The sequence below is a fragment of the Microtus oregoni genome, unplaced genomic scaffold, assembly GCF_018167655.1.
Source record: "Microtus oregoni isolate MIOR12 unplaced genomic scaffold, Mior012 000080F_ref0000499, whole genome shotgun sequence".
Lineage (NCBI taxonomy): Eukaryota > Metazoa > Chordata > Mammalia > Rodentia > Cricetidae > Microtus > Microtus oregoni.
This window is the reverse complement of record NW_024544538.1, coordinates 75,736-147,824: the sequence shown is the minus strand read 5'-3', so window position 1 is coordinate 147,824 and position 72,089 is coordinate 75,736. Positions and strand designations below refer to the sequence as shown.

At 41.4% G+C, this 72,089-nt stretch overlaps 1 protein-coding gene across 2 annotated transcripts; it reads right to left on the bottom strand.

Moving 5' to 3' along the window:
- Nucleotides 1–32,681: 32,681 nt before the first annotated feature.
- LOC121441691 (ras-related protein Rap-2c) lies at nt 32,682–47,718 on the bottom strand. Of its 2 annotated transcripts, none has more exons than XM_041642917.1 (4): nt 47,646–47,718; nt 45,374–46,133; nt 42,747–43,060; nt 32,682–35,153 (listed from the first exon to the last, which is right to left on the bottom strand). In XM_041642917.1, the coding sequence occupies exons 2-3, from the start codon at nt 45,644–45,646 to the stop codon at nt 42,782–42,784; spliced, it is 552 nt and encodes a 183-aa protein (XP_041498851.1). In that variant the 5' UTR covers nt 45,647–46,133; nt 47,646–47,718; the 3' UTR covers nt 32,682–35,153; nt 42,747–42,781. The 2 variants fall into 2 exon arrangements, with proteins under 2 accessions (XP_041498851.1, XP_041498850.1); XM_041642916.1 differs by lacking the exon at nt 47,646–47,718 and adding an exon at nt 46,278–46,424.
- Between the last annotated feature and the right edge of the window lie 24,371 nt (nt 47,719–72,089).

Below are 72,089 nucleotides of genomic sequence, written 5' to 3'. Positions count from 1 at the left end.
AAATCAATCAGAAGAGATGGAGAGGGACATTTTATACTCATAACAGGAACAATTCATCAGGATGAAGTCTCAATCCTGAATATCTACGCCCCTAATATAAAAGCGCCCACGTACATAAAAGAAACATTACTAAAACTCAAGGCAGCCATCAAACCGCACACACTAATAGTAGGAGACTTCAACACTCCTCTCTCACCAATGGACAGGTCAATCAGACAGAAACCTAACAGAGAAATTAGAGAATTAATGGAGGTAATGAATCAAATGGACTTAACAGACATCTATATATATTCCACCCAAATAGGAGAGAATGTACCTTCTTCTCTGCAGCTCATGGAACCTTCTCGAAAATTGACCACATACTCGATAGCAAAGCTAACTTACACAGTTACAAAAAAATACTAGTAACCACATGTGTCTTATCAGATCACCATGGATTAAAGTTAGAATTCAACAGAAAGCCTACAAACTCATGGAAACTGAACAGTCAACTACTGAACCATACCTGGATTAAGGAAGAAATTAAAGTCTTCCTTGAATTCAATGAAAATAAAGAAACAACATACTCAAACTTATGGGACACTATGAAACCAGTGCTAAGAGGAAAGTTCATCGCACTAAGTGCCCACTTAAAGAAAACAAAGAAAGCACATATTGGAGACTTAACAGCCCACCTGAAAGCTCTAGAAAAAAAAGAAGCAGACTCACCTAGGAGGAGTAGAAGACTGGAAATAATCAAACTGAGGGCTGAAATCAACAAAATAGAAACACAGAAAACAATCCAAAGGATCAATGAAACAAAAAGCTGGTTCCTGGAGAAAATCAACAAGATTGATAAACCCCTATCCAAACTAATCAAATGGCAGAGAGAGAATACGCAAATTAATAAGATCAGAAATGAAAAGGGGGACATAACCACAGACACAGAGGAAATTCAGAGAATCATTAGATCTTATTACAAAAGCCTGTATAACACAAAACTGGAAAATGTAAATGAAATGGACACTTTCTTAGATAAATACCATATACCAAAGTTACACCAGGATCAGGTGAACAATCTAAACAGACCTGTTGGTCGCGAAGAATTAGAAGCTGTTATCAAAAACCTCCCTACCAAAAAAAGCCCAGGACCAGATGGTTTCAATGCGGAATTCTACCAGAACTTCCAAGAACCGCTAATACCTATACTCCTTAATGTATTCCACAATATAGAAACAGAAGGGTCATTACCTAATTCCTTTTATGAAGCTACAGTTACTCTGATACCAAAACCACACAAAGACTCAACTAGGAAAGAGAATTACAGGCCAGTCTCACTAATGAACATCGACGCAAAAATCCTCAAGAAATTACTGGCAAACCGAATCCAGGAACACATCCGAAAAATTATCCATTATGATCAAGTAGGCTTCATTCCTGAGATGCAGGGCTGGTTCAACATACGAAAATCTATCAATGTAATCCAGCATATAAATAAACTGAAAGAAAAAAACCATATGATCATTTCATTAGATGCTGAAAAAGCATTCAACAAAATTCAACATCCATTTATGTTAAAACTCTTGGAGAGATTAGGGATACAAGGGTCATACCTAAATATAATAAAAGCTATATACAGCAAGCCGACAGCTAACATCAAATTAAATGGAGAGAAACTCAAAGCCATCCCGCTTAACTCAGGAACACAACAAGGCTGTCCACTCTCGCCATACCTCTTCAATATAGTGCTTGAAGTTCTAGCAATAGCAATAAGACAACATAATGGGATCAAGGGGATTCGAATTGGAAAGGAAGAAGTTAAACTTTCGTTATTTGCAGATGATATGATAGTGTACATAAGCGACCCCCAAAACTCCACCAAGAACTTTTACAGCTGATAAACAGCTTTAGTAATGTGGCAGGATACAAGATCAACTCCAAAAAATCAGTCGCCCTCTTATACACAAAGGATATGGAAGCAGAGAGGGAAATCAGAGAAGCTTCACCATTCACGATAGCCACAAACAGCATAAAATATCTGGGGGTAACTCTAACCAAGGAAGTGAAAGATCTATTAGAAAAGAACTTTAAGGCATTGAAGAAAGAAATTGAAGAGGATACCAAAAAATGGATGGACCTCCCTTGCTCTTGGATTGGGAGGATCAACATAGTGAAAATGGCAATTCTACCAAAGGCAATTTATAGATTCAATGCAATCCCCATCAAGGTCCCATCAAAATTCTTCACAGATCTTGAGAGGACAATAATCAACTTTATATGGAAAAACAAAAAAACCCAGGATAGCCAAAACAATCCTATACAATAAAGGATCTTCTGGAGGCATTACCATCCCTGACTTCAAACTCTATTACAGAGCTACAGTAATGAAAACAGTGTGGTACTGGCATAAAAACAGAGAAGTCGACCAATGGAATTGTATAGAAGACCTGGATTTTAACCCACAAACCTATGAACACCTCATTTTTGATAAAGGAGCTAAAAGTATACAATGGAAGAAAAAAAGCATCTTCAACAAATGGTGCTGGCACAACTGGATGTCAATCTGTAGAAGAATGAAAATAGACCCATATCTATCACCGTGCACAAAACTCAAGTCCATATGGATTAAAGACCTCAATATCAGCCCGAACACACTGAAAATTATAGAAGAGAAAGTGGGAAATACCCTACAACAGATGGGCACAGGAGATCGCTTCCTATGTATAACCCCAGAAGCACAGACATTAAGGGCAACATTGAATAAATGGGACCTACTAAAACTGAGAAGCTTCTGTAAAGCAAAGGACACTGTCACTAAGACACAAAGACAACCTACTGACTGGGAGAAGATCTTCACCAACCCCGCAACAGACAAAGGTCTGATCTCCAAAATATATAGAGAACTCAAGACACTAGACTTTAAAATGCTAATTAACCCAATTAAAAAAATGGGGCACTGAACTGAACAGAGAATTCTCAACAGAAGAAATTCAAATGGCCAAAAGACACTTAAGGTCGTGCTCAACTTCCTTAGCAATCAGGGAAATGCAAATCAAAACAACTTTGAGATATCATCTTACACCTGTCAGAATGGCTAAAGTCAAAAACACCAAGGATAACCTTTGCTGGAGAGGCTGTGGAGGAAGGGGTACCCTCATCCATTGCTGGTGGGAATGCAATCTTGTGCAACCACTGTGGAAGTCAGTGTTTCGGTTTCTCAGGAAATTCGGGATCAACCTACCCCTGGACCCAGCAATACCACTCCTGGGAATATACCCAAGAGATGCTCTATCATATGACAAAAGCATTTGTTCAACTATGTTCATAGCAGTATTATTTGTAATAGCCAGAACCTGGAAACAACCTAGATGCCCTTCAATGGAAGAATGGATGAAGAAAGTATGGAATATATACACATTAGAGTACTACGCTGCGGTAAAAAACAATGACCTTTTTTTGCATGCAAATGGATGGAAATAGAAAACACTATCCTGAGTGAGGTATCCCAGACCCAAAAAGATGAAATTGGGATGTACTCACTCATAATTGGTTTCTAGCCATAAATAAGGGTCACGGAGTCTACAATAGGTGAATCTAATGAAGCTAAGTAAGAAGGTGAACCCAAGGAAAAACATATAGTTATCCTCTTGGCTAAGGGAAGTAGACAAAATTGCCGGGGAGAAAATTGGGACCTTGGGGGTGGGGTGGGATGGGGGTAAGGGGAGATGGGGAGAGAAAAGTTAGAAGGGAAGGAGGGGGGGCCTTGGGGAAACAGGAGGATTGGGATAAAGGAAGGTTGGATAGGGGAGCATGGAACCACAATTCTTAGTTAAGGGAGCCACTTTAGTGTTGGCAAGAGACCTGACCCTAGAGGGGCTCCCAGGTGCCCAAGCCGAGGTCCCCAGTTAGTTCCTTGGGCAGTTGAGGATAGGGAACCTGAAATTACCCTATCCTAGAGCAATAATGACGAATATCTTGCATATCATCATAGAACCTTCATCTGGTGATGGATGGAGATAGAGACAGAGACCCACACTGGAGCACTGGACTGAGCTCCCAAGGTCCCACCCAATGAGGAGCAGAAGGAGGGAGAACATGAGCAAAGAAGTCGGGACCACGAGGGGTGCACCTGCCCACTGAGACAGTGGAGCTGATCTATTGGGAGCCCACCAAGGCCAGCTGGACTGTGACTGAAAAAGCATGGGATAAAACTGGACTCTCTGAACATGGCGAACAATGAGGGCTGATGAGACACAAAGGACAATGGCACGGGGTTTTGATCCTGCTTAATGTGCTGGCTTTGTGGGAGCCTAGCCAGTTTGGATGTTCACCTTCCTAGATATGGACGGAGGGGGGAGGACCTAGGACTTACCACAGGGCAGGGAACCCTGACTGCTCTTTGGACTGGAGAGGGAGGGGGAGAGGAGTGGGGGGAGGGGGAGAAGGGTGGGAGGAGGGGGAGAAGGGTGGGAGGAGGGGGAGGGAAATGGGAGGCTGGGAGGAGGTGGAAACTTGTTTTTTTTTCTCCTTTTCTCAATAAAAAAAAATTCAGAAAACGCAAAAAAAAAAAAAAGAAAAAAAAGAAAAAAGAAAAGCAGGTTCCACACAGCCGAACAGGCTCTTACCACACAATCCAGCTATTATGCTGTTTGCTGTTTACTCCAGTGATTTAAAATTTTTATGCTCACACAAAAACACACAAACAAATGTTTGCAGACTCTTTATTCCAAAATTCAGAAGCAATCAAATTGTCCTTCAATAGATAGCAATAGACCTTGGCACACTGAAACAGTAGAATACTCTTTAGCCATGAGAAGCAGAAGACTGTAACTCCACAAGAAGACATGAATACCTTGCATGAATATTGGGAATTCAAACTAGCCACAGACTAAGCCAACTTTGTAGTACTTTAGAAAAGGAAAAAATACAGAGGCAATAAATGAGAAGTGGTTATCAGGGATCCCGAGAGAGGGGAGAGAAGATGAATGGGTAAAGCACAAGGACTTTTTCATGCAATAAATCTATTCTTAATGATACTGCAGTGGGGGATACATGGCACTGTGTATACGGGAAACCTTATAGATCTGTCTAACCCTGAGTAAACACTAATGCCAACTAAGGACTGCTTAGTAATAATGTATCAATATTGACTCACCAGTTGTAAAGCGTGTGCCATACTAATGCATCATGTTAATAATAGGGCAATCAGGCTGAAGGGATGACTCAGCTTATAGAGTGAAGACCTGAGTTCAAATTTCCAGTGCACAACATAGTGCTAGGATTACAAGTGCGTTATGTTTTGTGGAGGGAGGGATGGGGTAATGGTTGGGATTTTCTGGCTTCCAGTCTGGTTCCAGGTTCATTGAGAGAATCTACCCAAGGGTGTAAGGCCTCCATGTGTGCACACATTTACACACATATTTGTGCATGTAACACACATACATACATACATCAGAAACTGTGAGCAATAAGAGGCTAGCCGAGCAATACTGTGATGTTATAGGCTCTCTGCATTCCAAACCTTAAGCTACTGTAAAAATAAAATCTATTCACAAGAATAAAATAGAAGAAAAAAGGTTGCCACCATACCCCATTTCATTTTCTAATTATTTTGTGGTTGGTGCTATTTATTATCTCTGGAAGAGTTCTACCTAGGCTGACAATCTAGTTTTGATTTGCTGGAAAAAAATCAAAGATACCAATTTTGATTTCCTGTTCAAGTTTTAAGAACTACAGTCTCAAGTAGTTTAAATCACTCAAAGAGCAACAATTCCTTAAACTCTTCAGAGCACTACCAACACTTTTGTCACTTCTACCCAGTGGCCAGATGTTTGTGTCTGAGTGAGATCTCCATAGTCGCCATCTTTGTGACATTCTATTCTATTGGTGGGACTTAGAGAAATATCACCATTTTGTACTTAACAACTGTAGAAATTTTCTAGCATGGACTATAAGAAATGATGGTAGTATAGAGGTGCTCCCAGAGCATTTGTTCCAGCATGCTCCTTGTGTACTCAATCAAATCTATAAATTTCTGAGTTCCTTATGTAAAATAGCCTAGTTTTCATGTATAACCTGTGCATATCCATATACCTCAGATCATCTGTATGTGTTTTCGGCTGCAATGATAAAGTCCCATAGCCAAGGCAACTTACAGAAGAAATGCTTATTTTGGCTCTGGGTTTCAAAGGGATAATAGTCCATCACAGAAGGGTTCCTTGGACTTCCCACAGGACAGGGAACCCTGATTGCTTTTCGGGCTGAGGAGGGAGGGGGACTTAATTGGGGGAGGGGGAGGGAAATGGGAGGCTGTGGCGGGGAAGAGACAGAAATCTTTAACAAATAAATAAATTAAAAAAAATAAAAAAGAAGGGAGGTATGGAAGCAAGAATGCATGGCAGGTAATGCAGGAAGCTGAGAAATCATGTGTCAACCACAAGAACAAAGCAAAGAGAGTTAACTTTAAGTAGGGCAGAGCTTTAAACTTGAGTTGTTGGCAGTAGTTTCTGTCCTGCCTGGTCTGCAGCTGTTCATTCCCAAAGAAACACACAGAGGCCTACATTAATTATAAACTGGTTGGCCTATTAGCTCAGGCTTCCCATTAACTCTTTCTTACAGCTTAAATTAGCCCATAATTCTTGTCTGTGTTAGCCTCGTGGTTTGGTACCTTTTATCAACAAGGCATTCTCATCTTGCTTCCTCTGCATCTGGGTGATGACTGCAAACTGACCCTTTCCTCTTCCCAGAAATCTCCTGTTCTCATCTTCCTGCCTCTATTTCCTGCCTGGTCACCCTGCTTAAACTTCCTTCCTGGCAACTGGCCAATCAGCGTTTTAGTAAAATAATACAATATATTTGACAAGGTATAAGACTGTTGTCCCACAGCATCTAGTGACGTACTTCCTCCAATAAGGTCACATCTGAAGGTTTCCCAACAGCACCAAAGAGTACCACCAGCTGGAGACCATTTGATCAACCACACAAACCTATGGGGAACATTTCTCATTCAAAGCACCAGACACATTATCTCTGGGTGATTTCTAATTCACAAACAATGTAAATGTATTTTAAATAACTTTATGATGCACCATTTATGCAATGGTTATAATAGAAAATGCCCATCCCCATTCAGTACAGATACAATTATTTTGTGAGATGTTCAATGTATGGCAGATTAAAATTGTGGGTGTGGTACCTGTGGGTACAGAAGAATTGTATCCCAACATGGGTGTCTTAAAACAGCACACATTTACAGACTGAGTGAATTCCTTCCTAGCCTCTACCTGGCTTCTATTGGTGGCTGCTAGTGTTTGGCCTTCCTTGGCTTGAAGGCCCCGCATTGTTCTAGTCTTGGCTTGCACATTGTACTCCCCCTTTCTCTGTGTCTCTCTCTGTTTCTTACAAGAATACCATCACTTTGGCTTTATAGGACCACTCTATTAGGATTTTATTCCGACTTGGTTCCTTCTTTAACAAATGCATTTCCAAATAAAATCATATTCTGAAAGACCTGAGCTGTAGGCCTCCAATATATCTTTTTGGGGGGGGCACAATAACAGCAAACAAATGGAATAATGACTTCACATGGGCAATTTAGACCTTCAGTCTAAAGGAGAGCCAGTTTACTAGTGACGCCTCCACAGAGAAACCTAGATTTTGAAACAAGAAAACATTTGCTCATCAAAGTCTTAAAGTTTTGAAATACATACCTATGGAAGGATAGATTTAGATTGCTGAAACCTCCTTGGGAATCTCAGTGGTGTCATGTTTTGCTTTGCCATGTCCCCAGGGAATCCTCAGAAAGGCACTCAGTGAGAGCTGAGGGTACTGCTCAGTGCTAGAGCATTTGCCCAGCATGTGGGATGCTGTGGGATCAATACCCAGTGCCACAGAAAAGGTTCTCAATTGTCTCCGTAATTCATGTAGTCTACTAAGTTTTAAGCCCTTTACAGGGCTAGGCAATAAAACTTCTGCCCTTCCTTGAATTTGGAAATCATCTGAGCTCCTTTCTCCAGCACCCTATGACCATCCTTCAAGCACTGGAAATTTCTGCAAGAGGTGGGTCTCATGGATTCAACTGCAGGCTAATGATTTCCAAGTCTGTCTACAACTTTGACTCTTTCCTGAACTCCACAGCCAGTATCTGATTACTGACTGGAAGTTCTACCAGGGCGATGCACGTGGGCTTCTCAAATGTAACCTGTCCAAATGAATATCGCTTACGCCCAGCTCAATGAAAGCACCATCTGCCAGAAGTGTCTGTGCTTTTTACCCTTCGCGTCCAGCCCACAGCTCTGCCTCTCACCTGGCCTGTCTCTTGATAATCACTACCCTAGATAGAGCCCTTGTTGTACTATGAACTTTTAAAATCATTCCATGTGGTCTACTTCCCATCCAATACTATTTCCCAATGACGCCTAGAGGGAAAATATCACCCCACAGGAAAATGGCGGTTGCAATGGCTCTTTATTGCCTCATGGAAAAATCCACATTCACTAATGAATGGGGAGTCTTGAACTTTCAACATCCGTCTTCCAGGATGTTCTACCCACTACAGTATCAGAGTACTTAGATGGTTTTAGAGTTGACTATGGGGAAGCTATTTGCATAACCCTCTCTTGCTACCTGGAGTACTTCCCCCTATACCTTCTCTCCAAAGCCTCTCTCCTCAACGATTCCAGAGACCCAGTCCTGACCTCCTCTCTGAAGGTTAGACGAGAGAGATGCCCCTCGATGACAGTTCACACCCGGGGGATGCGCCAACATCTCACTCACTGTCAAAAGCTGCAGAGCAAAGGCAACTTCTGTGGTCATGGTCTCGTCCGGATGCATGCTAGTTCTGACAGATGCTACGGGGCTGCCAAGTTCTCAGGCTGGCTCTCCCTGCTGGCAGTTCTCCAGTTTCTCCTGCTTTGGGTGCCAGCACTGAAAAGGATTCTGCTGAGGATCCCGGTCCTGTCTCAGGGCCAGACTCTAAAGCAGGTGGGTGGACAGGGCAGTTCTCATCACTATTGGCTCCTGACAAAGTTCTTGGTCTCTGCTCCATACATGTAGCCCGCTCTCTCTCTTTCTCTCTCTCTCTCTCTCTCTCTCTCTCTCTCTCTCTCTCTCTCTCTCTCTCTCTCTCCCCTTCTTCTCCTCACCTCCCTCTTCCTTTTCCTATCTCCTCCCTCTCCACCTCCCTCTTCCGTTTGTGCAATTAACCAATATTTTTGGACTGAAAACTATATGCCAGGCACTTTATTAAATGTTAAGTATTCACCAACGCACAAAACAGGCCCAAAAAGACAATAATAGTACTGTTCAGTCTACAAACATTAAATAGAAACAACAGATTTTTTTTTTTTTTTTTTGGTTCTTTCGAGACAAGGTTTCACTGTAGCTTTGGTGCCTGTCCTGGAACTAGCTCTTGTAGACAAGGCTGGCCTCCCCTGCCTCTGCCTCCCGAGTGCTGGGATTAAAGGTGTGTGCCACCACCACCCAGCTGAAACAACAGATATTTAATAGAATATGAAGGATAACCGGCAAGAAGGAAGACTACAAGGTTATGTGAAGGGATCAGGTTATTATCAGTCTTATCTGTAGAATAAAATCCTCCAAAAGTGTATAAATATGTTTTTCTTGTTGTTGCTGTTTGGTTTGCCTGCCTCTGCCTCTAGAGTGCAGAGACTGAAGGCATGTGCAAACACCACCCCAGGTCAATTGCTTTCCTTAAGGTTTTCTTTCTTCCGTGTTTGTATGAGTTTCTAGATTTTAACAATATGAGAATTCTAGTTCGTTGTGGATGTCAGTTATATTAGAAGAGTCCACGCAGTCAGTCATTATGTAGGATTCCTCCTATTTTGAGTCACCTTTTTCATTCATCTATTTATTTTACATTGTGGCTGCAGCCTCCCCCAAGTCCTCATCTCCCAGTCCCTCCTGTCATTCTCCCCATCCTGGAACAGGGGCTGTCTCTGACTCTTCTCCTGGCTCTTGAGTCACTTCTTTATCCAGTGTAGGTGACAGATATTTTTCGCGGTCACTAGAGCAGTGGGGCTCTAGCTTCTTTGCCATAGTTGGACAAGGAACATGTGACTTCAGTGTGTTCTACCAAGGATGCTGCTGTTTACCTGCTCCAGAAGGTGTATCTGCCAGCCCTCCCCACTCCAATGTTACCCTTTTGTTCTCTGTTGTAATAAGTATTCTGTGACCTTCTTCATCCTGCTTGGACTTCCATTTCATAACTGAAAATAGGCTGTTCTTCATGGATGTTTGCCTCACTCAAGTGTGAACAAGATTGCTACCTTCTCCAGGCTTTGCAGCCTCACCCAGGACCAGCCTGCGCCAACCCTCCTCAGACTCTGATCCCCTATACCCACTGGCTATCTGAGTCTCTGTCGTGCTAGGGCTCTCCGAGAAGACACTGACTCCACTCCCTAGGTTACCTTCCATGGACCCTGCTCCTGACTAGCAATGACTCAGACAAGCAGTTGCTCAGAAAGGGAAGGGAAAAGACACACCGATACTTCTAGAGCCCAAAGCCACCATTGCCCTCCCCAGGCAATGACATCACAATAGTTTACCTTTACAAAGGTCGGCATAAATGTCATGTCGTTATGGTGACGCTCTCCACCCCTTTCACAGCGTGGACTAGACCAATAGCAAGGGAGATGAACAGAATCTAATGGCTGTAAGAGATCTGATGGAGTCAAATTTGACAGGCAAGGAAAGAGAAAGAAGAATCTAGAATGACTAGCAGTTTGCAGGTAGTGCCACGACACAGTAGCAGTCTGAGGATCTGTAGAGATAGGATCACCTCTTTGGTCTGAGCATTGGCAGAGGTAAGAACTAATAGCTGGCTTCTCTGATCCTTCCGCTTTCACCCCCTAATATCTGAGTCTGAGTTTTTGTTATTAAGACCAATTAGAAGTTGTGCTATATACATGTGCGTATGTATGTTTATATACATACATATATAATTCAATTTCTGAGAATTTAATATATGAGTACTGTATTTATATTATTCACTCCTCCTCACTCCAAATCCTACCATGTCCTCTGTACTCCTCAAATTCATGGCCTCTTATTTTTTAAATGTCATTGTTACATAATATATATACATATGAATTAATAAATACAATGTTCTGAGTTCAGCTAGTGTTGTTCATATGGATACATGTATAGGGCTGACCTCTTGGGATTAGATCTCATCTGAGGGGGCTTGTCTCTGGAGCCCCATTCTCAGAAGTCATTAATCTCCTGCAGCTCTATCTTTATATTTCTTCTTCTCAATTATTTAATTTACATTATTGGATATGTGTCTCATGATGGGTTTCCTTTTGTTCGTATATTGCTCAATCAGGTTTAGGAAAGTTGTTGAAGTTTGCCCAAATGCTATACTATAAGGAATTCTCCACTATGCATTTCGCGCACAAGTCATATAATTCCCCTCATTCTTATTTCTTTCCTTCTTTCTTTTATTTTTAGCCCTTCCTCTTTCACTTCTCTGTTGTCATCTTATGTAGATTTGTCTCTAAAATCTCTGAGCCTTATTAGTACACCAACTTTCCTTGCCCAGCTACTTTACCTACCTCCTTTTTCCCTTTTTAAATCTTTATTTCTTATCCTTATCACCTATACTTTCCTCTCACTCCTAATCTTATTAACTAAAATCTGAGTATAGTTCATATTACCTCTTGCATCTTGATGAGAATGACTTCATAAGCTCAAATACACTACATCCAAATCCTATTTGAACGAATAGGTTCAAATACACTACATCCAAATCCTATTTGAACGAATAGGTTCAAATACACTACATCCAAATCCTATTTGAACGAATAGGTTCAAATACACTACATCCAAATACTATTTGGACATTGCAAATACTACAACTGAAAGAATATAGCTGACAAAAATAGCCCCCCAAACTTAAAAAAAAGACCAGGTGTATAAATCCCAATGCAGTGACATAAGAACCACCATAAAAAGTCAAGACAATGTAACTCTTAAAAACTTATCAAATCTAAGAATGTCATCTAATGAGAGTGAATTAGATGAAATCCCATACGGACAACTCAAAAGTATGACTAAAAGTATGCTCAAAGATACAAGTAACTGAATGAAATAAAGAAGGCGGGGGATGCACATGAAAGGGGACTCTAACAACAGGAGAGAAATACTGAAGTAAAACCACTGAAATAAAAAACATCGGAAGTCAAATAAAAGTCTCAAGAAAAAGTCTTAGCAATGGAATTAGGCAGAGAGAAAACAGAGTATCTGAGCTTGAAGACAAGGTGGAGGAACGGGAGCAATTCAGCAAGAATGAAGATAATAAACTACTAGGGGAATTCTCAGATATCCATGACATTCTGTAAAGACCAAATCTACACATTACAGAAATCGAAGTAGGAGAACTTCATTCTAAGGGCATTGAGAGCATTTTCAAAGGAATAATATCAAAATTTCCCAGCCTTAAGAAAACAGAAGACGATCCAGAAATGGGATATTTAGGACACCAAATAGACAAGACTAGAAAAGAACTTCTATCATCATATTGTAATTAAAAGATAAATACAGGGAATAAAGAATGTGTTTTTGAAAGCAGCAGAGGGAAACACCAAATGCCCATCAAAATCATGCCAAATTATTCAACAAAAATTTTAAAGCCAGAAGGATCTGGGATGAAGTGCTGAAAGATAAAGAAGTACTGACCGAGACTACTCTACCCAGCAAAGTAATCTGCCATAGCTGAAGGGAAAAACTCTCCATGATAGAAAGAGACTAAAGCAATTTCTATTAAAATGCAAACATTAATGACAAATACAGCAAGAAATCAAGCAGGGAAACAATCCCATTCACAGTAGTCTAAAAAAAAAATCAAAATATCTTGGTATAACTTTAACCAAGGAAGCGAAAGGCGTGAATGATAGAAAGGTTAAAGTACTGAAGAAAGAAATTTAAGAGGGTAATAGGAACTTGGGAAGACCTCACGTGCTGATGAACTGGTCGGATTACCATTGTAAAAAAGGCCAACCTACCAAAACCAATCCACTAGTTCAATACAATCCCCATCAAAATTTCAATGCAATTCTTTACCTAATTTGAAAATATTAAAATTTTATAGCTAAATACACACACAAAGCAAAAATAAAAAAAATAGGCTATCCAAAAATCCTGAACAATAAAAGGTATTGCTGTAGATACCACTATCTCTGATTTCAAGTCATAGTACAGACCTCTAGTAATAATAACAGCATGGTACTCTGTCCTAAAAACAGACACATATGTCAATGAAATATAATAGAGACCCCAATTACATAATCACACATTCACAGCCATCTGATTTGTAACAAAGTTGCCCTCCCCTCCCCCCAAATTGGAAAAAAGACAGCATCTTCATCAAATGGTGTTGTGGAAATTATCTGCATGCAGAAGAACGAAACTAGATCCTTTTTACTCTTCCTGCACAAAACGCATCTTAAATGGATTAAGGACCTCAGCAGAAGACACGAAACTGAATGTGCTGGATGAAAACTATGGAATGCATTTCAAGGTATAGGCATAGATAAAGACTTGCTGCATAGAAATCCACCTGGTCAAGAAATAAGGCAAAAAAAATTGACAAACAAGGCCTTGTGACGGTTTTTTATTTATTAATTAATTAATTTATTAAAGATTTCTGTCTCTTCCCCGCCACCCGCCTCCCATTTCCCTCCCCCTCCCCCAATCAAGTCCTCCTCCCTCCTTAGCCCAAAGATCAATCGGGGTCCCTGCCCTGTGGGAAGTCCAAGGACCACCCACCTCCATCCAGGTCTAGTAAGGTGAGCATCCAAACTGCCTAGGCTCCCACAAATCCAGTGGTTTAAAAAAATCCCCCAGACAGCTCAGGAAACTATCCTTTAAGTGAAGAGGTAGCCTGCAGAATGGGAGAGAAATCTTTTCTGCTATACATCCAACTGAGGATTAGCACCTAGACTATACAGTCAATTTAAGAAACCAAACACCAAGAAAAGAACTCAATCAAAAACAGGTTCTGCAACTGACAGAGAATTCTGAAAAGGAGAAATGCAAATATCTAATACGCACTTTTAAAAGTATTCAACATCACTAGCCATCAGGAAAATCCAAATTAAAACTACTTAGAGATTCTACTTCATCTCAATCAGAATAACTATTATCAGGAATACAGATAGCAACGCTGCCAAGGATGTTGGAAAAGGGGACCTTTTATCGACTATGCTTGGGACTGTAAATTGGTATAGGCGCTAACATATGACCCAGATATTTCTGGGCACATTTACAAAGGAGTCTGTATCTTAACTCCAGAGTTACTTGCATATCCATGTTCACAATAGCTAGGAAATGGAATCCCCACAGATGTCTACTGACTGATGAATTGGTAATGAAAATGCAATACATATGCACAATAAAATTTCCTTCATTGTAAAAAAAAATACAATTGTAAAATTTTCAGAGAGATGATTGGGACTGGAAAACAGCATAGTAAGATAACCAGGCCCAGAATGATAAACATCATGTGCTGTTTTTCATATGTGGATCTTAGCTTCATATTTTACATGTTGTATGTTGAACTTGGATGTGTATAGAAATCGGGAAGCCAGAGTCTATGTGGGGGGGGGGGGGAAGGGCCCTTATGGGGCTGGATTTAGTAGAATCCATTATATGAAAAGGGTGTGTGTGAGGGGAAATACTGGGGATTAAGGGTTTACGTTGGGATTGGTCTAGGGAGATGGGGCAAGGTGTCTCTGAATTAACCAAAACTAAGGATGCATGAAAAATCCCAATGGAGACCTACTATTTTGTAAGATAATTAAAAAGAACATTAGTTAAAAATTGAGTTTGAAAAGAAGTGTCCTGTGGTGGTGGGTAGGTATTGATGTTTCCAGAACACAAGGGGTGACTTAAAAAAAATCTCAGAGGCCAGATAGATCCCTAAAAGTTATTGGCCAGGGGGCCCCTCAAAGCCCCTAAACAATGAAAGCTATTCCCATTGCTCTTGGTTGCCCACCATAACTAGATGGAAAGACACTCACATATTTTGTGGATTGCTAGACACGAAGACATCAACCTGGAACTGACCAAGAAACTTCCTCCCTTCTGGCTAGCTTTCACAGGGCTAGAAAGTGCTCTGCAGGCCACTAGAGGAGATCTTCCGTGGTCTTACCGAGCTCTGGGCCATGCTACAATACTAACCTGTCAGTCAACACGTGTCCACGGGTTCAATAGGATCATGACTATTTTAAGGGTAGCCAGCTGCTTTCTGGTTGGCTTTGAGGACTGTTCCAAGGAAGGGATGTATACCTGCTGCTGTAAACCTGATCAAAATCGCATGGCTGGAGAGATCATAGGCCCCAGGGCTGAATCCACTCTTGCTTTTCTAAAGGGCTTGGTTGTCGAACTGTCTTCTAAATATTTATAGTCATACCCATAGATTTGTGCTCTTCTCAACTCTGGCCAAGGAGGCCTTACTCCCCCCAACACCCCCCCCCCCCGCAATGACAACAATTGATAAAGTGACTCAAATCTGCTTAAGATATTGAGGGAAAAAAAGGTTGCTGAGAGCTCAGCCCTTGGTGCTTAAAGAGCATCTCAGAAGAGGGCTCGGAAAAACTGTGAGAGGCAGAGGATGCAGAGAAGTGCCGAGAGACGCTGTCTTCCGGACATGGCCTGCTCATTGTACCCATGAACTCCCAGTAGCTTTCGTTACCCGCAAAAGACCTGCGGAAGATGAAGCCAGTTAAAAAGTTCAGAATGGAGGTGGGAGGGAAAACCGAGGCCCCTCGGTTAGCTGAGGAGCCATTGGCAGTTGATGGCTGCTTCAGGAGGAAGAACCAATTTTCTTTGTGGTCGTGGCCCCTCGTAGGTTGACCATGCTCCAGTGAATGACCCTACATCCGTGTGCGTATGAGCCGCTGTAATTGGACACCCTGGCTAATTGTTTTAATTGGACACAAATATGGAAGGGGGCACATTAAGGGAAGAAGTAGCGAGCTAAAGGTTAGTGTAATAAAATGCTTTGTGAGCGTCTAAGAACTTCTCTACAATAAATCCAGTGGGTTTTTTTTAAATAGGTTTTTTGAACAACTGTTACAATTAGCACCACTGCAAACTAATTTTTTTAACTCAACAGGTAATATGTTTTACCCTTCACCCTTGTTAATAGTTGCAGATCTCCATTTGAAAATAAATCTAATCACAAAAATAGATGCTTTTCAGAGTATAGTGCAGATTAATCTCAGAAAGTGTGTGTCTTCAGAAGACCCCAGTTTTAGTGCTTTCTCTGCTGCCAAGCAGTGGTGCACGTCTAGACCCGTCACCTAACCACCAATCGTTTCCTTGTCCCTGCAACACGTTTCAAGGTCAAAACTGTAACGGGAGAACACAAATTCATTTTGTGCACTTCTAAACTATATACCACGCGTTGAAAATTGAAATGGCTGAAATTTCAGTTCTTTTAAAATGAATTAAGAAGACCAGTCGCCAGAGAAAACTGCCTGGAAGCAATACGAAGTGGATGGAGAATTCATAATTAGCAACGGATTCAATGTGTTTTTGCTGTGAACATACTCCTGGCAATACTCTGAGAATCCTCAGCTGTAAACCTCCAGGCCCGAGTCCCGCCAAACAGGGAGCCTTCTCCTGGGGAGGGATGACGAAATCCAGGATGTGTCTTTTTGACCTCCACCCCCACCCCGCAGTCTCCGCCCCCACTGGCCCCTACCAGCAGAGGCAGAACAGACCTCACTCTCCAGCAATGCAGGAAAGTGGAGGAACTGCCCGAGGGCACAAGGGGGCCTAGAGAAGCAAACACTCCTTCCTGCCAATTTCCCCTCCCTATGCATTTTGCCAAAACCCAAGTTGCATCTCCACCTGGTTCCCTCTGCCTCTCAACTTCCTCTCTCCAGGCTTGGCCTGTGCAGAAGGAACTCTTTAACATGCAAAGTCTGTCCAGATTCTGGTGAAGGAAACGTGACTGTCAGCGAATGGAAGCAGTCCCTTCGGAGGACGCTGACAGTCTAACCTGATATTTGTCGTCTTGATTTCCGGTTGTGAAAAATCATAAAAGGAGCTCCAGGCCTTGAAAGTTCTTGTCAAACCTTCTTTCCCCAGAACTGCAAGTCACCCGGAGCGATGGCTTAGCTGGTGAATGGGTACTGAAGCGCTTCTGGCTTCTTGGTCATTTCTTGGAGTTGGGAATTTAATTAGTGACCGAGTGCCGAGCCAGTGTTCCTTTGGGGGAGATAAAATGCCCTGACATGGACTGTGGTGATGGCCACCCCGATCTGTGAGTGTATTCGTCCTGGAACTAGACAGTTTAGATGGGAAGACTGCATGGTATGAATCATATCTCATTCAGGCCGTGTTAAAAGAGTGAACACTCACCACATGATTATAGAGTGTGCCCCTGAGTTGTCCAGCACTAATCGAGATGATAGAGCATGCTCTTGATGTGACCCAGACTGAATCAGATGAGCGGGCGTTCATTGACCTGGCTGAGACTTCATTTTTCCATTGAGGAGAATAACTGAGTTCTCCTAGGCTTCGAAGGGGCTTTTGGTTTAGAAAGCAAATGAAAATATGCATAGATGTTCATCCTCATGTCTTCAGAGCCAAAGGCTCCTTCAGCAGGCAGCAGTTTTCACTGTGTTGGGGAGGCAGTGCCAGAAGCAACGGAGGGGACTAGGAGAAACATCAGCTCTGTGTCCTCTGGGCTGACAGCAATGTATCAGGCTCCTCACAAAGTCTTTATTCTTGCTATGAGTAAGGAACAAGTATCCTTGTTCCCCAAGGGACTATGATACCCCACCCCCATCCTGCTGAACCTGATAGAAAAGCAAACACTAGTCTTCAGTGAGATTGACTGGCATGACCCTACCTTTCATAATGCGTTTGTCATCAGATGCCATCAAAATCCACCGTACGACAGCTCTTGCACTAATTTCCACAGGCACCACCTAGGCCAGGCCTCCAGCACGTCTTGCATAACGATTGCAACATCTTCCTGGCCTGCCTCTCTTCTTCCCCTCCCAACGTTTTCTACTCCGCAGTCACAGGCATCATGGGAAAGTGCCAATGGCATCTCAACTGTCTGTCTTGTACAAATGCCTCCCAGCGCTTCCCTAGACCTTGGTCTCTCCCTCCCCCCCACCCTGTCTTGCCTGTTGCTGCCACCTGCCACTTATATACTCTTGGACTATCATCTCTCTCTTTCTGACTCCATGTACCCCACCCACGCTGTCATTGCATGCTGCCGGGGCTCATGCACCCCGCTAACAGGCCTCCTCCCCAGCTTTGGCCATTGTCTCATTAGTTCACTTTGCATAAAGCAGTTCTCAGCACGCCAGGCCTCTTGTTCCAAGTCTGCCTACTTGCTTGGGGACTTTCTATGGAAAGCTCTTCCTTTGCTTGTCTTAGGGACAAAGTCTGATTTGTCACTTTCCGACTCCTTCACCGTCTCACTCAGAGGCAGCTTCTAGCTTACAATCTTACCCGGAAGTCCAGCAATGTCTAGTTCGCCTGCTCGGTTTTCCAAAGCAAAAGATGGATCTTCTTAGCAGGGCCGCATGACCTTCCACAAACCTACCATGCCAGCAGTCCCCTTGCTGCAAATATCTGAAGTATGAAATATTACAGTCTGTATTCATCCCTCTGTCCCAGCTCCGGACTTCTGTGAACCTCCCTCCTTTCTGGAATTTACTACCTCTGACCTGGCGTAGCCACATTCCACGTCCATCAAGGCCTAATTTAAGTGGCGCTGCTTTCAACAGTTCTCCTGCAGAACCCAAGGAGCTGTGCTTTCTGGCTTTTAGCAAGCTCATTATATGTTGTCCCTTGTCTCCTACTTTCTTATTTCATTTATCATCGAGGCCAGGATGCATCTGGCTGCCTCAGCTTTGAGAGACTTGAGGTTTAACCACAAATTCCTGACTGAAACTTCAAGCAGAAAGCAGAGAGCGAACCGGGGAAGGGGACGGTTATGACAGTGGGAAGCGGGCCAAGCTTCCAGATATACTCTTTCAGGGTAGCTGAAGCGGATTAGAATCCTTCCCGCTTGGAGGGTCCTGTGTGTGGATTTAGCTTTGGGGGAGTTCTGCCCAAAGCTCCGGACTGAACAATGAAATCGAGTTCCTTGGCACAGGACTCCACCTAATTACGAGTCTGTCAGACAGTTGTTCTGGGCATGTGCTTGTGCATGGGAACGCGCATGGCGTGTCTAGAAACATGCACACGAATGCTCGTCTCTGTAGCTCTGTGTGATGGCATGTGTGTGAATGGAGAAGTGGGTGTCTGTGGCTCTGCGTGAGCAGACGTGTGTGTGCCTGGTTCTGGTTAGGAATGCGTTCAATGGGGCTGTGTGTGCTGCGTATGTAGTTGTGGGGAGGGAGGGTCTTTACTAGAGAGGAAGCTGGGTCAACGCTGGCATCCACACATGCCCAGGCATGGCTGGGAAACAGGTTAGGCAGGCCTGGCAGAAGTGTATTTGTATTGAAATTTTCAGGAGTTCCCGGGAGATGGTTGGAAGAAGCAGGCACAATACACACTTGGCCCAGGAAGGAAGCCTTTGTCACTACATGCAAGGAGAGGCCTTGCTGAGCAGGGGCTAGAGGTTTTCCACTTGAAATTCTCTCTTGATATAGTCACAGGCGTTCAGTATCTCAGTCTTATTGGCCCCAAAGAAATTGCACTTAAAGGGAAAGAGTTGTTTTGCATAAACCTGTGATCATTATGGCACATGCCGGCCTGTCTTGAGCCTCAGAGTGGCTTTGTCGCAGATTCTGTGCTAGTGCTAGGGGCTGGGGAGACGGCAGTGACTAAAGCAACAGAGTCCTCATTGTGGTGTGGACTTTAAAAGGGTCAGGCTGTTTCTGGACTTCATACCAAACAGACAAAGTCACCGCTAATCGAAATGGTACCTATGATACCTGCTCTAGGCATCCCCAAAGCTGAGTCGGAGCAACACCCTTTAAGGTGGGTTAGCTAGAATCCGATAGTCATGGCCTCCCGGGAGACGGATCCAACATTGCATCTGTGCTGTATGGCAGGGCTGGCTAGGTCACAGTGTCTTTTTCTCAGCTAACCATCTCTGGTGCCTTGTATAGCCTTCGTAAGGATCTGCGTCAACCTCTGCACCTAGGCTCCAAGGTGTGTCTTCTCTGAGCGCAGGTTAGTTAGTGATAGCCAACCCTCTTTTGTGGTGTCTAGAAAAAACTGTTACCAGGAACATAGAAAGCAAGCTGCAGGCTCCAGAGTGGATTGGAGAAGCCGGTGGAAGCAGCTGATGCTCAGTAGATGTGGCACCTTGTTTTCCAAATGTAACAGTTTACAATACAAGGGTCGACTCTGCCCAGAAAACAGAGCTATGCCTAGTTCACAAGAACCCTCAGAGGACACAAGCTGGACCCAGAGAATAGGAAGAAGAGAAAACACAGAAGCAATGTGGAAATAAATTGTCAGTATTTATTCATGAGCACATACGAGAGTCCCCCTAAAATCATCCCGAGGCATGTTTATGGTGGGAGTCTCCATTCAGTGGGCTGAGAGAGGAGGCAAGGGCCAACCAGACACGGCACATGTATAAAAGAATGGAATATCTGAACTCAGCTCTGCATCACATTTCATAGGAAAGGGGAAGTCCAGCATGTGGAGACAGAACTTTCTGGGCACTTTGAGAGCAGGAGTGGTTTTGTTTGTTTGTTTGTTTTCCCTCCTGAGTAAAAGAAAATCCATTGCTTTTTGCTAGGCATAAAGGGCTTTCTGGGATTTTAGTTGGACTGTCGAATTTAGGCTCCCAGGATACAAAGTGTTGCTGAACTGCAACCAAAGGGTATCTTTAAATCTACATCCGTGGGACTTGCCTTCAATGGGTGTGCTTTCGGCCTACAATAATAATAATCCAGAATAACAATGCCCACTGCAGTGATCTGAATGAGAAGTGCCTCTCCCACCCCCATCTCCAGCATTTGACTACTGGGTCCCCAGTTGGTGGCATTTCACAGGGAGGTAACAGAGCTTGCTGGAGTCAGTAAGGTGGACTTGGAGGTTAGAGGCATCATGCCATTTCCTGTTTGCTCTCTTTGCTTCCTTGTTGTGTTTGAAGATAGGAGTTTTCAGGTTCCTGCTACTGCTCCCATGGCTGCTGCTTGCGGCTATGCCTTCTGCCATCAGAGATGCTCCTCCTGGAGTTGGAAATTAAAATCACTTCTTTCTTCCACTGGCTGACTTCGTCAGGCTATTTTATCTCAGGATCAAAAGAGTAGTGTGCCCACCAGTAAGGAGCTGTTGTGTACAGTCACAGACACCTCTGAACACTGAGATTGGTTGACATCTTTTTTTCGGGTTATAAAAGCAACGTGTAGGGGCTGGAGAGATGGTTCGGTGGTTAAGAGCATGCAATGCTCTTGCAGAGGACCTGGCTTCAGTTCCAAGCACCCATGTCAGAAGCTCCCGATCACCTGTAATTCTAGCTTCAGAAGATACGACACACTCTCCTGGACTCCACAGGCACCCACACTCACATGCACTCATATACAGACATGTGAATACACAGGCTTAAAAATAATTTTTAAATGTGTTTTTTTTAAAAAAAAAACTCAATGTGCACCTCACTAGCCTGAAGTATATGTAAAATAGGAAGAATATGCATATAAAAGGAAATAAAATATTGTCACAATCCCACCATCTACATATAGGCATTAATATTCCAAAATACATTCATGCACACACACACACAGAGACATGTATTAGAACTATGCTACTCTATACAATATTGTTGGCTAATTCTCACTTACCATTATATCAAGAACATTTTCCTGCAAATCAAAACTAGACTGAAACGCCACCTGACTAGTATCAGAATGTTATCCTAAAAAAGCAGACAACAAAAGGATATCGGGAGACAAAGCAGTCATACGCTGCTGGTGGGAAGTAGACTGGCAGAGCTACTATGGAAGTGAGTATGAAAGTTTCTCAAAGGACTAAAATGGATCCAGATCTACCACTTCTGGGACTCTACCTCAAGGATGTGATCAGCATACCCAGAAATACTTGCACACCCATTTATCCTTGCACTATTCCACTATTTACAATAGTGAATTAACAATATATGGAGTCAGCCCAGATGCTCATCGACATATGGACTAGTAAAGAAGGTGAAATACATAAACACAATGAGTTTTATTCTTCAAAACAAGAATAAAATTATGTCACTTATGGGAATATTAACTGAATTGGAGCTAATCATATAAAGCAAAATAATTCAGATATAGAGGTTTTCTCTTGTACGTGGAGCCTAAAGCATATATATATATATGAATATACACACATATATATATGAATATATGTATGTATACCTTACACACATATACACATATATGGCATCAAAATAGAAAGGATGGTGTTTAGGACGCAGAAGGGAACAAGTGGAGAGGGGAAGGAATCAGAAGAGAGTAATAGGGAGTGAATTTAGTCAAAATAGAAAATACACTTTAAAAAGTCATGGAATCTATTGATTTATACAACAAATATACACTAATAAAATAGTTTTCAAAAGCATAGTAAGAAAAAAGAACATTTCTCACTATACATTCTATAATATATAAATTAATACATGGCTACCAAAAGATTTCATTTTATGGATATACAAGATCTTTTTGCTATTATAATGATGTCTTAGTTAGATTTTTTATTACAGTGATTAAATACTACAACCAAAAGGAAGTTGGGTAGGAAAAGGTATATTTGGCTCACATGTGTTCATCATGAAGGGAAGTCAGGGTAGAAATTCAAGGCAGGACCCTGGAGGCAGGAACTGAAGCAAAAGCCATGGAGGAGGGCTGTGACTACCTTTCTTTCCACAGCTTGCTCAGCCTGCTTTCCAATACAGCTCAGGACCACCTGCCTAGCTTGGCCCCACCCACAGGAGGCTGGGCCTTCCCACATCAATCTGTAATCAAAAATATTCTCCACAGGCTTGCCTTAATTGAGAGTCCTTCCTAAATGATTCTAGCTTACGTCAAGCTGAAAAAAAAAAGTCAGCACAGAAGTGTCTCAATAAACATCATTAAACATACATATCTATGAGTATCTGTTGCGGGAGCTCCTTCTGCTCCTTCAGCCAATAGCGTTGAGATACCAGCCCATTGGGGTGTGGTCTCTCTCCCTTTAAAAAAGTGGCAAGTATCTTTGCTTTGCTATTACATAGTTTTCAAAGTGGAATTATACAGTCAGGTGTGTGAAAATTTAAACAAGTTTTCAGAGTCATATTGCTAAACCGTCCTTTATTGTGGAACTAATCTCTACTCAGAGTATAGTCCTACCAGGAATATATGGATACTGTTTTCAGCACACACGTACTAAGAGTGAGGACTGTCTTTCACCTAGTTTTGCTAATTTAGTTATCAAAAGGATGTTTTCATTTCAGACAGTATGCCGGTCTACACATTTTAACAGTTTCTACAGAAGAGAAAAATTTAAATTGCTACATAAAACATATATAACCATATATAAATTCACATATAAGAATATATATCATGGGGGAGAGGGAAATGGGAGGAGGGGAGGAGGTGGAAATTTTTAATTAAAGGAAAAGAAAAATAAATAAAATAAAAAAGAATATATATATATGCTTGTGTAATATATATACACACACATAGAATATTCTTTTTACATTTTTTCTAACATTTATTTATTTATTTACTCTGTGCATGACTATGCTTGTCTGTATAGTCCATGATGCCTGTGGAAAGCTCAGACAACAACTTGAAGCCATGGCTCTAAAGTTCCAGGCTCCAAACTCAGGCCGTCAAACTTGGTGTCAAGCGCCTTTATCCAATGAGCCATTTTGCTGGCTTTTCTTTTTAAATTAATTAATTTAATTTAATTTTGTCTATTTATTTATTTATCCATTCATTTGCTCATTCAGTTGTTTGTGTGAGTGTGGGGGGGGAGGGGCTTCTGTGGTGCATGCATGAAGGTCAGTGGACAGACCTTAGGAGCCAGTTCTCTCCTTCTACCGTGTGACTTCTAGGTACTGACCTCAGGTAGTTAGGCTCAGCAACAAAGGCTTTTATCCACGTCACCATTTTGCTGGCCCTGAAGTTAAAGTTTTAGGTTCATGTCTATTGGTTCAAATTATGAGCACGTGTGTGTGTGTGTGTGTGTGTGTGTGTGTGTGCGCGCGCGCGCGGGTACGTGCACACAAGTGCATATCTCGGGATTCAGATGAGGGTTTCAGATCCTGTCTGGAGTTAGGGTGATTGTGGGACACCTGACACGGATGCTGGGAACTGAACTTGGCTCTTCTGTAAGAGCAGCACCCATTCATAGCTGCTGAGTCATCCCTCCAGAGCTCCAGAAAGCAATTTTGAGTTCGAATACAAACTGGTGCTTTCACTGTGCCATTTTTCTAGATGTTCTACTTTCTTCCTAACACCTTCTCCCTCCTCACTGTTCCCCTTCCGACCTTCAGTCATCCTTCCTTCTGTTCTCATGTCACATGTGTGTCACTCTCAAGACTCATGAGCCCTCGGAGTCCCGCTCTTTGAATGACAGCAAGCTGCTTTGGCCTGGGTATAGCACTGTGGAAGAGGAAGAAGACCCTGATTCCATTCCCAGCATTGAGGAAAAGAAAAAACTGGAAACAAAACAAAATGAAAGCTAGAAAGGGACCCTTCTCTATGCTGTATTTCTACAATTAATGAGAGCCATTCAGAAGCAATACCGGACAGAAAGAATATTCTTGTGTGAGACAATACAGATGCACACACTACACAATGACTGGCCTCCGTTGGGTGAGGGATCTCTGCTTAGATTCCATTACACCTCTAGGGATTCTTTGATAGGGGCAAATAAAGAAACGTATCAGAAATGGAATTATTTGCCAAAGGGAGCGGATATGTTTGTCGCTAACGCTCTCAAGAAAACTTTCATTGGAAACTGAAGTCTCTAATTCTTCCTCTATCCGTAAAAGGTACTTCTGCCTTGACATACACAGGCCATGGAAAAGATAGGAGAGTATTCATTTGTTCAGGAATGGATTGTGGCACCCAGAGATTTCCTTGGGTTGAAGGAACATGAGCAGGACTGAAAATCAACCACGTCAGTTGTATGGGCTGCAGGGATGAGGCAGCCTTTACTAGAATCATTTGACTTGGGCTACAACTTGTCACTTGAGGGTGACAGAGGAAAACATACATATTTTGCCCAAGTCCAGTCCCCATCTCTCTCTAGGCACAGAGTCGGAAGCAAAAAGACTAGAAATTTAGCTTGGCTCACTTTCTTTTGACTAGTGGGTGTGCATTTGCATAGTTGCTGTAGTTGTTTGAGAGAGAGTCTGTGTTGTCCTGGGTTCAAGCTCTTGCTGTCTCAGCCTCCCAATTGTCCGGAACTACGAGTGTGCACCGCCCCACGCAGCCAAATTTGCACTAATGTGAACTGGGAGGTTGACAGCTATCTCCCTGGACTGAAAATAGTCTCTGGCTCTGCTTTAAGAATGCCATTCCATGAAAGGATGGAGGGCAGGAGCTTGTGCCTGGAGAGGATCACAAGCCTCCGCACCTGTCAAGGGTTGAGCATGCCCCAGATTAAAGTTACAACGCACACCATTGCTCCCATAGCCCAGTAGCTTCCTCATTCTATACAGAAGTCCTAATAACACGATCATTCTAGTTCTGTGCTTAGTCCAAGAAGCTTCTAGTACATGCAGAAGCGGCTAGGCAAGCAAATTCAGAGTCTAAGTAAAAGACAGGCAAAGAAAGGGAAGGGGCTTGCAGCAGAGAGGACCCGTTTTCAAGAATCTCCAAAGTCATTTGCTATTGGAGGGGAAGAGGCACGAAGGGTAAAAGGGTGGAAAAGGAGAACAGACAGCTCAGCAGGGGACAGACCCCGCCAGGAAGTCGGAACCACATTTGAGCCTGATAAGCAAGCAATCTCCAGGGAGCTTTTGACCTGGGAAAATCAGGCTGGGCTTGTATTTACATTTGTAAAAGATTAGTCTGGTTGCCCCACAGAAAGGATCACAACAGAAGGGTGAAAGTGGGGTGCAGGCAGGTGAGGGAGTGTGAGAGGTGGCTCAGAGCTTGAGTTCCAGGATTGGTCTAGCTGAGACAGAAGGATGTGGAGTTCTGGGCCAACCTGGTCTCCAGGACAAGACACTGCACCCATCCCTTCTCGATAAAAAGCAGAGAAGCCTACACAGAAACAAAGAGAATTTAGGGCCAATGCCCAGACTATTGGCCACAGCTTTACTCCTATCCTAGGATGGCAAGAATTAGCAGCTTGACTGGATTTAGAATCACCATGGAAACACACCTGGGAGGGTGCATCTTCAGGGGCATTTCCAAAGTGCTTCACGGGAGCAAGAAGAGCAACCATGAACGGAGGCAGCACTATCCTATGGGCTGGGGTCCAGAACAGAGTGGAAAAGAAGAAACTGAACCCAGCCCTTGCACCGCTCTGTCCCAGTTATCTCATTGTGGACACAGTGTGATCACCTAGCCCCCATGCCTGCTGCCGTGCCTTCCTAGCATGAGAAAGCTGGGAGCAAAATTAAGCTTCACGTTTTTCCTCTTTTAAGTTGCTTTTGTCCGGAATTTTGTCACAAGCCAAGGAACTCATACACCTTTTTAATAATGCATCCGCAATAATCACACCAAGTCCTGCGATTTCTTCATCTGAAATTCATTTAATCCCTCAGTACTTACTGAATCCTTCTGTGCAGCCAATGGGCATGCTAGGGTTCAAAAACAGGATTTCTTTCTCATCTCAGAGAAGGTGACTGCCTCGTGGAGCTGACTGATTGTGAACCGGTAAATGTGAATTACCGCAGTAGGTACTTACTGTGTACTAGCCAAAGAACCCTCTTCGGGCAAGAGGCTGGGGAAGGGGTGCTGTATGAGATGGGATAGTTTATGTGAGGACATGGGAAGAGAGGGCATGATGTGTGGGATCCCTGCCACCCAAGATTAGTTCTGGGAGAAGGAATGGAAGATGAGCTGGGAGGGGTGGGCCACGCTGACATGTGAAAGTCCTGGCTTCGTAAGATGGGACCCAGAGTTAGGAAAAATATTTAAGCTGGATAAGAGGGATACAGGCATAAGTAGAACTTTAATTGTATCACTATCATTTTCTCTAAGGGTGTCCAGTCTAGGTCCGTCCTCTATATCACTTCCAGAATTGTAGCAGCCTCTTTCCCAGACCTGCCTGACCCAGGAAAGAGTCTCACGGTCCCGTCTATTGAAGCCTCGCAGCAGTCTCCTCTTCATCCTTCTTTTCAAGCCAGAGTGCTTTCGCGGTTATCTTCTCATTGAAGATGCCTTGAGCCTACCAGGGACTCTCAGGACGTATTTGCTCACACTCTTCTTTCAGAAGCCCACTGGAGATGCCCACTTTGTGTAAATTGCTCTCAGCCTTGAAGAAACAACTCACATCACAAATTCCTCTGACCTTCCCTTGACCCAAAAAAAGGAGATCAAATCCTTTCTCTGGACTCCCTGGCATCCAGTACACGCCGATTTCATTAGAGTTCACATCATATTGCCTCACAGTGGTTATTTGGAAGCCTGTCTTCCGGGTCAGAAGGTAAGCTCTATAGGAACATGAGGCCCTATCATATATCATTTATACCCAGCTTCTAACATCATGTTTGGCACAACCTTAGAACCTCAATGAATGGTAAATCTTTTAGGTCCATTTTTTTTTTAAAATAAATCGCATCAACACCAAGCAACTTTACTGTAACAAGCAAACCGCTTTTCTGGGCAGGTTTCCATTCCTAGGTCAAGGTAAGTGCTATCTTTACCCAGCTGGAGATTTTGAAAGGTCTATGGCTCAGGAACAGCTGGGCCATAGCTACCAGCGGGACCCAAGCACATACTTAGACTTGATTGATCAACAATTAGCATAGAAAGCCTGGCATGTATTTTAAATTCACTCCCCTTCACTTCTGTACATTTTGGGACCCAAGCAAAGTACTGAAAATATGCTTAGAGCGATCGTAGGGAATGCCATGTCTATACTAAAGATAGTCAGTATGTACAAGACAGAAACCACAGGGAGCTCTGCTCTCCTCCCCTAAAGGGTTCACACTGGCAGGGATATTTCTATTTCTCAACTGTGGAATTCACATCTGTTCACTTTTTAAAAAATCAAATGCCCACGTGATCTTACTCACACTCATCACGCTCAGGAATTCCCTTGGTTTCTCGGCTTTCCATTAGTATTCTTGTTATTCCTTCTTGCAGAGGAAGTTTGCAGTTTCAGGCTCAAATATTTTTAAAATTTATTTTTTGAGATAATATTATAATTACATCTGTCCTCTTTTAAGTTGGAAGGAAAGATTAGCATGGGCTTGGCCTGGCACCTCACCAACTCTCAACTTCTCAACATTCTAGCTGCCTGCAGGAGCCCTGGACTGGAAGGCTTTAAACACCGGGACATTCCATGGTGTTTGCTGAAGAGTATGGAATACGTAGACCCTCCGCATCCAGTTCCTGGAGGACTTTCTGGGGCATCTGGAAGACTGCTTATATGACAGACTGCACAGAGCACTATATGGGAGTACATGCTGATATTCCCAGGATAGTCTTAGACTGGCGGAAAGACAAGCAGCAAACTGTTCCAGAAACCGTTGCGAAAGGAGTTAGGAACTGCGTTTTAGGGCTTCATCACTCATTCAACTGATTCATACAGAAAAGGGCGATGGGGTGGGGGTTGAGTAGTTCAGTTAAATTTAAATGAGGTACAAGCTGGTGAGAAGAACAGTAAGAAAATGGGGGTAGGGACAAAGGCAAGGCAGAGGAGTTGACAAGCAGTCTAGGTAGGAGATCATTTGATGGTTTAGAAAAAAGAGGAAATTGCTGCCTTATTAAAAGGGAAACATTTGACAGCTTGGGGATCTTCATGGGAACATTGTTCTCAGACATAAGCATTGAGTGCAGTTGAGTGTAGAGAGGAAAGGAACCCCGAGGATGGGCAGCAAATGCTTTCCTGATTATACATTTTAAAGAAATATTTAAGTTTCACTTAACATATTTTGACCATATTTACTATTTATTCCCCATTCACACTCGAACTCCTCCCAGATCCGCGCCCACCTTCCTGCCACCAATCCTGTTGTACTCTTGAAAAAACAATAACCCATCAAGTCCAATTTGTGTTGTCCATATACTCATATACTCACGAGTGTAGGGCCAACCACTGGGGATTGGTTGACCTACCAAGAGCCAGGCCCTTAAAGAAAACTGACTTCTCTAGCCCCTAGAAGTCATAAACTGTCAATAGCTCCTTCGGCAGGGTGGCTGCTGGCCTCCCCTTTCCACTCCATACTAGAATGTTGACTGGCTTGAATTTGTGCAGCTGGCCACAACTGCTGTGGCTCACTGACAGCAGAACTTCTGTCATGTACAGAAGACCCTGGCTCTTACCATTTTTCCACCCCCTGTTGTAGGGAGAGGGCCCCCTTGTTCTTCCTGGTCATTCGGCTAGCTTAGCACTGCAATAACCACACAGAAACTGTATTAATTAAATTACTGCTTGGCCCATTAAATGCTCTAGTTTCTTATTGGCTAATTTTTACATCTTAATTTAACCTATTTTTATTAATCTGTATATTGCCACGTGGCAGTGGCTTACTGGGTAAAATTTTTAGCATCTGTCTCTGGGGAATCCATGGCTTATCTCTCTCCTACTCTACCTCTCTTCCTCCCAGCATTCAGTTCTGTCTTCCCGCCTACCTAAGTTCCGCCCTATCAACTAGACCAAGGCAGTTTCTTTATTCATTATCCAATGAAAGCAACACACAAACAGAAGGAACTCCTACACCAATCCCCCCATCCCTGAGCCTTGGGGAGAAGCTGTGACTGAGTACTCCAGGCACCCTCATTCTCTGCATTTGATTGACAGTTGATTCTATGCGAACCACTGTCCACCGCACGAAGAAATGTCTCTGAGGAGGTCTGAGAGGTACAAATTTTGAGGGAAGTTATACACTATGTCCATTTATTTATCAGAATAATATATAATGTATAATAATATAGTAGTAGGGTCCCCATGGTGTCTGTGGGCTCATGGCCAGATTTACCGTGTCAGACATTCATCTTATTTGTGGAGCAGGTCTTAAATCCACTCATTATAATGTTGTTCCTTGAATCATAGAGGATTTGATTATGGACCCAAGGCTTTTAAATCCAGTCACATAATTCCTATATTTGACATCTATCTATGATATACTGTTACTTTGGAAGTGATTTTAGAAACCACTATTAGAAACAAAATGAAAAGGCATAACAAAAAAGAAATCCAACATTACCAAAGATGAAGGAAAAAACCCATTTCCCAAGATACCCAATGGATAAAGTATGAAAATCCAGCAGGGAAAAAGGGCGGGGGAGGGGTTGCTAAAAGACAAACACCTGGGTGCATGCCTATTTTGTAAAACATTTGTTGGATCTTCGCAACAAACTAGGGATAAGCACCAAGGATAAACAGGTGATGTAGCCAAAGTTCTTGGAGCTTGCGCTCCAAGGAAGCAGCTCAATTTAAAATACAAAGGTAGAAACCACAGCATTTCTGAACGGGGTAACCTGGGCGATGAAAACTATCTGAAAATCATGGAAGTAGTGTTCTTTACTGAAGAAGAACGTGACTGGGACCAGCTGCACTTCTGATTCTCCATGCATACTGTTAAGTTTGAGCACTGGGTCGGGGGGGGGGGGGGAGCAGCTGAGCTCTGCAATGGATTCTGGATACAGCTGCTAAATCAAACTTCAGTTCTTTTTGGCACTAACGGGGCTGGATTCTGTCTGGTAGTCAAAGGCTGCCAAATCCCTGATTTAAGACATTGCCTTTACAATGAAAAATAGCTATAATGAAAATAGCTTATGTCTTACATAAACTCTTAGCAGTATCACACACACATTAAATAGGACCCACAGTACTTTATTGCACGTGGACTGTTACACTGAGTTAAACAGCCATTTCTTCTTCTTTCTTTTTTTTTAAAAAAGTCTTGTTTCTTCAAGATTTCTACAAATAAGCCGGGCCGTGGTGTCGCACGCCTTTAATCCCAGCACTGGGGAGGCAAGGCAGGTGGATCTCTGTGAGTTCAAGGCCAGCATGGTCTACAAGAGCTAGTTCCAGGACAGGAACCAAAAGCTACAGAGAAACCCTGTCTTGAAAAATCAAAAATAAATAAATAAAACAAAACCCAAAACTTTAACATTAGTCTGTGAAGAATGCTTCCTGAATGTACACAGACTATGTGTGTGTGTACCTGGTACCTACAGGCAACAGAAGAGGGTGGAGTCACTGGGACTGGAGTTAAGAACATTGTTAGTCACCTGATGTGGGTGCTGGCAACAAAAACGCTTTCCTGGTATAAGTACCCTTTAACTGCCAAGCCATTTCTCTACCCATACAAGATTTTAATAGTACCAATTTGATTCTACTCAACGATGAATTCATGTTGAAAATAATCATTTTTTTGTCATGTGATTTTTCCTTTATGCGCTTAAGTCATGACTTTCCTGTGTCTTAGTTTCATCAACTATAAATGAGACTATACTTCAATCCTAAGTAAGTCTTACAGCGCTGGATCATGACCCTAGTATCTTATATTCTGATGGAGTGTAAAGATTAGATTAACCATCTTCCTAGGTAAGAATGACCTCTCAGGACCACATGGAGTAGGTACAGGTGATGTGGGATAGAGTTCCTTCTGAAACTTGATGCTAGTTCTAACTTATCTGCTGACTTTTCCTTAGCTGTTTCTTGTTCCACGCCATCCTCTTTCTTTGGCTCACCGGGTTAAAAATGTGGGCCTTACTGGATGAAAGGATTCTATTCCTTTGGCCAAAGAAAGTTGGACAAACCCTGGAAGACTGGGAGGATGTATCTAATGCAGCATATATGGGATGCTGGAACAGAAGTCTGTGATTGACAGTAACAAACAAACAATAATAATAGTAATAAACAATAAACATTTTCTAAATGTTGTGACACAGGAATTCTGCCAATTCTTTCTGAATTCCCACATGTAATCCATAGGCACCTACACAGGCATTTTCATTTTAAAAAGTTGATCTTAAGTTTAAAAAGTAAGGTTAAAACACCTACACAGTTCAAGTTAAAAGTACTGGTCTTGACAGTGAATTAAGCGACTGGCAAAACCTTCAAATGGAAAAGACAATGTAGCAATGCACCTGAGTTTGCCCAGCACGTACAAGGCTCTGGATTCAATTCCAAGCACTGCTAAAACAAACAAATCAAATGGCATCCACCCCAAAAGCAAAACTACGGTAACTTTTGAACTTTGTTTGAACTTTCTTAATTTGGTGTATCAAAACTTAATTATACACATAGTACTGTCTGAAATTATTAATCTACGGATAGTTTCCAGCCAACCAATTTGTATTTGGATCACCTTCTGCATATGGACTAAGCTATATGCATTTTTATTCATTTATCATTTCTGAGTTTTTCCAATTGATTAAGCATTACAATTTAGGACATATTTTAAAATTCCCTCTACAATGTCGAAATAGCAATTACGGAAATAAGTGAATACATTTTTAATTTCTATTTAAATTATGTACTATAATACGTATCATGTGGATAATGACTTTCTGCTAAAAAAAACAAGTTAGCAAATCTAGAACAAGAAGCAATATACCAATAATAATTAAAGACACAAGCCTCAGGAATACAGATATCTATTTTATTAAAAAAGTTACAAACTGGTGGACTGCAGGGTCGTCTTACAAAATGACAAGAATGAAATCTATTGGAAAAATTTTACTTTTACAAATCTTCATAGGTAATTGTTCAATGTTTGTACTTGTTATTGGAGATTTTACCGTTCACTGATAAAGTTACAGTACATTAGATCCATGATAATAGGTTACATGGTTTATTCGCAGAGCCCTACTGCAGTGATCTGAACAACTCCTAAACAGATGCCATAGTAAAGACAAGACATATATTGCATTTAATATTCACTTCTTATCCTAATAAGCAACATGCAATCTATTGAGGAAGCTAAAATAACTTTTGGTCCCTTTTCTTAAAATGTGCTGGAGAAACCACCTTTAAAACCACTTTTCCCCTGATTCCTGTGATCCTAAGTGAATCTGAGTGAAATTTGCTGCTGAGGTCAATGATATTGAACACTGTGATAGAGATAGAGGTGACAGAAGGCGAAGAAGGGAAGGAGGGAAGAATGTCCATAGGAAAGAACACTGTATGAAATCAGTCTGCAGACAATTGAAGTCATCATGAATTACTTGATTCCCTTAGAATTTCACAGAGCTAGTAATGTGGAGCCACAAGCACTTACGCTACTCTGAAATGAGGGTTTGGTTTTAAAGTGCAAACTTAAATGAAGTATTCATTTCAAGCTGTTTGTAAATAAGGAACAATGTTTTGATTGCCTCTACCTTTATAATCTCACCATCAAATCCCAAATTGAAGAATAAGAGCTCACTTTGAGGGAATCTGATCAGGAATCAAATGCAACACGATTTAAAAAAAGGAAATCAAAGCTTAATCATTTTCTACTCATTAATGGCCATGCTGACCAGTAAATCACATGAATGTAAATATCACTTTATTTGAACACCACGCACAAGACAAATTTAAAACTGCCACACCCTTCCACAAACCATCACTGCATATAGTAGAGCTTTTCTTGACAAAGTTATTGAGCTATTATTATAGATCAAAAGTATAGTTTTGGTTTTATTTTATTTAGAAGCATGTTCAAATGACTAAAGCTGGGCTCCTAAAATTGAGAACTTTGGTGCAGTAGGTGAGCTGCAGTTTCTAACTTCTGCAAATTAAAAGGACACAAATTAAATCAAATAAAAACTCAAGAACAAAATACTGTCAAACTTATACAATTGAAAAATAATTGCTAGAAAAAGCACTGGTCATGATGTTAAAACTGAACCAAAAGATTGCTCATTGTAAGTTTTTCTTTCTCTGTTTCTATACCTGCGTTACTGGTAAAATGTTCAAGTATTCAGACAAAATGTGCTGATTGGGTAAACAACATGGAAGGCAATGGCTATTAGAAAGCACATTTGCAAAAATGAAAAAAAATAAAAACAGCCAGAGACTTGGTGCTATTCTCCCTCCTGTTACACAGATTTTTGTCTCTCCTACGAACATGCTTCTTGAAAAAAAAAACTAAAAAGCAGTTGTGACAGTGCAAGAAAAACACCAACAAATATTGCTTTAAACTACTGTTCAGAAAGACAAATATTAAGAACTAGAAAGTGTACATGATTTTATTTGAATTCAATTTTACATGTGCAGAAGTCTACAAGATGTCAATGACATGCCTGACAGGCAAAACTGAGCTATCTCTGTTTAGGTATACAATTAATTTACCATGGACACAATATCCCTTTTCAAAGGCATTGCTAAGTAGGTCACAACTAAGTTTAGAACTTCACAGAAAGGAAAATGTTACTGCCGCAATTCAATGCTGTAAATGAGATTAACACATGTGAAGGCCTAATGAAATCAAATTCTTCAAGTAAATGCTGTACAATCAACTTCCAATATCACCTGTAACTTTCAGATTGCTAATTACAAAACACATCACAAACTGCACTTGAAGAAAAGGGAAATTCCATCCATACAGGTAAAATGTGATCTTTAGTTTCTTTTTACAACACTGCCACACGTAAACAAAGTCTCAAAGTATTAAGCGACCATTTAAAGGAGAAAGATTTTACAAACAGGATGAAGCATTGGTACGAGGTAATATACAGAAGTAACCATTTGTTTAAGGCTCAATTTTTCTCCATTATATCTTTCTTTTAAAAGGCATTGAGTAGGTAATACTGAGTTTGAGTAATAAATACAAGTTGAGAAAGTGATTAAAGAAATCAACTAACATATTAAAAATTAACCCTTTCATATTAGCCATCAATAAGAACTTAAAAAGCTATAAAAGGACGGATTGATAAAGAACAGATTTTAAATGTATGGTAAACGTGCTAAGCATTACTGTTAAGGTCCTTGGATCTTGAGGGCCAAAGACCTTATGCACTTCATTAGATGTATGGCAACATGCTGTGATAGAGACAGGTTTACCAAGGCTCAGTTCTGCAACCCAGGTTGTAAAGTTCTCCAAAGCAGCATCTGTGCAAATTTCCTCTGAGTTTTATCTGCAAGAAAGATCAAAGAAATTTCATGAAAACTTAAGAGATATACAGTTGAATATTCAGAAGCAACCCTGACAACAGATCCATATGTATGCATGCATGCTGAAGCTCATTAGTATGGGATCTTAGGGTCTAATTTCACTGTGGTCTCCATCAGTTTAAGTAACAGAATCATTTTCTGCAGATTCAGAAAAGTCTCCAGAAAGTATTAGTGTAGTATGGCTGAACCGGAGAGAAGACAGTGCGTCTGTTAGTAGTTGTTATAATCCTATGTATGACACTTCCTACTCACACATATGTGATATTAACAATATTTGTACTGATTAAAATTATCTTACAATACAGAAATTGGGACAAATGGTGCTTCTGGTTTGAAATGGTGATAGATTTCATTGCTCATTATGAGTTACCTTGTAAGTATACTACTTTTTCCAAAGTTTGGCTTTGTGGGAATTTTGTATGATTCAGAGTGTAGATACTCAGACCTGGAGGGTGACACACAGCAGGCCACACGCCCTACTCTGATCTGCTCTTTTCATGGAACCCTCTCACTCACAAGAATTTCTCCAATAGAGATTCTTCAGTTTCTATCCTTATAGCTGACAGATTTCTGCCTTCCATTTAATACTAGGAGAGAAAAAACTATCATTCAGACACATATTATGCCCTTCAGCTGTGCTGAGTCACCAACTGGCTTCTACAGGAATGAAATTGTGTTTGTTGTTTACTGTAGAAGATAAAATATGCTAGCCTATCAGGAAGAAACAAAAGAAAAGCAACTATGAAGGAGTGCCAAGTAAGTTGGTGTGGGATCTGCATGGGCTCTAGCAATGTCTACAACACATAATTCTACATTCACTTAACAGCTACACTTGTATTAGTGTTCAAAGAGCTTGCAAGAATGTGTTCTCATTAGCTGTATCATAAACACGATCCCTTTGAAAGACATCCCCACTCATCATTATTGAGATTCTGCCCCTAAACACACTAGGAAAAGCTTTCTCCTTAGAAACTATAAGAAAAACTCGGTCTTCTTAAAAGTCAGGCTTAAACATGGAAAGCTAAGTATTAGATTAGAACATGGGTTAAGTTTGAGAAAGTACAGTTTCATCATTATTAAAATAGCAAGAAAAATTCTTCCCTCACAGAGATATTATCTCTATCATATAAGGCAATGTGGGAAAGTACTCCATAAAATGAGGATATAATATAAGGAATTGCTTTCCTTTTCCAACCATGTTATTGATTTTTAAACCGCTAAGATCAGATCATCAATTCTTCAATATCTACACTAAGGATATTTGATTTTCAAGCTTAGTTAGGATTTATGTATCTTTTAAACCAAAAAGTGCTTGATTATTTACATATAATATTTGACTTCTACTAATTCATATTAGACTTCCCCTGATTAATTCAAAACAGTATACTATAAATTCTAATTTTCAATTTTCAAAATAAATATACAAGAGCTTGGATTTTTCAGATATGATTACAGCATCATATCTAAGATACTAAATGTGACGGTTTAACACTCTACCATCAAAGTGACAAAATACTTACATCCCACAAACCAGCTTACTAATCACAATTTATATGAAATAAAAACTACGTATCCATGACTTCCCACCCAGACAGCCCTGAGTAACATTCGATCTATCTACATGCCTCCAGTGAAATCAAGTCAAGCAGACCAACTCTGCGTCACACCCAACAATGTTAACATTGAGCATACCTTTAAACAAATAAGAGCCACTTTTTAAAAGAGCAATACATTATAATCCTCTGCAGCAATAAATCCTGAAGCAACTTCTTTCATTAAGCCAAAAGGACAGCGTCTATCATATTAGGAATGTTCAGGACGGGAAATGTAAATGTCCTTGCTGTACAGCGACAGCAAAATGTTCAGTTTATTAACGCTCTCGTCCACTTAAAAGAAAAGCACTCCCGACTCTTTAAAGGCAGTCACTCAGACCAGCGCATTTGCACTCTCGGCTATTACACTGAGACACACTTGATGCAAAGCCTTAACTCGCTACTTTCCTTGTCCACAGGCCAGAGGATAATACTTAAGCTACCAGCCAGCAAACAAATCTTGGTTCTGGCAGCTTCTACTCAAACTCTCACTAAAGTGTTTGGTTTTAATTTTTTTTTCTAATAAAATTATCGGAGTAAAAAACAGAAGCAAACAGTAGTTCAAACACTGACTCAGTAAGTGAAAAAGGACCTCCCAAGTGTAGTAACCTGGTACACAAACGCACCACACACAGACCTGAAAGAACAAAGATCATTATTTATGTCAGCCTGAAGAAAAAGACAGATTCTTGATTCAGGACAAAACACATCAACAAAGGATCATGAGACACTACCAGTCTGTGAAGTTTTTTTAAGCTTAACTAGAGTTTCCATTTTAGAAACAATGGTATTTACTACCATAATTTTTCTCATTTTAGCAAATATAGACGTGCAATACCAGTCACTGTTTTCTTTCCTTTTCTTCTTTTCTAGTTTCAGACATTTGAAATTCTGGAGATTTAAGCAAGGGACAATCCTAAAAGATAAAATTCTTTTTACATTTTTACTTGACGTTTTCCTATTTGAGCTAAATATTAGTTGTATTAATGAAATTCTGTTATGTGTTCAAGGCCAAATTTTATTGTTGTTGTTACCTATCTTGTTTCATTCCTTTATTCTAATTTGCATGAATCTTATTGGTACTGGAATAGGAAGACCAAAACATTAACAGTATTCATTGTCTCCCATTAAACAGACAGCAAAAGATGAATCCATGCTGGAAGGGAAGCATACATGCTGAGTGCACATGATGAACCCTGAGTCAAGAGGAATGGTTTAGATAGTGCTCTTGTTGCCTAGACCTAAGATTGTCAAATGCTTTACCGTGATGAATTCAATTCCAACATCTCAAATACTGTCGCCATGTCCAGTGGAAATAATGTGAGGCCAATGATGTGACTCCAACTGCTAACTTTGACTCACACCAAGTAAAGTACTGTTCTCCACAAATATAAGTAGTACTTTCTGAAAGAGACATTTCCAAAACTTACAGCTAATCCAAGGACTTGTGCATATGGTTTTGATTGGATACGTTTTCCCCACAACTGACAGGGCTTCATTTTTTCTTAGTTCCATTATCTTCTGATTTGTACAACTCCATTGAGAAGCAATCCCATGAGAATTGTTCCAGTAGTAAGACTAGAACGCTTCCTCAGAGGCACTTCTCCAGCTCCATGATGCAATATTTGTTAATTCTACTGACGATCCATTCTAAGCCAGGGAGGTAATGGAGTAAAACTTAGCAGTCTGCACATATTTCATTCTATATTAAAAGCCTAATCTTGAGGTGGAGAGGAAGCAATTAAAGAGGGAATATGTACACAGTCTCTCTCTAGTCACACCTCCACACCCAGTGCAGGGCTAATGAGGCACCTATCTTGTCCGAAGTGTCAAACTGAGAACCTTGTGGAGGTCAGAAGGGCCGGGGAGAATCAAGAGTGGCAGGGAAGGCAAACAGCTCTGTTCATCCCTAGTGCCCCAGGTCTACTGTAGGCACTCACGGTACTCTGCCCCAAAGCAAGCTTTTCCCCAACCCAAATCCTCCTCTTCTCTCTGGCTCACAATATGAAAAGGGGACTGTTTTTCCACTCCAAGTCTCACGCTAAATAGGGCAGGGGACAGATGATACACTTTTTGCAACAGAGATGCACCCTAGGTTCTACTCATATAAGAAATATTTGCCTTGAATACAAAAATGCCAGCATTTTAAGGTACATTGATTTGATCTTGAGGATCTTCCTTTTACATTTGCTGTACTATCATATTTAGTGAAAAGAAAAAAGATTAAGAAACTGTTCTTAGTCTACATTTACATTAAAAATCTTGAAAATTGGAATCCATCCTAGTCCATTTAAGAAATAATAAACCCAGCTAGAATAAAATCCCATTCATAGATGGCTGAGCCTCCCAGGAGTCTTTGTTACCATCCCGGGCACTCCGCTGCCACGTGAAATGACGTGCTAGTCTTGAAATAAGAATCTCCCTTTTTCTTCAGGCTGACATATATAATGAACTGAGGCTGCCATAAATAATGATCTTTGTTCTTTCATTTTGCTTCCTGGTGTTTGGTACTCTGATGCACCATTTACTGTACTTGGGAGAACCTGTTCCATATCATGCTGAGGAAAATGGTAGAACATTTTTCAGACCTTCAGCCCACAGTAAAGAACACATTTCCCTTTTTAAAAAAAGTTTCCTTCATAACATTCATCAAGGCTGGACTGACATATATGACTGCTTCAAGTATCATTTTAAAAACTCTATTTGCCAAAAGGTTAGACCAAATTATCACATAAGAGATAACCTGAATGCACATCTCCCTTCTTTGCGGACATGGCTAGAACATTTAAGGCTATTATTATGCCTTTTCTTCAGATTCCTTCTGTTTAGGAAAAACTCTCCCTTTTATCCCCTGCACCATATCCATTTGCCAAGGCCCGACTCAAATGCTACTGTTCCCAAGCTCCTTAAGCTTACTGGCTCTTAACGAGGGGTCGCTCAATCCCCACAATCAATGGGTAGTCTGCAATTTCTAGAGATAATAGGTTTTGTCAAAAGTGGAGGGTTGGAGCATAATATCAAATCTACAGGGTAACTGCCAGGGATATTGCTCAACCTTTGATGGCCCTAAACATAGGACAGCCCTCAAAAACAAAGCCCTGAGTACCGGGAATTTCTGCTTTTTCCTTCTTCTCAATGCCCATACTGCTCTGATTTTCTTCCTTTATAGTATGTTATTAACAAAACAGCCATCCTTCTCAATACCATTATACCCAAACAGCACATGTCGACTAAAATAATATCCACCAGATGGGACTGAAACAAGGGCTCCAACACTGACCTAGGCTTTTATGCAACTGCGGCTGCCCGGGGAAACAGTTCCACAAAGTGCTTGCTAGAAGCCACTGTGGGTCAGTCAGTAAGGAAATCAGGATGGCAGGTCTAAAGAATCTGCCACACTTCCTAATTTACAATAAAATGACTGCCAGTGGGAGGGTAAAAGGGGAAGAAACAATCATGGGAGCCGGGCCCTGGAGTAGGTGTTGGGCAACAGACTGGTGAACCAAATGAAAGGCTATTAGAAAATAAATGTGAGGAATTACCAGGAGCCATTCTAAGAGCACTAAGAGATCCCCAATCTCAGCTGAATACAGCCAACCATTAGCAGAAGCCATGGTCTTTCTGTCTTAAGTATTACTACTTCTAACCAGACAAAGTACTTTCCTAAGACGAAGGACAAACCCTTCTCAAGTCACCTTTCCTGTCGAAGTTTGATCATCAGTCTAGATCTGGAACTGCCAGCCTGCAGGGCTCCATGACTCACAGGGACTCACAATCCATCACATACTTGTTCAGGTAACAGTGAGGAAGGACAACCACGAACTCCACTGGCCTCAGGTTACAGACCTGCATACCTATCAGTTCCATCTGACTTGGCGCTAGAAAAAACTCTGCATACAGTGCACACTGTTCTAAAAGATCCTTCAGAAATCCAGCTGATTAAGTGCTTTATTTCAGGGGCCACACCTTCAGCCATGTGCTCTGCTTACAAGAAGAATAAATCAAGCAGAAAGCTATATATTATTACAGAGTCACTTAATAAAAATGTGTAATTACTGGTAGAAATAACATCTGAGTTTAGTTGCTGTTAATCAACAAAAAACATGAACATAGTAGGCTTGGTATATTCAACTCCTCCCATGTATACATCCCTGTAAGTAAGAAAACTGAGATCATGAGAGCATACACAGTCAAACAAACTCAGATAGAATTTATAATAAAAATTTAAGGATATCTGTAGAAATTATCCAAATCCCAACAGGCGTAACAATTGACCCTTTAGGTATATGAGACTAATTTTGCTTTTACCCTCCTTTCCTACATTAATAACGAGAAGAACCATTTTTCATGTTTTGGTTAATTTTTTATAAGGATGCTAAAACTGAAACAAAGTACATAGATTTACATCTTCTGTTCAAAAGTGTGAGAGAAGTAGAACTTAATAGTACAGATGCTATCAGCATACAGGACTTGTTCAAACCTGAAGCTCGTTTACAACTTAAAAGACAGATTGCAGAGTCAAGAATGTGGGACTCAATCACATACACAGCTACATAAGCCTGTCCCACCTCAAGAACTACACTGGATGGGCGTGACTGTCAGCATCCATAAGCTAGACCAAAGCCCCAGCAGTGCCTGTATAAAATAACAGATGTAGCTAGAGGTTATAAAGAGGTTTTCATCAATGTTTTCGGATGGTAAAGGCATTTTGAAGAAAGCACCATTGTCATCCTTTATTTTCAAAGGTGACACTACCTGACAAGAGTCCTTGTCTAAAGAGATAAATTAGGGTCTGTGAGTCCTTTCTCTAGGCAGCACAAATAAAGGCAGACCTCTGGTTAGGAATCATGTCTGTGATCTGGCATGCCTCTTGCCATTTGCAAAGCTGCTTCCTAGACTGGAGGTCAGCCCGGGCTCAGAAGGGTCAGCTGCATTCTGATACTGTCTTGCTAGTCTGGCATTTACTGTGGTTTTCTTAATCTTCCACAGTATTGGTGCTTTATATGATTATTTAAATGCTACTCTAAGTGAGACTATTTGACCAATTACAATTCAGCTGAAAATCAATCAATCTATCTATCTATCTATCTATCTATCTATCTATCTATCTATCTATCTATCTATCTATCACAATATATATATGCAATTATCTCATTTTAAATGCTCAATAAAGTTTTACATGACCTTATTTTCCCAAAAGCTCTTCAAAACATACTATAATTTATCATAAGGTGTGTAGGTTTTTATTGTTCTCAGTTGCATTACTTATTAAGCTGAGTAGAAATGCCCCCTTGTGCTTCAGATGGTTCCTTCTGACATATGAGAGATGATTTAAGCAGATTTTCACTTCATCAGGTATTCGAATGAAGTGAAGGTACTTTGTGACGGTGTAATTTGTTATCAGAGGTCACTTAAGTTGCACAAGTGCAAGGTACAGATGAACTTGATTAAATAATCATTCTGTTAAATCAAGTACTTGAGTAATTAGAAAATTAGTGGTTTCAATTATAGTGGCTCTCTTGCCCAGAATATAAAAGTATTAAAAACATCAGAAAATTATTCATCATCTTGTGATATTATTTTTCAGTGTTCTGCTGTGCATATTGGACACTAAGACTACAGAACATGGGAAAGATGTACTATGGGATGAATCATCCCCTCCAAATGTTATCGAGTAAGGCTGAGAAGGAAAAATAGGAAGCCACTCCTTAAAAAACCAAATCTCATCAATGGCAATACACACAATTTCTTACCTTTGTTCTGCTTATCTGCAGTTTAAAAAGGTTTTCTGCATTGAATGATGATGGTTTTATGCTGAGGAAAAAATGTTATTTTAAAAATACAGAAACTTAAGGTGGTGTCAAATGTATGGACATATTACTATTAACCAGTTGTTTATTTTATACTTGATCAAAACCAAAAGGCCACCTGGCCCGTACAATTACAATTCCACCAACAACTAACCTGCTCGGTATGGCCATGATTGAGGTTTTCTTTTTTTACTGGACAACACAAGTTGTACAACACTGATCTTGCTTCTCGGGGAGGGATGAATAGTTCATTTGCCTGACGATCTCAGCAAAAAGTTCATCCACCATTGATTTACTTTTTGCTGATGTTTCCATGAAAGGACAGCCCCATTCTTGAGCCAGAGCTCTGCCTTCTGAAGACATAACCTCTCTTTCTGGTTCCAGATCCACCTTGTTTCCTACTAGGATTAGTGGAACTTTTTCATATCTCTTCACTCTCACAATCTGATCTCTCATTGGCTTGATATCCTATTCAAGCAATCACAAAGGAAAAGAACAAAATTATATGTTTGCATTCCACAGCAGATGTGTTACAATATCGCAAGAATCATTCCTTGGTATCATATAAAGCTAGAACCACATACTGAAACAAAGACAACAATGTCATTTTCCCCCGTGGACATGAGAACTAGATAATCTCCACAGGCATTGGCTGTGCTTCTGCATCAGGAATATAAAATAGAAAAGTTGCATACTAACCTTAAAATTCATCTAACCACTGCCCCCATCCTCCGTCTATTTCAATTAAAAAATCAAGTTCTCAAATATGATTAATACATTTGCACATACAGATGTTTGGCCAGCTCCCTAAACCTGCCTAGCTGTCTTCATTCCCTGTAACACCTGTTATCCCAGCACAAGACTGCAGTGTCTATGTAACTCCTAGTCATTCAGCAAGAGGGCTTAAGAGAAAGTATTTTAAGAAGTAATCCCCCCAAAAATCCACCCCAAAACAACAACCCCTCAAAAACCCACTTTGTAATGCTTAGAAATCCAGTTTTAAAAACAGATTCATACACATAAATATTTCATTTTAAATTGGTTACTATGTGCTTGGCCTTGTACCACCGAACAACTGTCCTAACAGTGAGCATGGCCCAAGAAGGACACTGCATCTGGAGTGTGGGTGGGAAGTCACACATTTCTTCTCCCATGTGCGTTTCCTCCTGATTTCCCCCACGAAGATCAGAGTCATAGCTGCCTTTCAGTAACATCAATTTTTGGAAAGAACTCTATTGATGTAAGACAATATTAGAGGTTTAGGCCCAAAATTGCATTTTTTTTTAGTTTTGTAACTAAAATGAGTTGACTTAAAATATAAAATATGTATTTGAGTAACTCCAGTAAACAGAACACTCGCACAGGTCAAGTACACCCATTCAGTCTTCTCTCAATTGTCAAGCTGCTTTTCTGAGTTCCCTTATGGAATAAGTTTAGCTAAGAATACTAACTTTCGCCTCAAAAAAAAAAATCTGTGTATCTGCTGAAATAATGCCACAGTTCCATATTCCACACTGATGTCCAGAACAGAAGTGGGTCCAGTAAAAATCTTAGGAGACGCCCTTGAAAAGATTCCCAGCCTCAGGAGAGGCTGCTGATAACAAACTAATCTGAGGACCCCTTAGAAAATACCCTTAGTACTTTCTGAAGGAAATGCCTTTATGGTACTTCAGTTTGGAATCTCAGTCTACCTAAAATGTACTTTAGATTCATTTACTCAGGACTTACTATCTTTACAAAGAAGTTCTTGAAGTTGTTCTGAGGTTACTGAAAAAATTCCTATGTAGCACTTAAACTTCAACTCCTGAAGAATGGGAAACTAGCACATTATACTGGCTAAGGCACTTAAGATTTCTTAAGTAAGCAACATTAACTGCATACCTTTAAATGCAGAAAAAAAATATCCGTTTCCTAAATCAATGGAGGTCAATATAACGGGTCAATACAAGGTCATTTATTTTCAAAGAATAAATAGCACAATTATTGCATCTCTTAAAATAACGTTAACTTCAGTCTGTTTCCCAGTGAAAGACAGGACGCATTTTCTGAAGCAGCTGGACCAGATCCAGGTTGGCTACCCCGCTGGGATAAGAAAACTGCCCGCGCTCAGCGTTCCCAGTTCCACATATTTTCTCTAAGTATAGCCTACGATGGCAGAAACGATTCGGATCAGCGAGAGAAAAGGAGAGTCATTCTTACTTTCTGGTGGTTAGGAATCCTAGGTACTAGTCCTTTAGACTAGTAACTTCCTTTCTGGCTGCATTCTCTCCCCCCCCCCCCCCCCAGTAAAATACCACGAAAACAGGACTTGCACTCATTTTGCAGCACTGAGATTTAGGATTCCAGTTAAGGAACTTAGAGGCGAACAGAGAAGCGGAGGAAGCAGGCGCACAGGTTTTTTTTATCTATGTGTACGAGATAATAGACTTAACAATTTCTTTCTTCGTGCTCCGTTTACTTGAGATTATCTATGAAATATTTTGTTGAGCACGTTAATCAATACTTGTTGAATTGAATACGCAACTTCAGGTTAGAATAAGGGCTAAATATACGCAGGCTGACCTATTTCGTTTTCACTTTTCTTTTCCTTAAAAATAACTTTAAAATGTTTGTCGATGCCTGTGACTTTAGCACTCTCCAGAAATAACCCAGTGCTTGCCCATGCCACACCAAACTTTCAAAAGCCAAACACACTCATTAACGCACAGCTCAGGCAAATCAGAAGTACATGTAGGATTACCACACCCCCTTCGAAGAAATTACAAGACTCGGTTTGATTACCTGAAAAGACTGTTGATTAACCAAACTATACACCAGGATGAAACCTTGGCCGTTTTTGATGTACAGATCTCTCATGGAGGCAAACTGCTCGGTTCCTGCGGTGTCCAGAATTTCCAGTACTGAGGGGGAAGAGTCCACTTCGATCTCTTTGCGGTAGAAATCTTCAATGGTGGGGTCATATTTCTCAATGAAAGTCCCGGTGACAAACTGCACGGTGAGGGCAGATTTGCCAACCCCTCCGCTCCCTAACACCACTACCTTGTATTCCCTCATGAGTCTCACCTTCACCAACTCCTACCCAAAGGGGGGAAAAATAACACCCGCTAGCTGCGCTGCGGCAAGGCGAGGCAGAAGGTGGGCGGAAATGTGCGAACTGGGGAGGAGAGTGCGGAGAAGCCTAGGGCCCAACCGGGGACAAGGAGGAAGTTACAGGAGGGGGAGGGGAAAGAGCCAAGTGTCGGGTGGGTGGGGATGGGATGGTAATGCCCTTCCTATAGGAACCCAAGGCTGGCCAGGGGGGCGTGGGGAGGAGGGAGCGCCCGCAAGCCGCCGCGCGTGCACCCCCACGCGGGAAGGGGCAGGGGCCTCGCTGCCGGGGGCTGCCCGCCACCCCTCCCCCGCCCTGCACACAAAGGGGCCCGGGGACCCCGCTTCCTGCTGGCGCCGCTGCTGAGCCGGCCCGAGGCTTCGGGGTCCCGCCGCGCTCGCTGTCACCGGGGCGGGGTCTCTGGGCCCCGGGTTCCCGCGGGAGTCGTCCGGCCTGTAACGGGGGGGGGGGGGGGGGGGGAGACGGGGACGGAGGGGGCGGAAAGGGGCGCACGTTAGGAGTCGCCTGACCTCCACGTCGGCCCCCAAAGTCGCCGCCTCTGCTGCCTCCTTCCCTGGAGCCGCCGCCGCCGCTTACCGTGCCGCCTGGGAGGCTCAGTCAAGCCAAGGCCATGGCCGGCCCAGCCTTGCTGCTCGCGGACAGGAAAGGGGCGGGGGCCGTCCGGCGGCGGCGGCGGCGGCCGCAGCGACTCCAGTCGAACCCACCTCTTTTTTTTTTTCTTCACCCACCCCCCACCCCCATCCTCCCACCCCCCCACCCCACCCCCCCAGCATAAACCCGGAAGGGTTTCCCTGACACGCTGGCTGAGGTGCCCCAATTCCCCGAGACTGGACGCGTTCACTTCCGGTGGGGAAAGTCCCACCTCTTCTTCGGGGCGAGCCGGGTGGCGCTAGGGCCGCGCCCTGCTGAGCACACCAGCCGGCCTGGCCGGGTTACCAGTCGGGCCGTGGCCTTGAGAAAGGGCGCCTAGGTGAAACCTAAGGCTCCCTTGCCTGCAGGCTGGTAGCGATTGGCCGATTTTTCTCAACCCCTGGCCCGCCAGAGTCCCCCTGACTTCTAGGCGTCCACCAGCTGTTTCTGAGGACCAGATTCTCTTCTTGGCCCTTGCAAGACCGCCAGCCAATAATCTAGCAACAGAGAGAACACCAAACATCCCTAGTCTGGAAGTTGCTAGGAAAATAAAACAGTTTAGGAAGTTGATTCTCTTCGCTGACATTTCTTCAACTTGATGTTTGTCCTGAGCAATGTAAGCCAAGGACCCTCAGAGTTGGTTTGGGCTCTGATTTTTTAAGGTGCTGTTTTAGTCATAAGTGCCACTTTGTACTTTATCAATTGGCATAGCTGCCTCACGTCCCTCAGCAAATACAAGCTCTTTTAAAAAAAATCACAAAGATCAAAACATCAACATTACAAGTAGACGTTATGGTGGGTTGTTCAGTTTTGTTTAACACAGCAGAAATGGGAACCAGTATTCAAGAAACTTGATTGCAAATGTTTGGGCCCGTGAAATAATTTTATTTAATCTTTTTTTTTTTGTCATCTGCATGTCTAAGAAATTGCCCAGCTGGCTGTTCCACAGTGGGACTTTGTTTTAAAAGCCATCTTTCATAGCCTTGAAATTCAAAAACAAATAATAACTCTCCTGTTAAACTGAGTTCTATTTTTAGAGAAAATTGTTACTGCTAACTTTCTATTTGTAAACTTTATGTCAGATCCACGGGGCCACAAGGCTGGGCAGTATTTTGGGCTTTTCACTCCCTTCTTTATTCAAGCACACTCAGAAATCTGAGCGAGTCGCTGGCCAGCCTAGTTAAAGTGACTCCACATTTCTTCATTTGCAAGCCTTTATGAGCAGTCTAAAGTGTTAGACATTAGGAAAAAAAGGCGAAACACAGAAGAGGGAGGTCCCATTGTCCCTGGTCAATATTCCCCAATGTCACTTACAGTAGTCAAAGGATAGTTTGGTTCAGTTTCTCCTCGGTGGCAAACTGGTGCAATCTCTCCAGCGAAGTCTCCAGCTCTGCCTCCTGCTAGCCTGGGTCCAGCCTGCAATCCAAGGCACTGCCCCCTGCTGGAAGAGTTTTGGCCTGTGAGCTTGGAGTCTCCCCCATAGGTCACTGTTCCTTGCCCACACGTGCTGTTACCAGATTTGGAGCTCTGCTGCTCATCGCCCAGTCTGGCTGTCTCCAGACTGTCTGGTGGAATCCACAGCCCTCCACCAGCCATGCTTAGAACCGAATGGGGAAATTCCTCTTCTGATCCCGCCAGCAATGAGCCGTCAAAGCAAGGCAGTGCTCTGTCACACAACTGTCAAAGCTGTTCTTTTTGAGGCCATCTCACCTGTTGTCAACTTTAATATCTTTGTTTTGGCCTCGCTGAGGAGAAAGTTCTTTGCTTTTGCATATACTGAAACACACTCCAGCATGTAACAGAGTTCTACTGAGTTACTCCCAACGCTCTTCAGTACAGGAAGGTCAAATGGTACACCCCACCCCGTCTGAAGAGCGCTTCAGATCTTGGCCGGAAGGATGCTTGTTCACCAGTTACATCACTTGGTAGGAGATTAGACTTGGAAGTAACTTCGATTCCAATTTATTTCAGGTACTTTTTGATAATTGCATATGTTTAAAATGGAATACTCTGCAGTTTAGAGGCACAAGAGTTATGTGTTGGTATTAAAAATGGCCCGTGGAGGACTAAAAGAGAAGAAAAATGAACAAATATATAGTGAAATGTGAGTGCGATACAGCCTTTGACTCGGAAACAAAGCCATTAATTATGGACTCAGAGCATGATGAGTGGACTTTCATCTTCCAAATAATTCTATTTTTTTTAAAGAGCAAAGAGAAATTATTGTAGACAGAAAGTAATGTTAATCTTTGAATTTTTATTTTATGTATTATTATTGTGAATGATGTGCGTGTATGTGTTTGATATGTTGTGTATGGTGTGCATGCATGTGTTTGATTGTTGTGTATGATATGCATGTATGCCATGCATGTGAATAGATGTTGGAGGACAACCCATAGGAACACCAGTTCTCTTCTTCCATTTTGGATTCCTGAGATCAAACTCAGGTTGCCAGGCTTGTCAGCAAACGCCCTTACCCTTCGAGCCATTTTGCTGACCCTACCGTTCATAATGTTTTGGAAGGAGGAGCTAAATAAGATTCTTAATCGCCACTGCATCAAAAACCAATCTCCCAACCGTTTAGGAATGGGTCTGTCTAATTTAAACAAGCTCCGACCTTCTGCCTGCCTCCCTGGATGGCTCTCTGCTTAGGAAAGTATTTCTTATGAATTATCTGATAAGGTCCCAGTTGTTCACCAACATATTCTCAGTAGGCAGTGAGGGTATAAAGACGATTTAAAGTGGTTTGGCCTGGCAGTTGAGAAGCAGTGGTCTAACTGGTACATTTAAATTGTAGCTCTGCAGCCATCTAGCTGTACGACCTTAAGAGACTTCGCAGCTCTGAGCCTGCAGCTCCTCACCTGTAAAAGGGAGATAAGAGTCTGACATGGGAATGGAGTGGGGTATTAGAAGGAACCAGCAATACACAGGCCCCTCCAGCATTATGGAGCTTCAACACATACATGTGATGTTTGTACAAGAGTTTAATGGGGATGTGCATGTGGGTTTCTGGTGGTAGAGAGATTGCCGAGCATGCACACGAAGCCCCGATTGGAGTCACCAGCGCCACATATATCTAGGCATAGTGGCCCATGCCCGTAATACCAGCCCTTGGGAAGTGGAAGCCGGAGGACCAGAAGTTCCAGGTCATCTTGAGCTACATAGTTGAGCTTTGAGCACCCAAGACCCTGTCTCCAAAAAAAGCTAATAAAATAAAAAGTGAAAAAAATAAAATGTTAGGGAAGAAAACAAAACTTTTAAAGACCTAATGGGTTCAAATGGCACACCAAAATAATTCTCTGACCTATACTGTTAAAAGCTTCTTGTGTTCTGTTTCAGAGTAAAGTCATTACACGACAGTGTGTCTGTCAGTCCCCTTCCTACACACATTTTTTTTTAAACCAAAAGAGTATTTACACTATTCTGCACCTTGCTTCTTTGCGCACTTAATACATCTTGATAGTTCTTTTTTTTTCAGAGCATGTAAGTTTACGTTTTTCTATAAGTTTGTTTTCCCTTCATGCCTGTATCAAATAAACCACGTTCCTAACTGAAGGACAATCTTTTTTCTTTTTATTTGTTCTATGCATATTTTACATCATGTGTCTTGATCCTATTCATTTCCCCGTCCCTTTGCATCTGCACTCCATCCCTTCATCCCCCCAGTAAAATAAAATTTAAGAGAGAAAGTATTAAAAAGGAAAAAAAATAAAAATTCTCGACATGGAAGCTGCAGTGTGACACAGTGAGTCACACAGTGATCCCCTTTGTCCATTACTTGCAAGTGTTCATTGCAAAGAGTCATTGGTCTGGTTCGAGGCCTCTGGTTTCTATTGCACTACTGATGCTGTGTCCTCACTAGGACTCTTCCTGGATATCCTTTCGTTGCTCTGTGTCGTGGAGATCCTGCAGCTTTGGGTCTGCGGGTCAGGTCCCACTGAAAAACAGTCTTTACTTCCAGTTTCTTGCACTGAATGGTTCGTGCATATGTCGTTGTTAGGGCAAACTTCTAGTTGTTCAATAATGGAAACAAAGGGTACTTGAATGTTCATTTCTTTGAGAAAATATCGCTAAATTGTTCTTCTGAAAGGTCACCCGATTTACATTCTCACCAGTGAAGTACGGCCATGTTATCGTCTTTATAAATTCATCCTAGGTATTACTAATTTTAGCATTCTATGGCTATTGTTACTTGCTTTGGAGTATCTAGAGGGCTGAAATAGGCAGGGTCTTAGTCTAGAAGGAGCTTGTGCTTCAGCGTCATAAAGCCAGGCATACTTTCACTCCTTTGTTTCTAAAGCTGGTCGCAGTAGTCTAATTCATAGATTAAGCAAGACAGACAACCTGATCAAAGATTTAGTCTTCCAGACACTGACTGTTCAAAGAAGGTAAACTGTTCTAACAATAAATTTTACCCTTATTGAGGGACCTCAAAACCCATGCCCTTGAGATTTAGATCTTTTTCTTTCATTCTGTACACACCTCCTCTCCAATGGACCTACTGCACAGCTCTCATTCACAAGAGTACAACATTTTTTTTTACCATGGTATGAAAAAAGAGACTAAATTGTATGTCGAATATCTAAATCATAGGTAAATATTTTCAGTTTTTATATCCATCTGGCACATGGTTAAAGTCTTTGATAGCCTGCTTAAGTTATCCGTTGCTCACTTCTGTTAAGTCTCCTGCTCTTCTTTCCAATCCACGCCTCTGTCAGTTGCTGTCCTTAGGGCCTTTAACTGAAAAATAATGTGCTTCAAGATCTCGGGGAAGAGCCATGTCCTGGGGCCTTCCTTCTTTTTGGCCTCAGATTGTGGAGTTCCTCGATGAATGAGTCAATAGTGTTCTCAGTGCTCACTACAGCCATATTCTGAAGGCTGTCTGCCTTCATGGGTGCTGCAGAAGCCCCCCTCCCACGCCATATGGTGGAGACTCTCTGGGGGTCTTTGCAGCTCCTTCTTGCTTCTCAAATCCCACACTCTTCCCTTGGGACTCCTGCCTCCTGGTCCTTTTCTCAGTTTTCCCAGATATTTATAACATCTTAAAATTTTTTCTGATCTTTTTTCATTACAAAGATTAATACTCTTTGCAAAAGATAAGACAAATGTGTCGTCCCATAACTAACGGAAAATCACCATTAAGATTTTACCATCAGTTCACAAATTGTTACTGTGGTAAATAATTTTAAAGATTATGCAGCCCCTCCACCCGTGAACATACATACAAGAAATAAAAATCAAGTAAAATGTTTTACAAAGAATGGAATTATAAACTTTTGAACACAGTGTCGTTTGTTTACTGAAATATCATGTTCGTACACAGAACTAAAACTGCTTCCTACTGTTACCCAAGTTAGTCTCCCTTCCTACACAGCGGTTGCTGTTTAATCCCATTCAACTTTGCCCTCCTGGAATTTTTCACCCATCCACTGGAATTCCATGAGAGGGACTAACTAGTACATAACCCACAATCCCAGCCTCTGCAGACAAATGTGGTGATATTTGGTTTGTGTTTTAAAAAATAAAGCTTGCTTGAAGATCAGAGTGCAGCACTAAGCCGTGAGAGACCAGGGAGTGGTGCACACCTTTAATCCCATGACTCGGGAGACAGAGGCAAACAGATCTCTGTTAGTTCAAGGCCATTCTGAGCTACAAGACCTTGAATCTTTCTAACAGAGAAACAGAGCTCACACAAAGGAGATCCCAGCACTTGACATCACGTGTCTTTAATCTCAGCACTAGGGAGGTGGAGAGAGGAGCAATATGGCTGGGTCTGGAGAGAGGACTATAAAGCAGGAGACAGGAGCTCAGTGTAGTCTGAGGTTTGGTGGAGGCGCACGGAGTCTGGAGATGCAGTCTGAGGACAGAATTGCCCCTTCGATCTGAGCGTTGGTAGAGGTAAGAACTCTAGTGACTGGCCGCTCTGCTTCTCTGATCCTTCAACTTTCACTTCTGACAGCTGACTCTGGGTTTTATTTATTAAAACCAATTAGAATTCATGCTACAGGCAAACGTTCACATATCAACACAGATGTTGTTTTAGGGCTGTTATTGCTGTGAAGGGACACCGTGACAGCGGCAACTCTTATAAAGGAAAATATTTAATTGGGGTGGTTCACTTACAGTTGCAGAGGTTGGTCCTTTATCACCATCGTGGGGAGCATGGCAGCATGCAGGCAGATGTGGTGCTGGAGTAGTAACTGGGAGTCCTACATCTTGCAGTCCACAGGAAGTTGTCTGAGGCACTGGGCCGTATCCTGAGCATAGGAAACCTCAAAGTCTGTTCCCATAGTGACAAACTTCCTCCAACAAGGCCGTACCGACTTCAACAAAGCCACACCTTCTAATAGTGCCACCTCCTATGAGATTATGAGGGCCAAGTACATTCAAACTACCACAGTACCCTTAAACATGGATGTACTTAACACAATCTGAACTAATTTAATTTTTGTTGCAGGGTATGGTGGAACTTTATATCCAGGCCCTCCCTAGTCAATATTCATTAATTTGTTAAATCATCACACTTGTAGCCAGTGAGTTGTTAGGAAGAAAGACAATTAAATCAACATTTCTAGAACAACCTGGAAAGTACTATGATGGAGATATGGCCAGAGAGTTCTAGAGAGTTTCTTTGAGAAGGTTGTTGGACTGCAAGTGAGGAGAGTCATACGGGTTAGTAGGTAGAGGTAGACAAAAATTAGCCTTGTAATAAGGTTTTGACCTTTCCCCTGGATACTGTTGCAAAAGACATCTTTTCAAACATCGGGGAATACCTTACATTAAGTATAGGTTGGTGGGCTACAGTACTGGTCCGGGTTCAACATTTGGTGGTGTTGCTTAAGAAGAAATTACTTACCTTCTCTGAGCTTCCATTTCTACAAGTGTAAAGGTCAGATATAGCATCCCCCTTCCCTAAATATCTGGCATGTGGTAGGTGCTTAACTCATGGTAATGATGGTCAGGTTTGAACATCAGAAAACTAAAGACATGCTTTCTGCATTTTTATAATTCAGGGCATGAGGAGCTGACTCAATGGGTAACAGCACTTACTGCAAAAGCAGGAGGACCTGAATTCAAATCCCCAGCACCCATGTGAAAAGCCGGGTGTAAGTGTGGGTGCATCGGTATCTATCCATGCACTAGCACTGCTTGGGAAAGGGACAGAAAGATACTGGGACTTGCTGACCACCAGCCTATTTCATGGTCAGTGAGAGACCCTGTTTCTGGACAATAAGGCAAGAGGTGTTAGAGCAGGACACCCATTGTCTTCCTGTGGCCTTCTCTTACACACATGAGTGTATGAACCTTCACACACATGTGCACACACCACACACATATACAAAACGCACATCCTCAAGACTTAATTATTACGACGTATTTGCCACTGCAGGATACTTCAATTATAAAGGTCGGATTGGATGTGGCAGCAAGTAGCATGATTTAATGAAATAATGAAAATCATTTATTGATTACAGATTAGATACTAGGCATTCAGCAAAGTGATTGCTATACATTTCATTTAATTCTTCCAATTGCCTTAAGAGTTATTTTTGTGGAATAATATTTTAAGATTGTTGCATTCATTTATGCTGTGGAATATTTGTTTAATGATGCAAAGATGGATTACATTACGTTGCAGTTGTTTAACTCTGTGAAGCTGTGTTACTTTGCCTGTGTAAAACACCTGATTGGTCTCATAAAGAGCTGAATGGCCAATAGCTGGGCAGGAGAAGGATAGGTGGGGCTGCCAGGCAGAGAGAATAAATAGCAGAGAGAAGAGGGGGAGTGGGAAAGGAGAGGAAGAGAGGACACCAGGGGCCGGACATCCAACCACCAAGCCAGCTATTTGAGTAAGAAGAAAAAAAGGGGGGGGGGAAGTAAATAAAGAATATAGAGTAGAGAGAGGTAAAAGCCCAGAAGCAAAAGGTAGATGGGATAATTTAAGAAAAACTGGCTAGAAACAAGCCAAACTAAGGCTGGGTATTCTTTTGTTTGTTTGTTTGGTTGGTTGGTTTGGTTTGGTTTTTTCAAGACAGGGTTTCTCTGTGTAACAGCTCAGAGATCTGCCTGCCTCTGCCTCCTGAGTTCTGGGCTTAAAGGCATGTACCACCACTGCCTGGCAAAGGCCATATATTCTTAAGTAAGAATAAATCTCTGTGTATTTATTTGAGAGCTGGGTGGCGGGCCCCCAAAGACCAAAGAATTAAAAAAAAAAAACCCTACAAGTTATACATTCCCATTACTCCCAGTTTTGCAAACCAAAGAGTGAACGCTCAGGGAAGTTTACGGGTGGAAGTTGAATTACAACTCAGTTCAATCTGAGCCTGGAGCCTACCCCGTGTTCATTCACCACCTCCCTCCTTACCAACCAGTTCTGTTTCAATGGAGCGCAGGTCCGAAATGCTAGTGAACAGTGTGAAACAATTTGTATTTTATTAGCCCCATCCTCTGACGTTGAACAAGGCCAGTTATTTGGAACAATTTCATATCCCTCGGGGAACTTGCTGCTATGCCTGGCACAGGACCCTTGACCTTGGGTCTGTGTCACCTTGTGCTGAGATGCTGGGGTGGTCACAATTACCTTTCAAAGTTCTCTGGAGCCTTTCTAGCAAACTGTCTCCTCCTCTAGCTGCTGGGACAGCGTTTGACTGCATGGGTAGAGGCAAGGCATGCTTCATTCTTTTCAACATGGTTATTACAAATGGCAGTTAGGTTTATTGTGTCTATAGTTTTGTGAAACATTTTGATCCTTCCAACAACACCACAAGGTAAGTAATATCATTATCTTGAGTTTAGAGATAAAGAAACAGTACCCTGGTTAAGGTAGAAGAAGAGACAGGCACATTCGTTTCGTGTAAACCTTAGAGTATTAATTTCTCTTTACCTCTATGCCTATAACATTACCAACCACAAATCTAATCCTCTTGAATGTCCCTACTGACTACGTGATTTAATTACTACAAATCCTTCAAACACTATTTCAAAAATGCATACACAGATCAAGCCTCATCCTCCAGAGGTGGTTCTTCCCCTCCCCCACTACACATTCCTTCTTCCTTGTAAATATGTATTATAGTAATTACATGTCAGGCTAAAGTTCGGTTGTTTAGCATGGACTCTTACTATAAATCTGAGGGTTCTTCAATGGCTGAGAAGTATGGTTATGGAAAGAGTGTAGCCTCTAGTCCCAGACAACATTACTTTCAAGGAGACTTGAACATTTTCTGCTTTAAAACATGCAGGGTGTAACTGTAATTTAGGCCTCCACGGACTGTGAAGAATATCTGTAGCAGGTAAGCAAATTAAGAGTAGAGATGACCTGAAATTGGAATTTCTGGACCTTCGAAGAGATGGATATCTAATTGCTTCTTCTGACTGGTATTTAGTGTAGGGGTTGATGTTAGAAAACTGACATAAAGGTATGGTAATGTGATGGAGGAAGGTCATTGGTTAAATAAAAAGAAACTGCTTGGCCCTCATTGGTTAGAAGATAGGTGGGAGGAGTAAACAGAACAGAACGCTGGGAGGAAGAGGAAGTGAGCTCAGACTCCACAGCTCTCCTCTCGGGAGCAGATGCCTCAGAGAGATGCCATGCTCCCCGCTCCAGGGAAGATGCATGCGATGAAGCTCCAACCCAGGATGGACTTAGGCTAGAATCTTCCCGGTAAGCGCACCTAACTGTGCTACATAGAATATTAGAAATGGGCTAAATTAATATGTGAGAATTAGCCTAGAAGAGGCTAGATAGAAATGGGCCAAGCAGTGATTAAATGAATACAGTTTGTGTGTTGTTATTTCGGGCATAAGCTAGCCAGGCAGCCAGGGTGCTGGGGACGCAGCCCCGCCGCCCATATTACTACAGTAATGTGATAGTATGATCGCTATTTTCAAATGGTGTGTGTGTGTGTGTGTGTTGTGTGCTTTGTGAGTGTAGGTGCGCACATACCACAGCACTTATGTGGAAGACAGCATCCAAGAATTGCTTCTCTCTACATTTTGATTTCAGTGTAAGGCCTCTCTTTCTGTTGGTGCTATGCCGTGTGCTCCAGGTTAGCTGGCCAATGAACTATTGACTGATTGTCCTGTCTGCACCTCCCATTGTGATGTAAGAATTCTGGGAGTACAGATGTCACCACCACATTAGGCGACAGGCCCTCATGTCATTAGGCTTGCCAGGTAAGTAAGTGCCTTTATCCCCTTAGCAATCGAATAATCCCCAGCTAGGATTGGTCAAAGAAATATGATGTGGGAAGTCCTTCTGAATATGTGTTGCTTTTATTGCTTAATGAATGAAGAAGCTTCTTTGGCCTGTGATAGGGCAGAATAGAGCTAGGTGGGAAAACTAACCTGAATGCTGGAAGAAAGTAGGTAGAATTAGTGGGACCCCATGTAGCCGCCGCAGGAGACAAACGCACCAGAACCTTGCCGGCAAACCATGAGCCTCATGGTAAAATATAAAATAATAGAAATGGGTTAATTTAAGATGTAAGAGTTAGCTAATGAGAAGCTAAAGCTAATAGGCCAAGACGTGATTTAATTAATACAGTTTCTGTGTGGTTACTTTGGGAGTCTGGGCAGCCGAGAATGAATGAGCAGCCTCTGCCTACAAAAATAGATTTTTTTTTTTAGTTTCAAATTAACGATAACTTTAAAATCCAGATACTGCCCCACCCTTTGTGTGGGACAGTTAGCAGAATATGCAGAATTCTGGCACTAGGTGTCAGCAGAGGATTAAATTAAAAATATCCACTTTAGTTTTTTTCTAATTTTCTACATTTTCATAGCTCTTAGAAGAATAAAAGTGTAATAGATTTTCTGGATTTCATAACAAAGACACAGCATATTTCCTTGTGGCTGTCACACTATTGATGTGGAGAAGGTTGGATTGCTGGTGTTCAGAGTAGAGACCTTAGGGAGACCACCATGGCTTAAGGAATCTTTGGACTACATTGGTCTCAGATATGAAGAGTCTGGAACCTAAACATCTAATTATCTTGTACACAGTAAGATAATGTTCACACTGGCCATAGTGCTTGTGTGGGTCACCTACTGTAGTTTCTTCCCATGTGGACAATATGAACAAAAGGAAGAGGACCAAACGCTCTGAGAGTCATGTGTTTGCTGATCCACGGATGCCTCAGACTTGCTATAAGTGGAACATACTGAAAATCTGGACTGTTCACAAGCCAAAGCTTTATCAGTGCCAACATGGCACAAATTGAAAATTCCATGCTAGAGTTGTGGTCAAAATGCAGGTATACTAAAACTGTAGGCCATTCCCTTCCGGCCCTGCGTAGAAGGTGGATATGAATCAAATGAATTTCCTATGGCTCCTAGATGTCATTATGTCAGTATAAATATCCCAAGATCCAGAAGCAGTCAGAAGTCTGAAATCCTCCAGGCTCTAAGTATTTCAGATAAGGGATCCTCGATCTATATCCATACATTTAGCCTTTTCTTTTCCTGTCCAGCCTGCACTACCCTATTATCATGCTTCCTCCCATGTATTGAAAATAGAACTCAGGATACCACCTTCAAGTCTACCATCATCCTCAGTCCCCAAAATCAAAAACAATTGAAGTCCTACCAATCCTCTCTTTACTATTTCTTAATTCTGTCCTGTTTGCATGTGTGCTGTAATATATGTATGTATAATGTTCAGAAACATTTCCATGACATCTTAAACTTCGTAATAGTCTCCTAAAAGGTTTGGGTGTCCCCAATTTTTCTTTATACTTTCATGAAGAAAGGCTAGTCTGTTGATAACTTATTTCTTTCTGTTGGCTTCAGCTATGCTTGGCCAAAATTAAATGCATCCATGTATGTACATGCGTGTGGAAGCCAGAGGCTGATGTCTGGGGTCTTCCTCAGTTGCTCTCTGTCTTACGTTTTGAGACAGGGTGTCTCACTAAGCCTGCAGTGTAGTGCTATTTCATTTGTATTTTAATAAATAAAACTTGCCTGGAGATCAGAGAGTAAAACAGCCGTACTGAATCAGCCTTACAGACCAGGCAGTGGGAGCACACACCTTTAATCCCAGTAGCCACACTACTTTGCCATAGAAACCAGGCGGTAGTGGTGAACACCTTTAATCCCAGAACTACAGAGGATTATAAAATGGGAGGAGACAGCTCTCATCCTCAGTCTCATTCTGAGATTCCTGGAGGCAAGATCACCATTTTGGACTGCGGTAGAGGTGAGAGGCAGTGGCTGGCTGTTTTGATCTTCTGACCTTCAGGTTGAACCCAATTTCTGTCTCTGGGTGTGTATTAAGCATGCTACGCTGCAGCTGTTCATTTGGTTAGACTGCCCAGCCAGGGAACTCCAGGTATCCACGTGTCTCAGCCCTACCATCCCAGTGCTTGGCTGACAAATGTGCTTTCTGTGCTCAGCTTTTCTGCAGATCTGAACTCAAGTTCCTAGGACTGTGTGTCAGACATTTTAAATACTCATTAAGCCGTTTCCTCAAGATCATCAGATCTGTTTTCTAAAATTCTGACCTTGCCTACTTTCCAAACAAATTTCCTACTTTTACAGTATTATACTCTGTTAGGAGTGAACTCATTAGGATTTCAATAAATCTGGACTTAGTCTCATGTCTTTACATACAATTGTATGCATTATAGTCTACTGCACTGACATCACTAGGTGTATTGCTCCCATCAACATTACATTCAGACTTACTCTAGTACTCCTTGTGTGTGTTCAAGCACCTGAGATTTAAACTACCTATCCCCAGAATACACCTCAGTCAATGAAAACTGGAATTTCAGTTGCTTAGTTCAACCTTTTACAGGTGGACTTCAGTCTTCTAGTTATAAAGTGTTGTGCTATTAAATTTATCTTGAGATACTGAAAGTCTTACGTGTGTGTGTGTGTGTGTGTGTGTGTGTATGAATAATGTCTTCCTGGCTTTTATGTGGTTTCTGAAAGTATAAACTTCTGCCCTCATGCTTTCAAGACAAGAACTTTTAAAAATGATTTGTTTTTATTTTATATATATGAATGTTTTGCTTGCATATGTGTATGTACATGCACCATGTACATGCAATGCCTACGATGGCCAGAAGAGGGCGCTGTACTCCTTCAAATTGGAGTTACAGATTAATGGGAACTGCTTTATGGATGCTGGGAATCAACCTTTTACTGCTTATGGTTTAGGCATAATATCTTAACTGTTTTGCCAGTTTTGAGGTCATTAAAACACCTTACATTTTCATCTGGGAAATTTTAAAATTAGCCTTACATCTTTAATCCATTTTGATGTTGTTATTTTATGGTTTGAGTCATGGTCTGGTTTCAACATTTTGCATATGAATGGCTAAGTAGTTGTTACAGCACCATTTGTTGAAAGGGGGATTTTTTCCCCCTGTTTAGTAGTGTTACCAGCCTTGTCAACAATCAATTAATCATAGGCATCTAGTTTATTTCTGAGCTTTTAGTCTGTTTTGTTGCTCTGTATGTCTACTGGTTTTACCCTCAAAATTAATACAAGATTAAATTTTCAAACGCAAATTTAATAAATATCAATTATAAAAGTTATACTTTTAAGGGTGCTATTAAAATTGTTCAAATACCAAGAAAGTCAAAATATAATTTTTTAAAAAATCCCCACAAGAAAAATTCAGGTTTAACCTTGCAGAATATTTAGAGCCTATTTTCAGTTTCGTTTAGGAGACTAAAGAGTTCAATAGCAATTTATTTACCATAGAAGATATTCACATAGTAGTTAAATGGAAGCAGAAAGAGTGACCATACAAATCGATATAAATGTATTCATTCTTTGGCAATGTTATGCATGTACATAATGTATTTTTATCTTATGTACCCCATTCTGTTCCTACATCCTCTTCCGCTTTCACTGAACACCTTTGCAACAAAGAACCAGTGATTCTATAATGTGAAATACATCAAGATTTTAAGAAAGCAATAATGACTATTTTTAGTTAATATATTATTGAGACTAAAACAGTGATAAAAATACACACTATGCATATTGTGTCATTATAACCCTGATTACAAAGAACAAGGAAAAACTAAGAATATTAAATATGAACAATTAAGCATATTAGCATATTAAGATAAATGGCAATGTTTAAGACATTCAAACAAGGTTAATTTGTTTCAAATCTACCATTATTCTTCAGAATACATAACAGTAAAATCCCTTTGTTATAATTTAATGAATATTCATTATTTGCCACTACAACAATTTACTATAAATAATCCTACACAATCTAAAATTGATGGAATATTTTTTTGACTATTACAGATTTTATTAAGCTTTAAAATTAGGAAATATTAATCTTCAACATTTATTTTTCTTAATTCGATGTGACAATTTCATTTATTTTATCAGTTCTTTAAGAGTTTTGAGTTTTGTCCAATGTGTATCGATCACACTCGTCCCTTCTCTCTCTCTACTCTTCCCACATCCACCATCCTTCCTTATCCACTTAACTTTGTGGCCTTCTTTTTAAACCCTTCAAGACCCTTCAGTTTATGATGCCTAGCAACTTTTGGATGTGTGGCTTTTCACTGGCACACGGTGGGCTGATCAGGAGTGACACTCTTAGAGAAAACTCTCTATCTCTCTCCCAGCAATAAACAGTTGGCAGTCTTCCCCGACTAGTGTGGCATTGGATGCCCTATCCCCTCTTCATGATGGCCTTTGGACTGACGTGGGCTTGCATAGGTTTTGTGCATGTTGTCAGGACTGCTGACTGTTTTCTTGTAGTCATGCATTGCCTTTGGCTCTTAGACTCTTTCTGCCCCCTCTTTCGCAAACATCCCTAACTCTTAGGGGTGGGTGCATAATATATATGTTCCCTTTATCCAGAGGATATGACAACTTACCTTTAAAAAAGCTTCATCTCAGTTTTCTGTATGCTATGTTTACAGGTGATATGTGGATATCTTCTTTAAAGTCACCATCTAACAAAAATATCCATGTACTTGAAACATAACAAAGATGTTTGACTTCACTCCTTAGTGAGAAAAATATGGATTGAAACAAACTGAGGTGCTAGAAGCATCATAATACCTGACCTCAAATTATACTCTGGAGCCATAGCAACAAAATCAGATACACCTATCAATGGACTAGAACAAAAGACTTTCAATAGACACTATATTTTTTAAACAAAAATGCCAAAAACATACACTGGAGAAAAGAGAACTTCTTCCACAAATGATGTGAAGAGGATTGGAATCTACAGGTAAATGAAAAAAACTAGATCTGTAGCTCTCCATTCTGCAGGAAAAAGAAAAGAAAAAAGAAAAAGAAAAAAACTAGATCCGTAGCTCTCCATTCTGCAAGAAAAAAAAAGACCCAAAATCGTTCAATGATATTAAGTAAGATTTGTAACTTTGAAACCGCTAGAGAAAACAAAGGTAAAAATTCTAGATGTAGAAATAAGCAAGGTCTTTCTGAACAGGACTGTATCGTCACAAGAAATGATCCAATAATCAGCAATGGAATTCCATCAAAACTTCCCCACAGTAAACTAAATAAACCAGCAAAGTAAAGAGACAGTTTACAGAATGAGAAAAATCATTGCAATTATATGCTAAACATGGAATAATGTTTATAATATACAAAGAGCTACAAAATTTTGAGTACAAACCAAAATCAACCAAATAATAAATGGGGTAACAAACTGATAGACAGTTCTCAAAAATTAAAATATTCAATAAAGATATGAAAAAGTAGTCAACATCTTTAACCATTAGGTAAAAGCAAATTTAAATTCCTTTGAAATTCTATTTCATCACAATCAGAGTGTCTATCATTAAAAGAAACAACAAAGGAAGGCCAAATGCTACCAAAAATCCAAGAAAGAAGGAAGCTTTACTTACTAGCAGTAGGAATGTAAACTGGCATAGCTACTATGCAAATCAGTATGGAGGTTCCTTAAAAAACCCCAGAAAATCCCACCACCACATGAGTCTCCTGGGGATATACCTGGAGGATTCTAAGTGTGCACCCCACAGAGGTACTTGCATACCTGCATCTATGTTTATTACTACACTATTCACAAAAGCCGGGAAACAGAAGCAGCCTAGTTGTCCATCAACAGATGAATGGATAAAGAAAATGTTGTACATGTGCACACGAGTTATATTCAGCCATAGAGAAAATGATCATGACATTTACAGGAAAATGGATGGCACTAGAAATGATGTATAAGCCATTTTCAAAAATACAAATGCAAGGTTGTTTCTCATATGCAAAAATAAAAGATTTTACTTTATCTAGTACGTATGTGTTTAATGTGGAGCTATTCATGTGCACAAAGGTCATTACAGTAGTGTAAACAGAAATAGAGAGGAAGAAGAGATCTTAGTTGAGGTGGGAAGGGGAAGTACAGGGTAATGGAAACTCTCAGAAGGTGAGACTGTCTAGAGGAACTGGATGAGACAGCAGGGGCGTGGCGGTGGGTGGAGCACATTGGGGGAGGGCAATGAATAAGAACAAAGTACAGGGCCACTAGGCATGGCTCGGTGTATAAAATTCTTGGAACATAAGTGTGAAGACCAGAGTTCAGATCCCCAGAAGTCATAAAAGTAAAGCTGGCTTAGCAGCTGTCTATTCCACCCCAAACGTGCATGCACGCACGCCCACACATACACACACTCAAGCAGAAACAAGGAATCTGGAGGGCAAACCAGTTAGCTATAATAGTTGGGAATGGGCAGCTCTCAGTTCAAGGAGAGCCCGTCTCAATAAACAATGAGGGTCAATCTCTGGCCTTCACACACACAGACACACACATATGTTGCACACCACACACATACATAAAAAGCTAACATGGAACAAAATATAAAGATATAGGTATGAAAATGTCATATTGAAAATCATTGTTTTGAATGCTAACTTAAAGTGGTAATAAAATAACATTCAAAACAGCATATTGATTTGGTAACTGGCTTTCAAGGACAAAGGCACAAGTATAGTTTCTGAAGTAACAGACGGATCGTTCATCAGGACTTGGTAACTACCTCCTCCATGGTCTGGCACGCGCTTAGATGTACTCAGTTGGATTAGCTTTACATCAAGAGTTCACTAGCCAGAATAAGTGGTCTGTCTGGTCCATAAATTTTGAGTTAAAGCTGAAGTGTGATCATTAAGAAATGAGATAGCTTTTCTTGAGGGCTCTGTAATTGGCTCTGAAAGCAAGTCCCATTCCTGGCGATGTTTTTAAGTATCAACGTCTAAGTACACTGCCTCCCATGGGAGAACTGTGGAAAGGCAACAGTACTTATCTGGTGTACCGGTGACTTCCAGGCTTGCTTAATTTGAAATATAGGATTATTATGAGTTACAAGCTATGCATGTTGGCACACACTCATAACACCAGCACTTGGAAGGCTGAGGCAGGAGATTCACAAGTTTTAGGAGACCCTATATACATCCAGTCCAGGCCTACTTCAGTTATATCAAGAAGGCATAAGTGTTTTGTTTGTTTGTTTTCTGTGTGGGGGTGTTTCAGGACAGGGTTTCTCTGTATAGCCCTGGTTGTCTTGAAACTCACTCGGTAGACCAGGCTGGTCTCAAACTTACAGATCTGCCTACCTCTGTCTCCCAAGTGCTTGGATGAAAGGCATATGCCACCCCTACTTGGCATTTTTGTTATTTTGACTTTTTAAAACTTTTTTTTTCCAGAGTTGAGGACAGAACTCCGGGCCTTGCACTTCCTAGGCAAGTGCTCTACCACTGAGCTAAATTCCCAACCCCAGAAATAGTAAGACCCCCCCAAAGAGTTACATATTAAACCCTAATTAATACCCTTATTATTATAATAGTATTATTATTATTATCCTCATTGTTATAGTTTGGGAATATGAAACATCTTTTACTTCAGTAAGACAGTATTTGGAAGCAATATGCAATATCTCCTCCTTTCCCAAGATTAATACCCAGAGCCATCTCCGTGAAGAAGACATCATGCATTCCATTTAATGGCTGTTGAAATCAAGTTCCAGGGAAAGCAAATGCTGTATCAAAAATATCAGAATCTTCCTCCATGTTTGCAAAAATCGACTAAAGTGGACTTGCTTTTAGTGCATGGGAATTGTTCTTGCTCAGCAGTCAACAATGCAGTATTGGTACAATAGAGTCGGCCCCTTTTCAGTGTTAGAATACCACTTTAACTGAAGAGAGCCCAGCATCCCTGTCATAAGAGCCTGCCCCAGACTAATGTGATAAAAAATGATTTTATTCATTGACAAATAAATGAAGCATATAACTTCCTTTGCCGGTTGTCTACGGAAGGGCTTCCCTCTGCTGTTGCACGGTTGATATGCTTTATTAAGCGTCACGTCTTTTTGACCCACACTACATATTCATCTTGACTACTAATAAATGTTCTTTGTTCTTTGAAGTCTGGACTACTTAGTCTTCGGGCTTCAAAAAAAAAAAAATCACAGCCAAGAAAATGGTAACTAACTAACCCCGGGTAATGTATTTAATCACTCTGAACATGTTTTCTTTCTTGCACCTGGGAATAAAATTGCCTCTTGCTGCCCCTGGGGGCACTGATGGATGATCCGAACGTGGTAATGTATTTGAATGGACCCTGAAGAAGCATAATATATGCTCCAAAATGCACAGATTTTTTTCCCCCCAGTGATTACGTGATTGACTAACACGTAGTCACTGTGGATTCGGATGTATGTAATTTGATCTGGGCTCTGAGCTGGCTCCAGAGAAAGATGACTTGCCTGTGCTAGCTGAAAACAGGGGAAAGGAATGGCATGGCACAGCACTCAAGTCCTGCTTCACAAGAGTTTCCTTTGGACAATCAAGTGTGGCAGTGGTTACTGCTCACTATCTGAAGCCTTCCACGTGGTGGTTTATATCAATGAACCCAGTGGGAACTTTTCTCTAAGAAGGAGCTCCCTGAAGGGAGACGCTGATTGGCCTACAGAAGGGAAACAAAAAGAAGAAGTAAACACTCTCAGTGTTAGAAGCAGGGGGGCTCTCGGGGCATTCAGCCCTGACTGTTGCCCATTGTTTGATGGCGGGCTAAGCCCTCTCTGCTCTCTGATTACTCAGTTTCTTTAACTAAAGAAGAGGATGGGCTGAAGGAATAACATTTACTTTACTTGCCCTGCTGGAATGCCGTAAGATGCTTTGTCAGTTGTAAAGAGCTATACACAAGGTATTAACTCAAGAAATGCTTATTGAGTGCCTACTGTGTAAAACTCACACTTGCCATTTACCTGCCCTTAAAGTCAGGGGAATTAGGAGGTGATTCAGCCAGTAAAAGCGCCTGCTCCGGCAAGCACAGGGAGCCAAGTTCAAATCCTCAGAACCCATAAAAGAACCCATACAAAATGCCCAACATAAACAGAAATCTTTAATAAATAAATAAATTAGAAAAAAAAGAAGGAAGGAAGAAAGCATCAAGGGGAAATACATGCGATGGGCCCTAAAAAAAAAAAAAAAACCCAAGAATAAAACACAAGTCAGTGATTCCAGAATTGGAGGGATTCAGAGGAGGGAGACAGATCCCTGGAGCTCCCTTGGCCAACCAGCCTAGTGGAATCACAAGTTACAGGTTCACCAAGAGAACCTGTCTCCAAAATAAAAGCAGAGGCTGACCAAGGAGAGACTTTTGAAATCCACTTTGGGTCTCTACATGCACACAGGCACATACTACCCACATAACACAACACCACAGAAACACACAAAGCACTATATAACACAGACACAAGAAAGGAAAGGAGGAAAGAAAAAGAGAAACAGAAACAAAAAAAGGAAAGAAAGAAACTGGTAGATAGCTCAGTTGATGTTTGCCTCTGCACCTGAGTTCTACACACACACACACACACACACACACACACACACACACACACACACAAAACCTTGCCTCCCCCACATAAACAAACTGGTAATCATCACAGAAAGAACATATATGAATTATGATGTAGAAAATCATGAGTCTAGTTGTCATCTGGTCTCCACCAGCATGTGACAGGCATGTCCCTTTTCATAGTAATAATAAAGAAAAAAAAAGAAAAGAAAAGAAAAGTCTCCATTCAAGGAACTTGTCTTTTCTTTCTTTTCTTTCTTTCTTTCTTTCTTTCTTTCTTTCTTTCTGTCTGTCTGTCTGTCTGTCTTTCTTTCTTTCTTTCTTTCTTTCCTTCTTCCTTCCTTTCTCTCTCTCCTGCCTCTCTCCCTCCCTCTCATCCTTGTTTCTCTTCTTTCATTTCTTTTTGTTTTTGTTTTTATAACAAGCTTTCTCTGTGTAATCTTACAGGCTGTCCTGGAATTTGCTCTATAGCCCAGGCTGGCCCCAAACTCAGAGATCCACCTGCATCTGCCTCTTGAGTGCTAGAATTAAAGGCATGTACCACCAATACCTGGCAAAACTGGTATTTCTTAGAAATCATGGTAGTCAAAATAGAGGCAAGCATACTATTTCAAAAGACAAATCAAGTATGTGACTGCTGGGCTGGAACTGATCAGTAAGATGGTTAAAATTATAAAGCAATTCCCTTCAAGTACACAGTTTTAGCGTTTCATTTTGTTCCTTGAACTTAATGCATTGAATTTTTTCACTGAGTAAAGGTTTGTTGGACAACATTGTAATGTGGGATTCCCCTCCATATGTTATGTTTTATTATCATTAGTTAATAAAAGAAGCTGCTTTGAGTTGTGGGAGGGCACAATAGAGCTAGGCAGGAAAACTAAACTGAATGCTGGGAGAAAGTAAACAGAGTCAGGGAGAAGCCACATAGCCGCTGCAGGAGACAGATACTGGATGCCAAACAGAACCTTACCAGTAGGCCACAACCACATGGCAATACACAGATTAATAGAAATGGGTTAATTTAAGATATAAGAGCTAGCCAATAAGAAGTGTGAGCTAATAGGCAAAGCAGTGTTGTAATATGCTAGAGTCACTGGCCAAGCAATGTTGCAATTAATATAGTTTCAGTGTGGTTATTTCTGAACCAGGCGGCCAGGAAACAAATGAGCAGCCAGGAAACCAACATTGTGTGTTGTTCCCTGAGCTAGGAGGAAAACTATAGCTCTGGAGTAGAAATAAGCACACACAAATGTGATCCAAAAGAACAGGGTGTAATTATGGAAACTAGAGTATTTCAAGTGGGGAGACCAAAGGAAGCAGCAATTGGTTTCAGCTGGGGATGGAGTGAGATGGAGCTCTGAGTATTACAGGTCAACAAGAGCAAATGAAAGTAACTTACAATGTTAATGACTCATGCCATAAAATCACCCCCACGCTCAGAAAGGTTCAAGAAGAGACCTCACTTCTCCCATGTGGGCTCTGATTCCTCTCTTCAGACACCCTGCCATGTTGTCAGTGATGATGAGACCTGGACTCTCATCAAAGCTCTTACCATAGTGTTGTCTAGCTGTCCACAACACTGGTAACTCTTCTATTAAACTACACACCCCAGAACAATCTCTCTCAATGTCTCTCTTGAACCTAGATTCAAGACCTGTCCCTGAGAATGTTCATAGAGAAGGTCACCATTGAATATAGGAGAGGGAAGATTCTAAGGCAGAAAGGAAGCAAGGAGCATGGTTATTTCCAGCAGAGGGAAGGGCCTGGATGCAAACACAGAGGCAAAGAAGTTGGGGAATGCAACCAACTTTGCATAGCTGCATTACAGACTGAGTTGGAGTAAGGGAAGAGGCAGAGATTGTATAATGGGATCATTTCACTCTCTGTCATTACTTTATCTAGATGCGAAGCTGAAATCACCTTTCCACCTGCCTTGCCTCTGTTTCATAAAATCCCATCCATTTCAAGTCATCCTGAGTTGGAGGCACTTTCACTTACATGTGAGTTTCTGAAATTGTTTACATATATTTTCCATATAAAAGCCATGATACCGAATAGTGCAACTGGATTTTCAGGGCCGTGCCATCTCTTGCATACTGGTTAAAGGGTTTCTATGTGAACTTTTCTTGTCAGGAAAAAAAAAGCGTTACAAAACAAATCCAAGTTACCAGTCTGTCTTCTAGAGCTCAGAGTCAGTTGTTAGCCCAATAAATGTTAATGTTGTTTGGAAATGTTTTAAAGCAAATTCTGTGTGTTCCATGTTGACATTACCTTCACTCTATGGCTTCAAGTGCAACACTGTTCATGAGTCAGGGAGACTGAGGCCTTTCTTTTTTGCTGTGGAACCTATGGACTATTGTGGTCAAGCTCACAGGAATGGATACTCAGTGCTCCTGGGAAGCTGACATGTGAGTGCCCCTTTGTGATATATTCCCCACTCAGAATTGCAGAGTCGTTATCTGTTGTTGACTACAGGCAAACTTGCATGGACATCATTCCTGTCTTTTCAGCATGGATTGGTCCAGTGCAACAGTCATTTGCCATGGGGGAATTCCATTACCTGTCTTTACCAGAAGGATAGATTCTGTCTGGTGTTTACACTAAAGATGGGGGGAGTTTAATTAAGTTCTTCCAAGTGCTAGATTTACTTACACTATCAATTTACTGCTAAAACCACCATTCTCATTTTGGAGAAGTAGAATAGGACCATATGTCTCAAACTTATCAACTGTCAGCATTTCCAGTAATAGTTTTTCTGCTTAGAATAAAAGGAAGACTCTGATTTTTGAGTCTCCAAAGCCCTCCAGTTAGAACCTTAAGGAAATGGTGATTTGGACCCAAAATGACTATGCTCTTTTAACAGAATGAGTTGTGTAACAAATTCAGTTTCTTCTTTGTCAAATGTTTCATGGAAGAGTTTGGCAGAGTCTTCCAAAGGTAGGTCTCTTCTCCTCTCATCACCAGTGAAGTGTATGCAAGCATTGAATAAACAATACCACTGCTCCTAAATCATCTGCATCTTTGGCCAAGTGACAAAACTTTGGCCTGTGGGACAACGTAGAAAACATTAGGATAAGTACATATATTTATTGGCTTGGAGATATATCCAAAGAGATTAGTAAAGATTTCTGAGTCACAGATACATATTTCATAATCCTATCCCAAAATGTTAGCATGGGAGTTCCCCTTTCTTTTCAGCTCAGATGATGGACTTATGGGTGGAACAGAAATAGACATGCATCTTCTTCTCTAGTTTGGAAACAGAATGTTGGACACATGGATAGATGTTGAAAAGCATATCAACTATCTAATAGAACATGTGGTCTGTCCTCAAATCACTTCGAATGCAGTTGGAAAGATGAGGGTGGCATTGCTATTCAACTCAAAGGAAGTTCACAATAAAGGGTGAAGTGAAGAAAAGTTACTGCATTAAAGACCTGCACCTTAAGCTCTGGAAAGACACATCTGTAATACCACCACTCATGAGGTTATGGCAGGAGGGTGTTGAGTTCAAAGCTAGCCTGGGCACACAGACAGACGTCTTACAAATAGAAAAGTTTTTACAAAAATCTTACAAATAAAGTGGAACACCGAAGCACTGAGTTTGGAATCCCGAGGAAAGATTTGGGAAGGTTGTGATTTGTGTTCTGACTGAAAAGCTAGATAGTTTGTACATACAAAATGAAAGGGAATATGGGACATTTTGATTGACAAAGGAGGAAGAAACTAGCAAGACATAGGCAACAGACTCTGTATGGTGGGCAGAAAGTCAAAAAAAGACCCACAATTACCTGGGAGTATGTGAGAAGGTTGGCATGGCCTGGTGGATTCCCACTTGGCCTTTTTGGTATAATCTTAAGAATTTCGTTTGGTACTGGGTGTGGTGGCCTCCAGAGCCTGTAATGCCATCATTCAGGAGTTAATGATCTTGGGTGAGTTTGTGGACAGCCTAGTCTACATAGTGAGTTTCAGGTCAGACACAGCTGTATAGTGAGACCCTGTCTCAAAAGAAAAACAAAAAACAAAAACAAACAAACAAAACAAAACCCAAACAAAACAAGAAAGAAAGAAAGAAAGAAAGAAAGAAAAAAAGAAAGAAAGAAAGGAAGGAAGGAAGGAAGGAAGGAAGGAAGGAAGGAAGGAAGGAAAGGAAGACGGAAGGAAGGAGAACTTGTTTTGAGAGGTTGGCATGGAGATGGCTTAGTGTGTAGGAGATTTTGTTGTGCAAGCTTGAAAACCTGACTCAGCACCTAGGTAAAATGCCAGGTGTGTCCATGTGAGCATCCGCCACCCCAGTGCTGAGGCTGAGAGGGAGACAAGAAGGTCACTGTGGCTACCATCCTGGCTAAAAAACAGTGAGCTCTGGGTTCAGTGAGAAACTCTGTTCCAAGAGTTTCTATACATTGTTAAATTTCCCAAAGCCCTCCTTGCTACACAATAACATGTTTCAAGGCAGAGAATTATGTCTTTCTCTAGCTGCCATAAGCACAGGCACATGCATGTTAGTGTCTGTACATGTGCCTACACACACACACACACACACACACACACACACATCCATCCACCTCCCCCATGCACGCGTGCGCACACACACACACACACGATTTGAGTTCCGTGTTCAAAGCAAAAGCATCAGGATCCATTGAAGAGCATAACAACATGAAAAAAGCAGTGTTGTGGGACAATTAGAGTAGGATTTATGGGATTACATATGGCCAGCCAGATGGCAAATGCTCCAGCTGCAAAAATTCTTCCTTGCCCCCACAATGAGCAGTGAGATGAAAGCTGAAAACCAGCAGCAAAGCAGGCTCCGTTGGAGAATAGGACCTAACGGAAGGAATTCAGATGCGAAGGACACACACCTCCACCTGGCTTACAAGGCTGCAATGCAGCATTCTGATATAGTGTACCCAGAGGGAACCAAGGGACACATAAACCCAGCAAAGGAGGAGAGCTACAACAGTGAGAATCTATTATTACTTGGCCCCGTGCCTGCCACTCCAACCCAGTTTTTATTTACACCACTATCACTGAACTGCCCAGAAATTCATGTTTTCTAATTCTTCCAGACTGTTGGCCAGAACATGCTTTCTCTTGTTGTCTTAAATGCATCTTTTGTAGATAGAATGGCCACCAAAGATATTCAGGCCATACTCTTGGGATTCTGTGAACATGTTATTGTTTAGCAAGGAGGACTTTTGGAAATTTAGCAGTGTATAGAGCTCAAGATAGGGAGGCTGATCCTGAGCCATCTGAGAAGGTCAGTTCCAATCAGAGAACTTTTCTTGTCTGTAATTAGAGAGCTACAGAAAGCAGAGGAAAAAGGAAATGTTGGAGAAACATGAAATATGAGAACAACTCACAGCCATTATATCCACTTTTGCTGGAGGGAGATGTGACATGAAAATTGTGCAAAGGAATGGGGGTGGACTCTGGGAACAAAGATTGGCCTCTGGCTAAGAGCCAATGAGGAAATGAGAACCTCTGTCCTACAAAGGGAAGGAAGTGAATTTGGTGTACATCTGAACAGGCATGAAAGCAAATCCATCTCCTAGCCCCAGAAATAAATGCAGCTATCATATCTTAGACTTTGTGATGCCCAAAGCATAGAAGCCATCTAAGTCATAATTTCCACAATTTTTTTTAACAATGGAACAGTAAGCTAATAAATGGGATCTTCTCAAGCTGGCGAGAACTGTTCCTACAGAGGACCTGGGTTTGGTCCTCAGCACCCACATGGTGGCTTACAACTCTTTCTAAATCTAATTCTGTGGGATCCAGGCCTTCTTCTGGCCTCTGTAGGCACTGCATTCTTGTGGCACAAAAACACGCATACAAGAAAAACATACGTATAAAATTAAAAATATCTGTAAAAATGTTTTGTCTTTTTAAGATCCAAAGTTCATAGTATAGTTGTACTCTGACAGGCAAGTCATAGAAG

What these genes read in the sequence shown, in the direction of transcription:
- LOC121441691 (XM_041642917.1), bottom strand. Translation starts at nt 45,646, where the DNA reads ATGAGGGAATACAAGGTAGTGGTGTTAGGGAGCGGAGGGGTTGGCAAA. An exon ending in TTAATCAACAGTCTTTTCAG is followed by an intron (nt 43,061 to 45,373) that starts GTAATCAAACCG and finishes TTGCTTGAATAG; the next exon opens with GATATCAAGCCAATGAGAGA.